The sequence below is a fragment of the Euleptes europaea genome, chromosome 5 (genome assembly GCF_029931775.1).
Source record: "Euleptes europaea isolate rEulEur1 chromosome 5, rEulEur1.hap1, whole genome shotgun sequence".
NCBI lineage: Eukaryota > Metazoa > Chordata > Lepidosauria > Squamata > Sphaerodactylidae > Euleptes > Euleptes europaea.
The window spans coordinates 23,231,351-23,303,439 of record NC_079316.1 but is presented as its reverse complement, the minus strand read 5'-3'; positions in this window follow the sequence as shown (position 1 = coordinate 23,303,439).

Genomic DNA, 72,089 nt, shown 5'->3' with positions numbered 1-72,089 from the left:
CTTCTTTCCCAAAACATATTTCCCCCAAAGCAGAGCCAGTTCTGACTTTCCTACATCTACTTGGAGCAGTAAAAGCTTCAGAGGAGCCCACGTGGCATCACTTCCATGAGTGCAAGGGACATCCATACAGGGCAGCTGTCTTCACCAGAGGAAGTGGCTTGGCATGGAGCCCCCCAATGTTTAGTGATTAGACCCAGCCCCCACGGCAGCCATTTAGTGGTGGCCCCCATCCAGAGTTCTCAATATTCCAAAACTTCCCGTAGCCTGAAAAAGGTTGTAGGCTGCTGCTCCACCAAATGAAGTGTGTCATGTACAAAGTTGGATGGGTGTCATTCAGTCCATTCTGTACTCATTCTGCAGTTTTGCTTTATCAAGTGGTCTGTTCTGTATACTTCCAATGATCTACTGTGCACTTCATTTAAATGTACACACAATGCATAATTTATGTGTATTAAATTTGCCTGTACTTCCATATAATTATAGTACATGTCCAAATGGGCATCAATTACCTCCCACCCTCCCACCCCCCGGCCAAAACACTAACCAACCAGGACACTGCAACAAAAAGTGGGAGGAAAAATATTTATACATATTTTGTCCATATGGACAATTTATACTAGGACAGCATATTCTGGGAAGAATTATTATTGGGAAGAAGTTTAGAATCTGTCTTATTCACATAGCGTTCAACAGCTTGGTGTAACTGTGGCCACTTATTTATTTGTTTGTTTATTTAAATATTTCAATCCCATTTTTATCTCAGGCCTGCTACATGATAGAATCAGAAAATGTACAGACTCTCTCTGACTCCTTTGCAATTCATTTTGTAGATAATATCACTTTCATCCACTATGACTTGAAAGCCACAGATTACTAACAGAGTTCAATCTTGAGATGCTACTGGACTTAGTTGTGTACAGTCTTAGTTGTATAGAATACTTTCAACTGGTGAGAAATGGACCAGTTGCTGGGAAGTGTGCAGATTGCCATGTGTAGGTTCAACTCTTGTCCTTCATGGCTTATAATATTGAATTACCTTTATTGCATCCCAAATGTAACGCAGTTATTTTATTTCCTGAAACCCCATAACAGTGCAATCCTAAACAGATTTACAACCTTCTAATTACATTGAAGTCAATGGTTTAGAAGTGTGTAATTCTGTTTAGGATTGCACTGTAAATCCCCAGTCTCCTACGGGCTTGAGATGTATGAAATTTAGCTTCTAACAAGGTGCTAACACATCTAGCAGGCTGACACTGGAATGGGTAACTCTCTTTTTTATGCTTACATCTGTGAGTCATTACATTTCATGTTCATTTCCAAGGTCATAAGCTTTCTGCGGTGCAATTTAAGCTTCCTTTACTAATGCAAGATGACACTGTTTTAATATGTACTCTGCCTCCATTTTTCATAGTTTTCATTAACTCCTCTCAAGTAAAAAAAATGTCTTGCAAGGACTCACTTGCATCCTCTAATTATAGTACTGTAGGGGAAGAAAAGGTTTAATGCTGTTCAGGCAGGGCAAGTGAGCAACAAAGGGAACCCGTTACAGCAATGTCTCCAAAAATTACCATAAATTTAGATAATAGTACAGATTAAACCTATTCTCTTAGCCAATTCTCTTTTTGCTTGTGAAATAAGCATTCTTGAGAGTTCCCCTCTCCAAGAAGTTCTCTGTCAGTTCGATGGCATGTACCCAAGAATTCTCCATAAGAATTTCTTTTTACATTTTCAGGATCCCAAGTTGTAAGGAAGTGTGAAACAAACAAACACATAATGCAGACTCCTACTGTTTTGTGTAAGACCAAGGCTGCTTCTACATGGGACAATTCCCTGTTTTGGACTCACTGCCACTGAGAATGCGGAGGAGTTCACAGCGGGAATGGAGCTTCCACATCAAGCGATTCTCTGTTCTGTCCTCCTGATCCCTGCATGCTTACATCCCCCTCTTCACTGCCAGAGAGCTTTTTGACTTTTAAAAAAGGCAGTAGATACAGTTTTTTTAGTTATATACGTAGTATGTGTGTAAGTGCCATCAAGCCGCAACAAACTTATATGAACCCCAGCAAGGGGCTTTCAAGGGAAGTGAGAAGCAGAATGGTTTGCTATTGCCTTCCTTGGCAGAGTCTTCCTTGGTGGTCTCCCATCCAAGTACCAGCCCTGCTTAACTTCCAAGATCTGACAAGACCAGCTATACCATGCTCCCTTCCTTCCCACTATATACCTGCTACCTTAAAAAAAGCCAGCAAACAGTTTACTGGTGGGAGGGGGGAGGATGACAGGTGCGAAGGGATTGGGGAGAAAATGGCATTAGATGGGAGTAGGGAGTTCAGAAACCTGCATCTTCCCACCCATACAGTGCCGAAATATGGCTGGACTCTGACGTTTCTAGAAAGATTGGAGTAAACCAGATCCTGGAAAGACTAATGTACACCATGGGAATCCATGGCAGGTAATGGAAAGAACACAAATTAAAGTAATTTGGATGCTCCCTCCCCAAAAAAACCCCTACCTGCACCTCCAGTTAGAGAGATGGGATGGAGCACATCTACCATGTGGAAGCAGCTCAAAATGATCTGGAATAATGGATTTCTGCTTAAAATAGAGATGCCCCAAAAGGTTCTGATTTTCCATTTTCAGTGTAATGCACTTTTGTTAGTTATTGTGGATAACTGTCCAAAACAGAAGGTATATTGAGATTAGTGACATACCCTGTAAAGAAGAAGTGGTACATAGGTTGGTGTGTGTATTTAGACAAACTACGCAGAATAATATATGTATCACTGAGATTAACTGTGGTAACCAATGCAGAGACACACCAGTCTACATCCGTTGATCTAGTCTAAGCCCAATGACAATTCTGCAAAAATAGCTCTGTCAGACAACCAGCTTAGAAAGAGAGATCTGTGCTTTTGATAGAAGAACATGATGCACAATTAAATCAATAATGTGTGCAGTGCACTATAATTATTAAGATCTCTATTGAGAAAATGACATCGCTTCTTTTCCAAAATCCAGATATATGAAATCCGTACATAGGAATGCGAAAATAAAATGACAAGCTTTGAACGATTCCTTCCTTGAAATAAAGGATGCTCCTTAAAAATGAAAGAAATATAGGGCAAATCCTTGACTCCCATAAAAAACATTAGCCTAGGTGACTCTCTACAGTTATACACAGATAAATCTAACCATTATATTAGATGCTACAGTAATGGCCAATTGGAACTCTTTGTGATGGGTATGACTAGCAAATCCATTTTACCTGGTCCCCTAGTGGCACTAGCAAATTTAAGTCACGTGTGGTAAAACAAATTGCTCAGTTTCGCTTGTGAAAGGAATTTTTAATTTTTAAAAACGATGAAACAGCCAGTGATGCCTAAGATATTTTTGGGTCTTGCATGGGTTCCCCGGGTCATGTCCTAGGCATATATATTTATTAAGGGGAAATTTAATGTTTTCTTCCCTTTTGTATTGATCTGAACATCTCCATTTCAGTTTTGCTTTTCTCTTCTGTAAATTGCACCGGTGATTAAAAAAAAAGTGTATACCAGCTTGAGCCAGTGTGGTCTGGTGGTTAAGAGCAGTGTACCCTAAGGTGGAGAACCGGGTTTGAATCCCCACTCCTCCACATGAGCAGCAGACTCTAATCTGGAGAACAAAATTTGTTTCCCCACCTCCACATGAGCAGCAGACTCTAATCTGGAGAACCAGATTTGTTTCCCCACTCCTCCACATGAAGCCAGCTGGGTGACCTTGGACTAGTCACAGTTCTCTCCGAACTCTCTCAGCTCCACCTACCTCACAAAATGTCTGTTGTGGGGAGAGGATGGGAAGGTGATTGTAAGGTGGTTTGAGACTCCTTAAAGGTAGAGAAAAACCAACTCTTCTTTTTCTTCTTTTCTCTCACCACTTTCCCCCTATAAAAATTTCCATATTTTCCAATGTTATTTGAGCACCATCATGATACATATATCACACATACAAATCGTTTATAAAAACTGTACCACATCTGTATGGAAGACAAACCAATCTACCAAACGAGCAGGGAAAAGAGAAGGACCAAAATCATTGAAACCTTCACTCCCTTCTACTACTCACTCCACAGCTATAACTTTATTATGGAAGATCCTCTCTAGCACAATTGGAGTCACAGTGGTAGAACTGAACTTTCGTGACTCTATTGCAGCCTGCTGTGCCTCCCAAAATAGTACCTCTGGGGGATGAGAGCCATGTGGAGGACAAGAGGGAGATGGGCAGTGGGAGGTGGGATTAAGTAGAAATCCCCTCTTTTCCCACAAAAGGTAAGCATGTTTAAGATCTAAGCCACAATCTCATAAGCACTCCACTACACATACAGATTTTGCTATCCTACTGCTTGCTGTGGAGATGCTGACTATCCCCAGAATATCTGTATTAGGGATGCTTAAACACCTGCAAGTTCAGCTCCCATTCTGCTCACCCAATGTGAGCAGGGAGTTGATTTTTCATTGAGCAGTTTGGGTGTTCATGAGGAGTTCAACCCTGTTCATCAGGCTATTTCCCATAAAGTGAGTCAGTACAGTACGGTGTAAAGGGCAATATCTCACACATGGGTTTTCTCACACTGCCTGACAGGATTCTTAGTTTTCTTCCCACAGGCTGGTCATTGCTGCACATGGCCTGTTATCTAAATAAGGACTGAGAGAAACCAGCCAGTAAAGTGTTGTATTTATTTAGAAAATGTACATGCCTTCTCTTGCGAGGTTCTTCTTATGTTCTTATGAGAGAACTATCCCAAGGTGGTCTAAAAAGTCATAATAATGCAATAAAACCATAAAATAAAGAGCATAAAACCAATGCATAAAAACCAGATAAGACATTAACCACGCATTCCTGAGAATTGGTGTACAGGAACGGTGGGGAGAAGGCACAGGCTAAAATGGCATTCATATAATAGTCTTCAGGCTAAAAGTGGACCATAAATATATATTTTTTTAAAAATGGAACCTCTCAGTTAAAAGCCTGGGTAAAAATACATGTGTTTGCCTGGCACTTCAAGGAAAATAAGTTAGGCACCTGGTGAGCCTCAAGGAGAACGCAAAGTGCCACCACTGCAGGCAGAGGCAATGACAGCAGGAATTGTGAGGAAGATCTTAACCAGTGGGCTGAACACTATATGAAAAATACCATCTGGTGTTTGTGTTATCACTATTATTTCACAAATGCACGCTGTCGCGCAGGCTTATGGTCATTGTAGTCTTTCCCATGTCATGTGATCCCTGGCCCAACCATCCCTTCAGGAAGACTCAATTTCCCCTGCTGTGCAGATGCCAAAGTGGCTGTACGGCAGAAACAAACCAAACTTTACCACCACAGTGACCACTCAGCCACAAAAGCTGTTCAGCAGCTGCTTGCATCGGATGGTGGTGAGACAAGGATATCTGAGGCTCAGCTCACAAGTGACTGAGGCTGTCAGAAAGGGTATGTTTGCCCACTGAACATGCTCGCCACAACGTTTCCGCCACCTCCAGCCCTTTCTCATTGCATTAAGTCATCACCGTTTCCTTAGTTACTTGTGTTTCTGTACTGTCTCAGCACTTGTGACATTTGTGTCTCCCAGAAGAATAAACTATCTCAACTTCAGATGGATATGATGTGGCAGGGAAACTGAAAGGGGGTGGGGTGGAGAGATGGATAGAGGAGACAGTGAAAACATCTCTTCAATATTTCAATATACTGAGAGTAAATTCAGTTTCTCAGCTAGATGAGTTAATGCTATGAATGCGTTGTAGATTTATTCTATGAAGAGGATTTCCTCCTCCAAGGCACTAGGCAAGATACACTTGACTCAGTTGTGTATATTCAGATACAACACTTATACAGGATGCAGCATAATTGTATGTTTTGGCTTTTAAGCCTTTGTAGCATATGGAGCTGCTGATCCTATGAATATCACAGTGTTGCATGAACCATTGATTTTAGACTCACCAACCTGCAATTGCCAATGTTCAAGGCAGATTGAGTGGGGAAAGGGGATAGGACAGACCAGAATTCAGAAAGGCTAATGGTACAGTCTCTGTCCTGTCCTGTGACTGGAAGAGACAGGAAGATGGTTTCTTACTCCAATTATCTGCCTCTTTCTTTCACTTTTGTGGAACCACTCACTGTCAGCACTAAGTGGAACCATTTGCTGAAGTCTCTCTGTATCACCACCAATGAGAACTCTCTAATGCACTAAATTGTGTGGTCTGGCAAATAGGTACAGACATTAAACACCCAGAGCACTGTGTCAAATTCAAATAACTAAAACTTGACCTTTCCTGTGAAAGTTTCAGGGGGGGAAATACCAGGTTTTTATATAGTAGACTTTTTCAGAATAAAGTATACCTTTCTGAAATCAAAAGTAAGAACAAACGTGTAATAAAGTAACTGTAGATAAATGCGCTCCAGCTATCCTATCCAGATCCTCCTAGTTCAAAATATATCTTATTGTACTATGGCTAGGTAGTTCTTATAATATGTCTCTAGAATGGTGAAGTGGTTAAGAGTGGACTCTAATCTGGAGAACCGGGTTTGATTCTCCAATCCTCCACATGAGTGGCGGTCTCTAATCTGGTGAACCAGGTTGGTTTCCCCACTCCTACATATGAAGCCAGCTGGGTGACCTTTAGCTAGTCACAATTCTTTCTAACTCTCTCAACCCCCACCTACTTCACAAGGTGTCTGTTGGGAGAGGAAGGCAAGGCAATTATAAGCCAGCTAGAGTCTCCTTAAAAAGCTAGAGGAAATTGGGATATATAAACCAACACTTCTCCTTCTTCCAGTTTGGCTTGAGATAACACCACTTGTCCTATCAGGTTCTGCCTCCTACATTCAGCTTCGCTAGGATGCCTTCAACCTTCTTTAGGAACTCTCTCTCCCTCTCAGGCTTCCCTTTTTCCAGGTTGTGTCATTGCCACTCTTCTTTCTCTCACCTCCATTTTCCCTCCTTCCCCTTCCTTCTCTGCATAGTTTCTCCAGGTGGTTGCTGGAGACCTGGCAACCCTAGCCTCTCCCCCCTGATACCTACAACTGGTATGGCCCTCGAATGATGTTATAAGTATGGAAATGGCCCTTGGCATGAAAAAGGTTCCCCACCCCTGTTCTAAGGAAATCTTTCTCATCTTCTGGAAAGTTCCCACTCATCTCAGGACAGCGACATGCCTTCAAAAACTGAGCAGGTGTCCTTCTGACCCTTTTATGACCTTCTTAAAGGAACTGCAACTATTCACATCTGATCATCCTGGGGGAAAGTGGCCAGGACAAATGACTGTGTAATTTTTAAAAAGTGATCACCATTATAACATCTCCACTGAATTATTTTACACAATCCAACAACAATAGTTAACAAATACAAATAAAGCTTAACCAGTTTACAATTTGTAACAGAATGCAACAGGGATCTCTCAGTCATCAAGAACTTATCAGCCCTCTGTTTATTCCTGGAAAAAGCCCAGACCAAAAGGAGGTTGGGTTATACAGATCCACCAAAAACAGGATTCCAGTGAGCACGGTTTCTAGTAGGGAGATGACTGCATCCATTCATAGGTACTGTACTACTGATCGTGGAATAGAACCAAGCTTGGTTGGGAACTAGAGTCTCAGCACCATGGACAGGTCACAAGGAGCAGACTACTTCACCTTATCTTCCCTTGGCTTGGCTGTTCATCTTTCCCCAGTTTCCTGAACTGCTGAGCTCCTTTAATGGATAAGCTTCCAACACAGCCTGCTCCTCATGTTCTTTTCCTTTGTTTTTGATTTCATTCTTGATGCATTACCTCCGTTGGATCATGGTGGAAGGGGGATGTGGTACATAGGGACTTCCAGAATGTGAGCCTCCTAGCTGATGGGCTGAGGCTTGGTTTTGGAGCCAGGATCTGCCATTTCTGGAGCTTGCCTGTTAGCTCTCTGAACTCTGTAGTTCTCCTCCCTCGTTGTTATCTGGTTTATTGCTTATGTCTAGGGTGTGCTGTGAATTGCTTGTGTCCAGCAAACTTTGCATTCACTCAAAATATATATCTGGGGAGGGGGGATTGAATCAACCCTGATAGAAGGCAGCTACTGATTTCCTAAGGCTATTGAGGTCCTAAGGTTCCACATATCCTGAAGTCTATGTGGGGTGACTTTATTATTTGTAAGGACATAATTAATAATTAAGAGCAGTCAAAGATTGCATGATAAAATGGATGCAAAATTTTGGAGGAAACATACAAATGAGTCAGTGGGAAAATCTTTGGACTAAAGAAATTAAATTTACAGAATGTCAAATATTAATAGAAAACTGGTATAAAATGTTCTTCAGATGGTATATTACACCCAAAGATATAGCAAAAGCTACTAAAGACTATAATGGGAAGTGCTGGAAATGTCGAAACACATATGCAACATTTTTATCTTTTGTGGTGGACATGTAAGAAAGCCAAAAAAATATTGGATAGCGATACATGATGAAATGCAAAAGATACTAAAACTTAAGTTTGTGATGGATCCGAAAAATATGTTACTAAATATCTTATCAAGTAATATCCCAAAAATATTTTTTGAATTATTCAAGTACGTGGTGACGATGGCAAGAGTAACATATGCAGTAAAATGGAAGGCAGAAAAATACCCAGATTTTTTTTCAATTTTTTTAGTTGAACATTAAGAATAAAATTACATTAAGAATACAATTTATTAAGAATAAAATTAAATCAAAACAGAAGAAGAAAAATTTACAGTCCGTTCCTAAGCTCTGGGGCCGAAAGAGCTCAGGAGGCGCGTAAGTGGCCGCACCGGCATCCGGGCTGCTTGTGATGGCGCCCAGGCCATTTGCACCACCAAGAGTGGCATGGATGCTGGCATTGGGGTGCTCATGCTATGCAAATGCCTATTGCTAATGGCTATGCAAACGAAGGAGCAGGCAAGTATGTGTGTGTGGGGGGTGGAATTTGTTTGACTTTCTCCTCTTGCACCGGGACCATGAATAGTCATTTTAAAGGTTGGATTTAAAAAATCAGCATTGAGCGAGGAGCAGAATCGACCCTGCATAAATGGCCAGAGTGTGTGGGGAGGGTTCAAAAACCTTTGTTACAAAGGCATTTTTGCTTGCCTATCAGAATCTTTTCCCCCCTCCCTCAAAATTCTTCAAATGTTTCCTTTGCGCAAACAGTTTGCTTACTTTACTACTATAAAATCAATTGTGGATATACCTCTGGATAATTTGGAATTCTCTGTTTCTGGTTTTTGTTTTTTGTTTTTTTTTTGGCCTCAGTGTTCCTTTTCCACTTAATGCAAGATGGTGTCATAAAAAACTAGGGGTAAAGGATTTGTAAATGAAGGAATATGGATCCCTTCTAAGTAGAAATCATTGGCAGGTGTTCAGTGTACTCTATTAATGTTTTAAATGTATAGATTTAGTAACTACCGAAGAACAGAGAAGCATATTTTCCCATCTTTCAGGAACATGCTAAGATTGCCATTTCCAGAAATCTATAACTCTGTCAAAATCCTTGGTCTGTTTTTTTTAAGCCTTGCCTTTTTTAAAAAAAAATCTCTAAATAATTGAAATCTGAGTGCTCCGTCCATACTGTGTCATTTGTGAAAATGTCAGTAACGACCATTCCTGATGTCTAAAATCCATTAGAAAAGCCTTCTAAACATTCCGACATGGCATTATGGAAGCGAAACGTGACCTTTACTTGCACCACCTCACTTTCTTCACTTAAGGGACAACAAACCAAGCAAATTTCACAGCTAAAGTAATCAGCTGCTTTGAAGACATGATAGACTTCTCACAGGGTGGAAGAAATGCCTAGCTAGAAGAATGCGGTTTTACTTATGGGAAGTCTTCTGATCCTGTTCTCATATATCAGATGTACACATCCATATTCAGAGTATTCCTTCACTCTAAGATATTTTAATAGGACTGCAATTTTTTTTATGCTGTCAAGTCACAGCCAACTCATGGCAGACCCTGTAGGGTTTACAAAGCAAGAGACAAACAGGGGTGGTTTGCCTGCCTTGGTATACCAACCCTGGACTTCCTTGGTGGTTTCCCATCAAAATACGAACTAAGGCTGACCCTGCTTAGCTTCCGAGAGCTGCTAAGGTTGGGCTAGCCTGGGCTTGCAAATAAGGTCTACAAAAGTAACTGTCCTTCAGTGTTTCTCCTCTGAAGATGCCGGCCACAGCTGCTGGCGAAACGTCAGGAAAGAAAATACAAAGACCACGGTTACACAGCCCGGATAACCTACGAGAACCAATGAACTCTGACCGTGATAGCCTTCGACAATATTACAAAAATAACTATTTGTCAGATAGTTACTTGCAGCTGTGGAGAAGTTTACATCGGGACCACAAAACGCAGCATACAAACAAGGATAAAAGAACATGAAAGATACTGCAGACTTGGCCAACCTGAGAAATCAGCAGTGGCTGAACATGGACTGACACAAACAGGACACAGGGTCTTATTCCAAGACACTGAAAGACTGGACAATTCTACCAACTATTTTGTCAGATTGCACAGAGAAGCCATTGAAATTCATAAACATCAGCACAACTTTAACAGAAAAGAGGAGAGTTTAAGAATGAATAAGGCTTGGCTTCCTGCCCTGAAAAACCTCCAGACAAAGACAACATTCAACAATAGCCATACAGATTAGCTTTGGATTACACACATTAACAGATCACTTCAGGATACAATGGTTCCATATTAACATACCATACCCTCATTAGCACATTATCTTGATACTTACAGGACAATACTTTTGCAGGACAATACTCAGCTCAAACCCAACCCCTTTCTGACTATATATTACTCTTCCTACACCCTTGACACTGAGAGACACTGTCCTTCAGTGTTACTCCTCTGAAGATGCCTGCCACAGTTGCTGGCGAAACGTCAAGAAAATTCCAAGACCACGGTTACACAGCCCGGATAACCTACAAGAACCAATATTTGTCAGATACTTCCCCTGAACAGTTGGAGGAAGCAGCATTGAACTTTCTTACCAATAAGGGATCAAGCTAAATAAAGCCTGCTCCCTTGCTCGGCTAAACGTTTCCCATGCAGGATCCCACTTCCCCTCCTGTAGTCCTTTGTAGAAGAAGAAGCAAAAGCAGCACCAGAAGAAGAGTTGGTTTTTTATATGCTGACTTTCTTTACCACTTAAGGGAGATTCAAACCGGCTTACAATCACCTTTCCTTCCCCTCCCCACAACAGACACCCTGTGAGGTAGGTGGGGCTGAGAGAGCTGTAACTTGCCCAAGGTCACCCAGCTGGCTTCATGTGTAGAAGTAGGGAAATAAATCCAGTTCACCAGATTAGCCTCCACCGCTCATGTGGAGGAGTGGGGAATCAAACCCGGTTCTCCAGATCAGAGTCCACTGCTCCAAATGCATAAATACTGGGGGAATATTAAAATCAATAGAATGATATAAATATATCCACCGTTTATCATATAATTTAAGGCAGCTTACAGTGCAACCCTAAACAGAGTCACACCCTTGCAGCTCCACTGAAGTCAGTAGGCTTAGATGGTTGTAACTTTGTTTTGGATTGTACGGTTAATGCAGATGGTCTCCAACCCAGGCACTGGCCAGACGCAAGCATACTCAGCTGCAGAAAAATGTTTACATTATATGTTTTTGAAGTATCAAAAGGTGCTGTTATTACTTTGCTGTGAATGGCTCACAATATTCGACTAGTTAGAAAAAAGGGAATTGTTTGTCCAATGAAAATTGCTACTTTGCATTATAAGGAAATGCACACTGTTATTTAGAGAAGCACAGCAGTTGCATAAACTTCTGCTGTAAAATATTAGGAGCATAACTATAATTATAGTCATTACATACTGGCTTGATTTTCACTACTGGTGGTTATGTGCAATTCAATTATGTACTTCTGGGGCTTGGGGGATGTTGAATGTTTATGGGTAAAATCAAGGGAAGGGCTGTGGCTCAGCAAAAGAACACATGTTCTCCATGCAGAAGATCCATGATTCAATCTCCAGTATCACCATCTAAAGAAAGAAGAAGAGAAGTTGTTTTATATGCCAACTTTTTCTACCACTTAAGGAAGAATCAAACCGAATGCACACCCTTAGTAGCCATGGCCCAGGGGAAGGGGTCCTTTTCCAGTACCGTTTTTTCCTCCCACTCCATCCCTGTCCTAAACTGTCAAACAAAGCAAAACAGATCAACTAATTTTCTTTAGATTTCATGTTTCCATGGCCTGAAGCACCCATATACAACTTTGCAGGATCACATCAAGATATTTTGTTTAAAATTTTTTGTTTTTAATGGTTTTTTGTGTGTGCAAAGTGCCGTCAGGTTGCAGTCAACGTATGGCAACCCAGTAGGGTTTTCAAGACAAGAGACTAACAGAGGTGGTTTGCCATTGCTTTCCTCTGCATAGCAACCCTGATATTCCTTGATGGTCTTCCATCTAAGTACTAACCAGGGCCAGCCCTGCTTAGCTTCTGAGATCTGATGAGATCAGGCTAGCCTGGGCCCTCCAGGTCAAGGTTATGATTGTTTTACATAGATTCATTCACCAAAATACAGATGAGTTCCATAATACTACTGTAATGTATCTACCAGAAGACTCCCAAACATTACCAAAATTTCTAAACATTTAAAAAAATCTTTCCAAATGAGGAAAACAAGATATATACTTATATATTTTAATTGCTGTTTATTTCCTAGCATCCAGTTTCCAGTGATTTCATCTCTTCTCTTGCCTGTTCATGGTTTTTAAGAATGAGTAGGACAATGTGTTAATAAGAGCAGCTAAAGGTACCAGTCATCTATACAGAGAACAAGGAAAAGCAAGGAAAGGATGAAGAGGGTGTGTCACTTGGTTTTCTCTGGTCCTTTTAGGGTATTCTTGTATCCTTGGTAGCATAGAACTTAGAATTTTTTTCCATCCTGTGATTTTTGTATTGCTCTTTGAAATGCAGAGTTATTTGCCATAATTTTTTTTTCAAGTACAGTTGAACTAATTATGTCAATTTAGTGATATTTCTGTGAAATATACTTCCATACTGGCTAGGGCTTAAGAAAAAAATTGTTAAAATTCGGGATTGGGTTTATTGGTCCCGATTTTTTTCGGGAAACCCAAAAAGCCAAATTTCCCATACCGATAAATATGGGAATTCAGCTTTATTTTCAGGTTTCCCGAAAAAATTCTTGAAGGATACAATGTATCTGGATACAATGTATCTCTATGGAAGAGTGGGGCGAACTTTCCCACCATTTAAAGCCCTGCTCCTCCATTGAGATACATAGTGAAGATCGCAGTAAAGAATCTGACTGTTATTTAGAGAAGTACCCCAGACCCCATAACTCCGGACCCCCTTACCCAAACCTCACAAAACCTGGGGGTTCTTGCAAGGAGAGTCCCTTGCAGCCACACTGCAAATTTGGGGACTCTACCTGCAAAAATGCCCCCCAGGAGCCATGGAAATCTTTTTTTGGAATGGCAAATTTTGCTTTGCCGACCTCCTTGGTTTTGTGGTCTCAGTAAACCAGAACCAGAAATTTACCAACATGGGTTTTTTGGTATTTTTTTGGTTTGGGTTTTACCGAATGCTCAGCCCTAATACTGGCATGCATTATCTGTTTAAACAATGAACCCCAATTAAAGCGATCAGCAGCTTGAAACCATAATAACGCAGAAGGGAAATATGCTTTTGGGGTGTTGATACTGAAAAATTGCTTGGTTATCCCTAGACACTGATTATGGATGGATCTCTTCCTGCAGCTCACCTCAAATCATCCCTAGTCTCAAGGTTACACTTAGTAACACACCAAATAAGGATCAGCTACAGTAAACTATGCACAGTGGTAAGAATCGTGAATCTAGCATGCAGAAAAAGAAGTACTTGGGCAGTAATTTATAAGGGAGATGGTTACCCCAGCCAAGAAATGACAATCTGTAGATTGGAACAAAACTTTATATACCCAGTCCACAAGGTAAGATCCTCTTCCCAAGCTCAGATCTCTGTTCCTTCTCTTGCAGAAATAAGGTGGATAGTGGCCACAGACAGGGCTTTGGTTCTTTGCCTTTGCAGTACCCTTTGCATCGAAACTCACTTCACACTAGCCTTGTCAGGCCTCCCACAAGCTCCTGCTATGCCAGGAGGCCTCCTACAAGCAAGCCTCATTGCCTACCACTGCTCTGAGTGGGAGGAAATTGATTAAGAAAACAGCAACGTCATGCACTTTAATGATCATTTACAAGTGGATTTTTCCCATTTCACACAGTAAAATCCAGTTGCAAAGTGCTTCAAAAGCGGATTGTGTGTGTGTAAAGTTGCCATCAAGTTGCAGCTGGCTAATGGCAACTCCTTATGGGGTTTTCAAGTCACGAGACTAGCAGAGGTGGTTTGCCAGTGCCTTCCTCTGTGTAGCAACCCTGGTATTCCTTGGTGGCTGCCCATCCAAGCACTAACCAGGGCTGACCCTGCTTAGCTTCCGAGATCTGACGAGATCGGACTATACCATGCTGCCTTCCCTCTGAAAGTGGATTGGAAGTGCATTATTCAACATGTTCTATTGCCACAGCACCTGCTCATTGCTATTATTCTGAGGAGTAAAGGGGTTATTATATATGTGCAAATAAAACATATTTGCACATAGAAGACATTTTTCTGCAACACTTTTGTATGCTACCTATCAGTCATAAGACTTTTAAGGGGGCTGACAAACATGTTCAAGAAAAGACCAACCCCCCTCCCAATATTCAAAGTGTTAAAAACACTGATTTATTAACAGCCAATCCCATTTAAATAAATCTCCCAGTGTCCTAATATGTGTGCGTGTGTGTGTGTAAAGTGCCGTCAAGTCGCAGCCGACTTATGGCGACCCCTTTTGGGGGTTTTCATGGCAAGAGACTAACAGAGGTGGTTTGCCAGTGCCTTCCTTTGCACAGCAACCCTGGTATTCCTTGGTGGTCTCCCATCCAAATACTAACCAGGGCTAACCCTGCTTAGCTTCTCAGATCTGACGAGATCAGGCTAGCCTGGGCCATCCAGGTCAGGGGTCCTAATATACCATGGGACTAATTCCCCAGTGATTCACTGTGACCCATTTGCAAAGCACATTTGTGGATAAAAATCAATAGTATTTGATCCAACCTGGACTCTAATTGTGGCTGTGATGAATGCTCCTGAGGTTTGCACTTGTCATGTTCATATGAATACGTTTCCATTAGCACAGTCTGAGGATGCAGAAAGAATATCTTGAAATGTTTTACTGCTTGTTTACTCACTTCTTGCATGTCCTGTCTGTTCCAGTCTTCCAGAAGAGGACTGGAAGATGGGCAGATCAATGCCTCTCTAATGGAAGAGTCCATGTCTATGGCCTTAAAAAATACATTAATGTAAGGTCACTGCTTTAAAAAGCTACCTTTGGATCCCTGAGAATTTATTGGCTCTAAATTGCCTTTTGGGAAAGCAAGTTATGGAAAGGTTGATAGTATCTCTGTTCCAGGAATTTCCTGCTGATGTGTGTTATTTGGATCCATTTCAGTCTGGTTCATCCCTACTGATTCTCCTAGTTCTCTCAGTAGTTTTTTTTTGCTACCACTGACTGTGGTATCCTTTGGCTGATGCGGAGCCCTGCACTTTGCTTTGGGCTATAACATTTTATTGAGAGGCTACAAAACTCTGACTCCAAAAAACTTCCACGAAAATACAAGGGCAGGACAAAGGACAGTAGTTAGTTGCTCTCAAGCATTCCCCATCTCACTGTTGGCTTTCACACATACCCAGTACTTAAGGTTTGGCTATGCAAATGCTTCTAGCCAAGAGAACACTCAAAGGACCATCTCACTCCCTAGCAGGAAGGTGTCACCTAGGATGTGGCAGAGACTTACAGCCCATTCCTGATGGGGGGGAATCCCCTCAGGAAACAGCATGACCTTGCTGCTGATGTAAGTACGTGTAATCACGTGATTACACATACTTATGCCGGCGGGGAGGCCAGGGCCACCGGCGGACGAGCGCTGCGAGACAGCGCCTCGCCCCTCCACCGGCACAGCCTCTCCATGGCACTGGCAATGGCGTAGAGAGGCCGCGCTGACGCAGGGGGGAGTTCCGGGGGTTGGAATGGGGGAGGAGCCACCAGCTAGGTGGTTCCCTAACCCATTTCAGCCTGGTATGCTGGCGCCTGGAACGGCAGTGCTGCGCCTGCTTTTTAGCAGGTGCAGACTCGCTGTTCCCTATGGGGCCAAATGCCCCACTTGAAGGGAAAAATGCCGTGACGGCTTTTTCCCCTTCAATGGCGTAGGCGAAATGACTTAGGAAGAGGTGCTGCTGTGCCTCTTCTCCACCGTTCCCCACCATTCCCCACCGTTCTCAGGAATGGGCTGTACGAGATGCCAAAAGCCTGATTATATCTCTTCCTAGGAAGGACAGGAAGAGAAGGACTGACCAACAGTGAGGGTAGGCAAATAGAGGTAATAAATATAAGAAATATATAAATTTAAGAAATGAAATGAAATGACACACACACAAGCAGAATATTCGAATTATATTATCGTATTATTGGAATATGAATAAATGGTGGCAGTGTATGAATGGAAGAGTATATGAGCCCTTAACCCCAATAACTCAGAAGTGTTTGAGTGAGACCCTGTTTTTAAAGGGGGCTGGGCTACCCTGTCTGCTGATGTCTCTGTGAGTGAGTGAGAGGACCTGAGAGGTGAAATGGTCATGCCTCTTTAGACATTTTAAAAGAGATGAGAGTAGTGACGTGTGGGGCTTGACCTACTTGTAACCTGAAACCTGAGAGAGAGAGGTTTAGAGGGTGATAGGCACTGTGTAAGTGGAGAAAGGGCTTCACAGCATTAAAAACGTAAAAGCCAAAATTTTAAAACACAGCTCAGAACCGCTAGTAAACCTAACCAAATGCAGTCTTAAATAAAACCATCTTCAACTGCCTCCGAAAGATTGAAAGGGAGGGGGGCAGGTGCACCATCCTGTGGAGATTGTTCTGTATAGGGCTGTTGAATTAAAAAAAATTCGGTATAGTTCGGATTCGGCTGAATTCGGCCCGTCTGGGTTCGGGATATGCCAAAGTCCGAACTCCCCCACTTCGGGTCCATGCAATTCGGCGGGAATTCAAAGTTCGGGAAAAAAATTCGGCTGAATAAAGCCATTAAAAACACAAGCGCGCCTTTCCGCGGCTCTGGGGGGCATTTTTGGGGTTAGAGGTCCCAAACTTTCAGCGGAGCTTCAAAGGACCCTTCTTGCCAGACCCCCCAAGTTTTGTAAAGATTGGGTCAGGGGGGGGCTGAGATATGGCCCCCTAAAGGGGTGCCCCCACCCTTAATGTGCATCTCTGAGCAGAGCTTGCCGCCCACACACAAAGTCCCAGCCCCGACAAACAGCTGATGAGAGCAAGGGCAGTGCAGGTGCTAAGAAGTTTGCAAAGCAACACAACTGCAAAGCAACACCTTTGCAAACATGCAAAGGGTGGGGCAGGTGCTAAGAAGTTTGCAAAGCAACACAACTGCAAAGCAACACAACTGCAAAGCAACACCTTTGCAACCGTGCAAAGCATGGAAAGGGACAGAGGCAGCTAGCTATGCATAAGGAGCAGGAGGGGGTGGAATTTCCCCTTTTGCATCGGACTGGGACCAGGCAAATGCATTCTTTAAGTCACCATTTGAAAACCAGTTTTGAGAAAGTATCAAAATAGACCTAACCGATCTTATGAATGAGGGAAAACCCGAGGACACACTGAAGCCCCCCCCTCAAACCAGGGAGAGAGAGACTCAAGGGGGCACACACCTCCCCCAGGCAGAACAGGCGAAAGCCCCCTTTGGCTTCCCCCCCACCCACAGAAACTGCTCCCTCCCCACACACACACAGACTCTGCTTTCCCCACACACACACACACACAGGAGAAAAAGTATAGATTAAAGCCCCCAAAGGGGTCTTACTGTGGCTGTCTTCTGTTCCATTAGGAGGGGCTGGGAGGAGGACTGGGTAATCCAAGATGATTCCATTTAAGCACGGGACGTTTTGCTCTGGAGATGCATACAGGATCCCATTCATCCCAATAGGGAAAAGGGGAAAGGGGAAAGCCCATATCTCGGGGGGCCCTGACCCAATGTTTACAAAACTTGGGGAGTCTCTTAAGAAGGATTGTCTGAATCTCTGCTGAAAGTTTGGGGTCTGTACCCCAAAAAAGTTGTCCCCTGCAGCCACAGAAAGGAGTGAATGTGCACAAGCACCCCCCCCACACACACACACACGAGGATTTCCCTCTCTCTCTCTCCCCGGCCGGGCCGCACATCAGCTGATTCCTCCAGTACTCAATCCTGACTGATTGGCCAGAAGAAGACCCAACTTGGCCACCGATTGCCCGGGGGAGGATAATGCTGCTTACTGACGGTTATGCTGCTTACTGACAACCCGAATTTGCCGGATTTATTCGTGAACTCCCGAACTCGCTGAATTCGGCTCCCTGGTTTCCCGCCATTTTTGAGTTCGGTTCGTCCCAAACTAAAAACCACCGAATCAGGGGAAATTCAGCTGTTTTTCAGTTCGGGCCGAACCGAATCGACAGCCCTAGTTCTGTAATTGTGGGGCTGCGACTGAAAAGGTTTTCTCTCATGTCCCCACCAAATGTGCTTCTATGATTGATGGGACAGTCAGGAGGGCCTGTCCCTGTGATCTTAATTCCTGGGCAGGAACCTTCACAATGTGGAGCTAACAAAGACCATGCACCCCAAATTAAGATTCAAGTTATGGGATGGCTGATAGAAAGCTGTAACTTCAAAAATAAGCAGCCTACCCTATAATGACAACAGGTAGGGTACATCTAGACAAAGGATGGGGGCATGTGTATATTCCCCTTTAATTCATAATCCTGCAAGATCCATTGCTGTGCAGAATATGTCTATGAACATTTCCTTTTCAATGCATTTCTTATTATTTTGAATGATGGAACTTTGTTCTCCATAACCATGATAAACACCACTCAAACTGTTACTGAAAGGGTATCAGGTTGTTCAATAGATTGCTAGATCCCCAGGAGTGTGCAAGTATAGTAAGGTGTGTCTAGGGTGGTCAGCCTCCAGGTGGCAGCTGGAGATCTCCTGGGATTACAGGGATCCACTATGATGGTCAAATAAGACCCACGTTACAGCAATTGCTCTGTCTTCATATTTATTTCTGAACATAATCCAGAAGGCTGTTTCATACTTGGAATGACGGTGCATTCTGGGGGCTGTCAATCCAGTGCCAGAGTAGTCTATCTGGGCCAAGGAACCTTAATGGAAAATCCATTCTGCATTTTCTTTGCAACTGTTTTTGTGCTGTAATGTATTTCAATGGAGCCCATGCAAGTCAGTTGGCGATCCTGCCTCCCATGATCTTCAGTGAGCCTTCCAGCCTCTCCCATTGTTTCGAGTGGGTAATCCTGTCATTCCTTTTAGTACATCCCTTTACAGACTACATCCAATTGCAAAGCAGCGTTTTCAAGGGGCAGGGACCCAGATGCTCCAGATTTCTGCTGGTGATTCTGCAGCACCAAAACGTACACCTGATACTCTAGGACTTTCTTCGGGGCAAACAACCACCATGCATAGGATTTAGAGAATTCAGTTCTGTAAAGTATGGGTTAAAGGAGTGTTGAACCCAAAGTAATAGTCCCATGCATAAAAGACTACTGTCTACTCTTACAGACAGCAGCTGACCAGGGTCTGAGATTTTTCACATCAGCCACTACCTTATCCTTTTAACTGCAGGTGCCAGGGAGTGAAACCTGGGATCACCTGTGTGCAAAGCAGATGCTCTTCCATTGAGCCTCATTCCCTTCATGGTGGCTAATAACAACTGATGTGGTTTCTATGGGTTGTGAGGGACGTCACTTGTTACTATGGATGTTACTTTTAAGAGCATCATCCAGTCCAACAGATCAGCTACTAATGGGTAATGTAAACACAAATTCCAGTATTGTTTATATATCTTTTTAAAGAACAGACCAAGGTTGCATTAACTTTGTGTGTGGGGGTGGGTGTCTAACGTGTAATGAAGTCTGAGCTTGTTCCAAATACTTCTGCATTGCTTTGCTTCAGTGAATCACATTTGCTCCACCACAGCCAAGTCCAATGGGAGTGACAACCTGATCCACAAACCAGTGATATCAACGTTAAGCAAAAAGGTGGCAAATGTAACAATTTAAATAAATCAGCTTTGTTTAATTTGTTTAATTTTAATTAACATTTGTTTAATGCTTTTCTCTTCTGGTTTTTCAAAAGCCAGTTTTCTTTCTTTCTTTCTTTCTTTCTTTCTTTCTTTCTTTCTTTCTTTCTTTCTTTCTTTCTTTCTTTCTCTCTTTCTCTCTTTCTCTCTTTCTCTCTTTCTCTCTTTCTCTCTTTCTCTCTTTCTCTCTTTCTCTCTTTCTCCCTCCCTCTCTCTCCCTCTCTCTCCCTCTCTCTCTCTCTCCTTCCCTCCCTCCCTCTCTCTCCCACTCTCCCCACCCCCCTCTCTGCAAAATAATCCTTTATGGTTACTAATGTAAAATGATTTTTAAAATCTGTTGGAAGAAAACAATGTGTATCTCCAGGAACTGATAATCTGTCTGTAAGGTTTAACAAAAATGTTGCTGTTGAACATCACTTCTAAACCCATTTGCAAGCAGAGTTTGTGGATTTTCCTAGCTTCCAGCCACAACAAACAAATGAGAATTTAACACCAAGATGCAACACACTTGTGATCTTAGTACGTCATTAAACAGATATTAAATTCGGAGATCTTGCAAGATCATAAATCTGAGATCCAGAAATAGCTCTCCAACCACATGCCAATTCTGAGTCATGCAGTCTGTTGTCCCTTTATTATACAAAGAGAAACCAGAGAGAGAGAGAAAGAGAGAGGAGGAGGAGGACGTAAAAAATAATTTTATTACTTTAGAGTAGGAGGATTTTACAATGCGTTACCCAATGTGTCTGAACTGCTTTTTTATGTGTAGGAGTCTATATTTATGAAACAATACAAAACAAAAAGGGGGATAAAATTCTACTTTGCAAATAGAGGTTGTTTGCTGCAATCCCTGCAGTATGCCACAACAGGAATGACTTGCATACTCTTATTTTAGAAAGTCTGAACTGCTGTTGGTGCAGCAACTACTGTAAAGAAAGAGAAAGAGGGAGAGAGAGCTGTAATATTTACATGGGCCAAGCTTCGCAGAAAGACTTTTCTAAATCAGTCCTTGCTTCCCAAGTTGGCCAACAACAGTAACCACCTGCTATAAATGTTTTTCTCTCCTGGGAAGTAATCAATGCCTATGAAATTGGCATTAGCATACTGTCTAATAAATTTATTTTAAAAATGACATAATGACATCAGTAGGAAACACATTACATTTGCAAACAAGTGTCCCTGCTACATAAGGAGGAGGTTTAAATAGCAAGCAAATCGAGAGGGTTCATTGAGACTGCCAAACCTGGCTTTTAAGCAGTCTGGCCAAAGTCCTCCAAATGGGTCTCTCTTTTGGAGGCAGGGGCAATATTGCTGATTCTAGGGCCCAAAGTCCAAAATGGGGACAACTCAACACTAGGCCCCTTTCTGGGGCCAAGCAAGGGGTGTGACCTTCACCCCACATGTGGTAGGCAGGAGCTGCTGGCCCTACAAGCTTGCTGCTTGAGCCCAAACAGAGCAAGCATGCATGGCTTCAGGATCCTGCGCTCCTCTCCCTTTCAGGGGGCAATGTCATGGATGGGGAAACTCTCTGCCAAATGAGACCAAGGCTCTACGGGACCTGTCACAATTCTGCAGGGCCTGTAAGACAGAGTTGATCCGCCAAGCCTATAGTTGAGGGCAGCAATGGTTCCATCTTCAGATAGCCTCCCTGGACCATCCCTATACCATCTTTGTTTCATCTTTGATTTACCTATACTGGTACACATCTGCTACATCTTCACCATGTAGAAGACATTTCGGGGCTATCTGGATAGTGTAGTAATTACACCTGGAGAACTGGGTTTGATTCCTCACTCCTCCACATGAGCATCAGACTCTAATCTGGTGAACAGGGTTGGTTTCCCCACTCCTAGACATGAAACCTGCAGAGTGACCTTGGGCTAATCACAGTCCAACCCTGGAGAAGACCAGCGGGGCAGATCTGAAAGGAAGGCATGGCCCTCAGTTTGCAAGACCTGAGCAAAGCTGCTAACGATAGGACATTTTGGAGGACATTGATTCATAGGGTTGCCATGAGTCGGAAGCGACTTGACAGTACTTAACACACACACACAATCGGTAAAATGGCTTTTAATCTACACAGGGCTGTCTAGATGTGTTACAGAGTTGTTTTCTTGACCCTCTACAATACAGTTCTGTTCTGGATCCCTAAATGCTTTTTTTGCCATGTTTATCTGGGAGGTCAGTCTAGCTCTGTTTCTGTGTACAGAGACATCGTCTGTTTTTCTTGTTTTTTTGGGGGGGAGGGGTCAAGTCTAGCAACTGTTCCAGGCATATTTTTGACAATAGTTTACTACTGAAATAGAATTAGGACATCTTTAAAATTTACCTTTTAAAAGAAAGGGAGAGAAAAATGGTATGTCTAAAAAAAATAAGTTTTATGTTATAATCTTCTCGATATGATAAAGAAAGGGAGAGAAACATGGTATGTATCAGAAATATATTTTAAACTTCTATTTCATAATCTTCCTGGAATGATAAAGAATGTTTGCCAAGCTGTCAGACTTTTAAGCTGATACTCCCTTTGCTATAAATTGTAGAGTAAAGAAATAGTTGAAACATGAGATTTGTTTAAAAACAAAAATCTAGTGAAATATCTCTCCACCACAGAATTATAATATCAAACACAGGAAATGCCTAATGTTACATGGTGCTTGCTATTCAATATCTGTAACCAATCTGTAATGGAAAAGTAAAAAAAAAATGTGGAGGGCAGTGAATCTCATTCACAGCATGGCGGGGGAAGTCCTCCCTATGGTGCCTCCACCCTGATGAAAAACCAGAGAAGTACAATATGGGCACTTGAATGTCCCCCCACCCTTACAGGGCTAGAAGTAGCTGCTGGACATTTTTATTGGGGAAGCAGTGTGGGAAAAGTTATCTTCTTTCCCCATCATCATGGCCCTGATCCATATAAAAAGTACCATGTGCTTTGGTTTAGTTTCAATGCGAGAGGAGGAGAACTATGAGATGGTAAAATCTTGCTAGCCGGGCTGGTTCCCCCACCTCCTCCCAGTGGGATTGAAGCGAGGAAAGCACTTATTTTGTAACCTATCACCCTGCCCCCATTGAGTAGGTTTGGAAGACAGCAGACGGGAGAGGTGGACAAGAATAACTGTACATGCAAAACATTTGCAAGACAATTTAGAACCATTTCAAGCATTCCGTCAAAAGTTAAAATCTCACTTTTTCCAGGCCACAATACCAACCTACACATTGGTATAAAGATTCAAACCAGAAATCCTCTTTAATATGCATAATTCAATAATACTGTGTGTTGCTGTACTAAAGTAACCCCCCTCCCCATCAAGGTTGTAAATAGGGTCGCTGGGCCTGGATACACAGGCACAATGTAGTTCTGCATCAGCATTTGCCAATTTAGATGTGCCTTCTCACCCATTTTAAGATGTGGATGAAATTGGATACCCTCATCAGCTATCCAAATCTTTATTGTCCCCCCCTTGATTTTACTAATCAAACAACTATGGGTTAGATTCAGTGGTCCATTGGCAGAAACCCTTACCCACTTTTCCCTCTTTCCACGAGTTCTTTTCTACCCCAAGAAAATTGTTTCTCAGGGTTGCAGGTAGGGTTGCCAGCTCTGGATTGGGAGATACCTGGAGAGTTGGGGAGTGGAACCTGAGGAAGGTGGGGTTTGAAAGGGAAGGGACTTCAATGCCATAGAGTCCAATTTCCAAAGCGACCATTTTCTCCAGGTGAACTGATCTCTTTAATAACTGGTCTCTTTCGCCTGGACATCAGTTGTAATAGCTGGAGATCTCCAGCTACCACCTGGAGGCCGGCAACCCTAGTTGCAGGTCCTGAGTGGACTAATAGCCACCTGAGTTAGCAGACAACGGTGAAGAGGGGCAGGGTGTTTTCCTGCTTCTTCACCAACTTTCCTAATGATGAAAGCGACTGCTGGGGCAGGAAGGAGAAAGTAGGGAAGATCCACAGTCTTTGATTGAGCAGATTGCTGGATCCAACACACTCACTGGATAAGGGCTAAAATACATTCTTCTAAGACTCCCCACCCCCATCCATCTTTGGTTGAGCAATAGACAATAAACAATGCCTATAAAAACATTTGCCTGTGACTTTTGATGGATTGATTGCAGTTGCTTTGGAACACTTTTTTTTTCCTTTCGTGAAGTGTCTGAGACATCTGAAGAGAACCCCTTTCGTATTCCATCCCTCACTCTGCGTTTGAAGCTGTCTCGTATTGTACACCCATCTTAGCTTTTGAAAGAAAGAGAAATATATAAACAAAACATTGAGGTCCACAAGGGTTAACTGCAAACTTTGAGATCAACCACGAAAATCTGCAGAATGCAAGATGTGTTTCTCAGTTCAAACTTTGTCAAAATTAAAAGCATCATTGACCTCTTGAAATGTGGTGGAATATACAGCCTCCCAACCCTGATCGGACATTTGTTGCTAACAGGGCAATCCTAAGCAGTGTTATGGGTTTCTATGTCTGTTAGAAGTCACTGGTCTTTGCATGGTGTAACTCTACTTAGGATAGCACTGGAAATGACTTATTGCCAAGGTGAGAGCAAAACAGAGCGTGCCATATGCTTTGCTTACCTACAAGCTCGTAAATTTACTGTCTGTCAGGCCTCTCAAACCTGATGGAAAACAAAAGCAGCTACAAAGTCATCAAGTTGAAGTATTGCTTTGTACTCTGTCTTTTTTTCATTTCAAGTCATTTCGGTTTTTGGTAAATACAAGCCAGACACATGCTGAAATCTGAATAATTGTTTGTCAGAACCCATGTAATACTTTGCTGGGGCTGACTGTTACATGTTATTAGACACATGATAACATAAGCAGGAAGCTTTTCCAAAGCTCCATTGGTCCTGGAGCCACATTACCTTTGCTGGGTACCCAAGGTTGGGTGAAAGGAAAATATATATAAGTCTATGTATGAATACTGAACGTATAATTTATTAGAAGCGCTATATAAAAGTTAATTTTTTTAAAAAGCATTAAAATAGCACAATGGCATTTCCTGAGGTTGATAACTATAACCACATACCAAACGAGTTTGGTCCTATGGGGCCTTCATCAGTGGTTAATTAAAACCCTTTGTAAACCTGCACACATTTACAGAAATACATTAATGAAATACAAATACAAACAGTTCAAACCCAACCAGGCATGTGTATATATTGTAAATTCTATTCTCAATTACTCAAACATCTGGTATAATAGGTTCTTGTTGTAATACTGGTACCCAGCTTTTGTTTTTAGGTTGGGTTTTATTCCCCTCTTTTTTTCTGCCACATTACCTTTGACAGGGAGGGGCTGTGGCTTGGTGGTAGAGCAGCTGCTCGACATACAGAAATCTCCAGGTTCAATCTCTTAAAATTATTGGTATATATATATATATATAATATATATAATTATAATTATATATATATATATATATATATATATATATATATATATATATATATATATATATATATATATATAATTACCTCTTACCTTTTTCACTAGTTAATATATGAATTCCCACCCTCTTTTCTTATAACCATCACACCAATTCTAAGCATGTCTACTCAAATGCACATTCTATTGATTTCAGTGGGATTTACCCCCCCCCCAGCATAGTGTAGGGATTAAGCGTGGTGGAACTCTAATCTGAAGAATGGGGTTTGATTCCCCATTCCTCTACATGAAGCCTGCTGAGGGACCTTGGCCCAGTCACAGTCCTCTCAGTATCCTCTCAGCCTATGTGGAGGCAGGCAATGGCAAACCACTTCCCAATGTCTCTTGCCTTGAAAATCTATGGCAGGGGTGTCAAACTCAATTGTTACAAGGGCTGGATATGACATATATGTCACTTGGTTGGACCGGGCCATGCCTCGCAAGCCCAGATCTAGGGTGGGGGAATGGCTGTCTCAGCTGTCTCACTGGCTGGATGAGAATTCTCAAGGGGATGGATCTGGCCCGCGTGCCTTAGGTTTGACACCCCTGCCCTATGGCGTCACCGTAAGTCAGCTGTGACGTGATGGCACTTTGCACACACACAAAGTCTAGGAAGGTGCCATGCTGTAGCAGCTCTTACTCCGCTATAGCTAACCCATTGGAAAGGTTTCTCAGAGACGAAATAATTGAATTTCTTTGACTTTGTATGAAGGCAGGGAAGGAGCTTATATTCCTCATTTTCAGAAGTACTGTATCTCTAAATTCAGATGGCTGGAAAATAAATTCAGATGGCTAGAATATAAATTGCTGGCAACTGTATCTGCTTATATTCCTCATTTTCAGAAGTACTGTATCTCTAAATTCAGATGGCTGGAAAATAAATTCAGATGGCTAGAATATAAATTGCTGGCAACTGTATCTGCTTATTGGGAGGCATTTGGCTAGTCGTTGTTAGAAACAGGGTGCTGGATTAGATAGATGCTTAGGCCTTTTATGCAGGGACATTTCCCCGCGGTCACCCCCGCTGACTGCTTCAGGGCTTCCTTTTGGTTATGCATGCCTTTTCCGACTGTCAGAGGTCTCCTCGCCCTACTCTGGGTTTTGCCCGCATTTTCCAAATTCTGGCTGAAAAAGCATCCGGAAAACATGGGCAAAATGTGCAGGGAGAGCAAGGTGGCCTCTGATGGGCATAATGAAAAGGAAGCTCCGAAGCAGTTGGCGGGGGTGACCATGGGGAAACGTCTCTGCATAAAAGGCCTTAGTCTGATCCATTGGAGTTCTTCTTTTAAGGTGCTCTTCTTAAAGTGCTGTAATTAAAATGCAATCGAACCCCCCAAAGTATAAAACCAGATTTAAAAAGTCCTATCACCAACACCTATCGTAAGGAATGCTAGAATACAACAATGGCCATTTGACTACATTTTGGCCCCAAGTAGATAAATCAAGATTGTTTTGGAATCGAAATTCACGTTCTTCATTTTCTTCTTCCAGCATTGAAGTGCGTTGATTGCCTTTCTACTCTCTCTCATCCTTGACTCCTTGTTTGAGTTGCTGCTCAAAGCACATTTGTTACGTCTACAACCGCGAGAAGGAAGTTTCTATTTGCTGGTCTTGCAAAATCCTCAGTCTCAGCACAGTGGAAAAGTGATTTGCACCTATGTAAACAAGCAATAATTGGGCAAAAAAAAGAGCATGTACTGTAAATTATACTTCTGATTAATGCCAGCACTTGTAGTTCAGTTTTTAGTGTTTGTGATAATTCTTTCTAATGTACTGGTAAATGTTCTGTAGTCTATCTAGTGAGAATAATGATGTTTTAATATTATACGGCCTTACTGCAGCAAACTGCACATAAATCTTTCCAGAGACCATGGAGGTGACAAATTTGTTTGTTACTTTCCTGAATGGCTAAATATGGAATAATACGGTACTTGTGTCTTTTCTTCCCTTCCTTTTTATTGCACTCAGTGCCATTCGTTGATATTCATTTCAGAACTCAAGCTGGTGAACCAGATTGGTTTCCCCTCTCCTACACATGAAGCCAGCTGGGTGACCTTGGGCTAGTCACTGTTCTCTTAGAGCTCTCTCAGCCTCACCTACCTCACAAGGTGTCTGTTGTGGGGAGGGGAAGGGAAGGGGATTGTAAGCCAGTTTGATTCTCCTTTAAAAAGGTAGTTCAATTTTTTTTTAAAAAAAAACTACTTTTCTTCTTCTAATATTTATTTAGTTCATTTTTGTCTTACCCTTCTTCCAAGGAGCACACTTGATTCTTCTACCTTCCATTCTACTGAATCAGACCCTTGGTCCATCAAAGTCAGTATTGTCTTCTCAGACCAGCAGGGGCTCCCCAGGGTCCCAGGCAGAGGTCTTTCACATCACCTACCTGCCTTGTCCCTTTAACTGGAGATGCCAGGGATTGAACTTGGGACCTTCTGCATGCCAATCAGATGCTCTACCACTGAGCCACAGCCCCTCCCCATTAAGTAATTTGGCTGAAAGGGAATGGTCGCCAGAGTCACTTGGTTAATATCCCGGCAAATAGAAAACTGGTTCTCCCCATATCTAGTCTAACAATTTAATCACTACACAGTGATTGTCATAGAGTGGGGGTAAATTCAGGCAAGAGAGGGGATGAAATCACTGGAAACTGGATCTTAGGAAATAAACAGCAATTAAAAATATGAAATATATACCTTATTTTCCTCATTTGGAAAGTTTTTTTTAATGGTTGGAAGTTTTGTTATTGTTTAGGAGTCTTCTGGTAGATACATTACTGTGGTATTACAGGACTTGTGTGTATTTTGGTGAATGAATATATGTTAAACAATCATAACCCTGACCTGGATGGCCCAGGCTAGCCAGATCTTGTCAGAGCTCAGAAGCTAAGGAGGGTTGGCCCTGGTTAGTACTTGGATGGGAGATCACCAAGGAAGTCCAGGGTTGCTACTCGTAGGCAGACAATGGCATACCCAATGGGATTGTCATAAATCAGCTGTGACTTGACAGCACTTTCCACCACCACCCTATAGGTAATGTGGGGCATTGTCTAGCATTGGGCTTCATTGTTACCCTATATGAGCATAGCACATATTTAGAACATAGTCAACCCTCTCCTGCAGCTGCAGATTCCAGCTGAAGATCAACAATGGCAGGCAATTTGTCTTTTCAGAAAGCTTGTCCACCTTTTCAGATCTGCCCATTGAAGCACTCCTGATGAGTTTCCATAGAATTTCAAGGTGCCAGGGAACAGCATCTAAAAGCAACTGTTGTGCGCGCTTCTTAAAGATGTGTCACACACGGAGAAGCAATGGCCTAAGCGATTTTACTGAAAGAAAATAATAGGAATGATTAATTATACAGTATTATGCATTCTTCACATCAACATTCGCATGTATTTAGTTGGTTGGGTTTGGGAAAACAAGGTCTTTAAGGAGGGGATCTTGTTTTCCTGAACTGAAAAATGCAATTTTTATTGGAAAAGGACTCTGCAGATTTATAGGTTTCCAAGATAAGAATCTGCATGGATGATTTTAATTGAATTTGTTTTTTCCTTGCATAGATTTTCATCATTTCTAACATTCAGAAATATCAATACATTGCGTTCTTCCCATACCCTCCTTTCCATTTACTAAATGCTTCCTTGAAATGCCTTTGTGCTCCTGATGAGGCTTGCTGCCATGTCACATTCACACAACCAAAGCAGAACTTGTTCTCTTTCCATTGAATACTAATTTGTATCCTTTTCTGTTCCCCGTTGGACCTTAGTCTAGAGCAGGAGCAGGTAACCCCGGGCATGTTTGCTGAACATCAGCATGCCAGACCATCTTCCTCAGCGCACGGAGCCAGTTTTTCAGGCAAGCCGTTGAGATGAACCCCCGAGCAGCTGGCTGTGCTCAGCTGGTTAGCCAACTGCAGTCTTTCCCGGGCAGGAATGATCTGACCACTGCGATGCTTGCCCTGGTTACACCTAAATTAAATTACTGCAGTGCACCCTGTGTCGGGCTGCCCATGAAAAGCGCTTGGAAACTTCTGTTGGCGCAGAATGCTGCAGCCAGGTTGTTGACTAGAGGGGTCGTCAAGACCATTTCACTCCAGTCTTGGCTTATCTAAACTAGCTTCCAATTTGTTTCTGGGCCCAATTCAAGGTGCTGGTCTTGACCTTTAAAGTCCTGTATGGTTTGGGACCAACATACCTGAAGGACCATCTACTCCCTTATGAACTTGCTTGACCACTATGGTCATCTTGGGAGGCCCTGCTTTGGTTGCTCCCATCTTTGGAAATTAGATGGGTGGCAACGTGGAAGAAAGTTTCCTCAATCATGGCTCCAAAACTTTGGAACTTTTCCCCTAGAAGACACATCTGTCCCTTCTGTTGCCATCTTCTGCCAGCAGGTGTTTTCTCTGGCATTCTCTGGGTGTAACAGTGCCCCGGGAGACATTCCCGGAGCGTAATGGCACAGGGTGGGGGGCGGGGCTGACGTTAGTCAGCCTTCTAAGCCGTTTTGGCTCAGGAACACCCTCATTTGTTGTTGTTGAGATATGCCCACTTTTGCTGGTGTATCTCCTGTGCAACCCTATGAGGGTTGCACTTTTTTTTTTCACCGGGTAGAGGTTTCTGCGGTGCTGAATCCTCCTTAGGAGGCAACACCGCTGGGTTGCCTTCTAAGCCTGATGCAGGCATTCCTCTCAGGAATGCGCTGTAAATATTTCAGAGGGTATCCGTGTTGGTCTGCTTTTGAATAGCTAGATTTGAGTCCTGTAGCACCTAACAGACCAACAAGATTTATTTGGGGGAGTGGGTGGGTATGAGCTTTCAAGAGTCAAAGTTCCTGTCATCAGAATAAATAAGCATGTTATTCAGCTGCTGTTCGTGTCAAAGTTTGCACCATGGCCTACTTGAGGTTGTTAGCCAGAGACATTCTATAAATCCACCATTTTACAAAGATTGGTAATTCTTGGCAAACAACACTTAGCCTTAACATACCACACCCTCATTAGCACATTATCTTGATACTTACAGGACAATGATTAGCAGATTACCTTTAATACTTTGCAGGACAATGACTCAGCTCAAACCCAACCCCCTTCTGACTATATATTACTCTTCCTACACACTTGACACTGAGAGACACTGTCCTTCAGTGTTACTCCTCTGAAGATGCCTGCCACAGCTGCGGGCGAAACGTCAGGAAAGAAAATACCAAGACCATGGTCACACAGCCCAGATAACCTACAAGAACCGAAACACTTAGCCTCTTCAGTCCCTAAACAGTGGGTTGGATTGCACTAAAGAAAACAAATAAAGATACAACTGAGGACTGCCTTCCTTTTGAAAGAAGAAAAAAAGAACATCCTTCTAGGCCTAGTACTCTTTTCTGAAAGATTATTTTATCTGCTTCGGTTAATAATATCTTTAAAAGTAGTAGCATGAGTAACTGTGCATTTCACTACTCATGTTTATGTTTAGACTATACTGCTCAAGTTCTTAAGGTCCCATACACATCTGGCAATGAGACTAGAGAAGATAGAGCCATCAAAGCATCAATCACCCACCTCTCTTCCTTTCTTTAGTCAAATCCCACCAGAAAAGCCATTCATTTATCAAATGTAAAGCAGTTCACCTCCTCCACATACAATAGAAATTTTCAGCTTTCCCTTTATGGCACATATATTCATATTCAGTTACGTTCCCCATAGTCCTTTTCAGTTGTAAATGTTTATGCCAAGAAATGACAACTGCATCTCAGCAGCTGATTAAGCATTGAACATTAGGTCAAAACATCTTTCAGGCACCCACTCATGCATTCTGCCTCAGTTCTGAGAAAGCTCTACCTTTGCAATGAAATTTCAAAGCCCTAAAAGGGTGACAGTAAAATAACAGCTTTTATGAGGACCAGCCAAAGTTCTCAGTGTCATATGTGACCTTTTGTTTCATGAAGAAGTCTTCCTTAGGTGAAGAGTTAGCGGTTCCTCAGACAAAGTCCCTCCTCTGAAATTTGTGGAAGATCTGGACAATTCATTTTTTATATATTTTTATTTATTTACAATGTTTATTGACTGAAAGTAGCATAAAACAAAAAAAAAATGATCAAGAAAACACAGGGGTATAAACAAGTGTCACCTTGACCACCACACTTTTTTAAAAAATCTTGGATGACTTCAATCAGTATATCAGCCTCAACCTCTATGCCCTGTTTTTGGACTAGGGCTGTTGATTCGGTTCATCCTGAACCGAAAAACAGCCGGATTTCCCCTGATTCGGCGGTTTTTAGTTCGGATGGAACCGAACTCAAAAAAGGTGAAAAAACGGGTAGCCGAATTCAGCGAGTTTGGGGTGTTCGATGAATAAATTCGGCAAATTCAGGGTTCGGCACAGCAGCATAACCGTCAGTTAGTAAGCAGCATTCTCCTGTGGCCAAGCTGGGTCTTCTTCCCCACCTTTAATTTGCATCTCTGACAATGGGGGGGTTGCAATTAGCAGAGCTTGCCGCCCACGCCCAAAGCTCCCAGCCCCGACAAACAGCTGAGCTGCGGGGAGCAAGGGTGGGGCAGGTGCAAAGAAGATGGAACAGAAGACATCCACAGTAAGACCCATTTTGGGGCTTTTCTCTATAATTTTTCTCCTGTGTGTATGTGTGTGTGTGGGGGGAAGCAGAGTCTGTGTGTGTGTGGGGAGGGAGCAGTTTCTGTGGGTGAGGGAGAAGCCAAAGGGGGCTTTTGCCTGTTCTGTGGGGGGGTGCCCCCTGATGGAACAGAAGACATCCACAGTAAGACCCATTTTGGGGCTTTTCTCTATAATTTTTCTCCTGTGTGTGTGTGTGTATGGGGAGGGAGCAGTTTCTGTGGGTGGGGGGGAAGCCAAAGGGGGCTTTCGCCTGTTCTGCTGGGGGGGGTGCGCGCCCTGAGTCTCTCTCCCCCTGGTTTGAGGGGGGGCTTCAGTTGTGTGTCCTCAGGTTTTCCCTCATTCATAAGATCAGTTAGGTCTATTTTGATGCTTGCTCAAAACTGGTTTTCAAATTGTGACTTAAAGAATGCATTTGCCTGGTCCTGAGTCCGATGCAAAAGAGGAAATTCCACCCCTCCTGCTCCTTATGCATAGCTAGCTGCCTCTGTCCCTTTCCATGGTTTGCAAACTCCCAGGTGTCAGGTGTTGCTTTGCATGGTTGCAAACATGTTGCTTTGCATGGTTTGCAAACTTCTTCGCACCTGCCCCACCCTTGCTCCCTGCAGCTCAGCTGTTTGTTGGGGCTGAGCTTCGGGAGTGGGCAGCAAGCTCTGCTAATTGCAAACCCCCATTGTCAGAGATGCACATTAAGGAGGGGGGACCCCTTTTGGGGCCCGTATCTCAGCCCCCTGACCCAATCTTTACAAAACTTGGGGGTTCTTGCAAGAAGGGTCCCCTCAAGCTACACTGAAGGTTTTGGACCTCTACCCCCCAAAATGCCCCCCCCGGAGCCACGGAAAGGCACAATTGTGTTTTTAATGGCTTTATTCGGCCAAATTTTTCCCCAAACTCCGGATCTAATGCCGAATTGCATGGACCCGAAGCGGGAGAGTTCGGACTTCAGCATTTCCCGAATAAAAACGTGCCGAATTTTGCCAAATTCTTATTTTACCGATTTTTTCCCCCAACAGCCCTATTTTGGACCTCCAGAGCAACTGGTTGGCCACTGTGAGAGAAAGGACGGTGGACTAGATGGACCACTGGTAGGGTTGCAAACCTCCAGGTACTAGTTGGAGATATAGCCAGCTATTGTAACTGATCTCAAGCCGATGGAGATCAGTTCACCTGGAATAAAAGGATGCTTTGGCAATTGGACTCTATGGCATTGAAGCCCCTCCTCTCCCAAAACCCCACCCTCTCCAGGCTCCACCAGTGGCAAAGAGGGACCTGGCAACCCTAATCACTGGTCTGATTCAGCAGGCCTCTTCTTACGTTCTTATGTTCTTAATCTACTTTCCTGAGTACATCCAAGCATAGAATCACAAAACATTCTACCTATGGTATCTTAAAGACTAGCAAATTGATTGCAACATAAGCTTTCATGAATAAACCAGATTCCTCAACACAGCATGACAAGCCCGTCCCTCTGCATATATTTACAGTGGTTGTCCCTTTGCAAGTGGAGAGTTTTGTTTTTGGTTTTTTTTTGTATTCCATATTCATCCTGTATGATTTTGGATGAAGAGAAGTTAAAGACAAACTGCTGTGGTGAGGTTCCCACTGACCAGCAGGTATTGTTATGAACAAAAGCAAATAAAACAATTTGCATGACTGAAAATACCCATGGCTGCTGCATTATTTACTTACCCCTATGCATATTCTCCTTTATTTTAGTAATAGGCAATATCTCAGGTTAGCAAGGGATATGGAATTAGATGCATAATTCAGAGTTCCAAAGAACAGTACAAATGCTAGCCCATGAGAACAAAAGTCTGGAAGCATTAAGCAGATAAGTCTATTTTTTATTTTTTTTTATTTGCTTGTCTTTAATGAAAACAAAACAGATCATAGACTTATAGATGACCTGGTCCAATTGCCTGCTCCATGCAGGAAATTCAGAGCTGGATTGGGAAGTGGAATTGGCCCTGGAACAAGCCCAGCTAAGCAACCCCTACAAGCCAGTACTTCAGCACCCACTAAATGGGGAGGGGCTGAGGCTCAGTGGTAGAGTATCTGCTTGGCATGCAGAAGGTCCCAGGTTCAATCCCTGGCATCTCCAGTTTAAAGGATGAGGTAGAAGAAGAATAGTTGGTTTTTATATGACAGTTTTCTCTAGTACTTAATGAAGAATCAAACCGGCTTACAATCACCTTCCCTTCCCCTCCTCACAACAGGCACCTTGTGAGGTAGGTGAGGCTGAGAGAGTTCTGAGAGAACTGTGACTGGCCCAAGGTCACCCAACAGGCTTCATGTGTAGGAGTGGGGTAACAAACCCGGTTCACCAGATTAGAGTCCGTCACTCATGTGGAGGAGTGGGGAGTCAAACTGGGTTCTCCAGATTAGAATACACTGCTCGTAACCACTACACCACATTGGTACCATGTAGGCAATGTGAAAGATCTCTGCCAGAGACCCTGGAGAGCTGCTGCCACTCTGAGTAGACAATACTAACCTTGATGGATCAATGGTCTGAGTCAGTATAGGACTATACGGTGAAGCAACCAGTTTATATTGTTTGTATATGGTTTATTATTTGACCACTGTTGTCATATTCTGCGTTCTTCATTGTAGGCTTTGGATATGCTTTTGTTTAATGCCTAATGAAATGTTTGACTTTCACTAAATACTCTTATTTCTATTTATTGAGCTGTGGTGCTGCCCATTTGTTTTAACTATCGTTATTCACCACCTGGAGGTTGGCAACCCTACCTCTAGGGCAGTGGCCCACCAGGAATTTTTTTCTGTAAATTAAATGGCCAATCCACCCCAGCATCTATGACTGATGACTGTCTTTCCTCTGATTACAGATATCCAGCAAGGGAGAGCCCAGCCACCCCTTAGGAAAATGTTTCTACTCTTTAACACTCTTACTGTTAGCAATGTTCTCCTAACATTCAGCTAAAATCTACACTCCTGCATCATAATCTGTTAAATCTAGGCTTGTACTGTGGAGCAACAGGGAATAAGAGTTATGTTCTTTAACAGTGGAAACACCAAAGGGTGTTAGGCCCATTGCAAGCACTCATAGGAAACTGTTTTTTCCCATGATTCTTGGGTACAGATGCAGCCATTACAGACTGTGAAAAGTAAGTACTTTTAAAATTCACCCGTGCCGGGGGGGGGGGAGCTTTTTTGAAGTAGAGTCACTAAATTCGCGGCATAGCTTCAAGGGACCCTCCTTGTATGAACCACAAAGTTTGGTAAAGTTTGGGACGGGGAGTCCAATTTTATGGGGTACCAAAGGGGTTGCTCCCTCTTCCAATGCTTCTCTAAGGAGAAGGGTAACCCCTTCAGGACCCCATAAAATTGGACCCCCCTGACCCCATCTTCACCAACCTTAGGGGTTCATGCAAGGAGTGTCCCTCGAATCTACCCTGAAAATTTGGGAACTCTAGCCCCAAAAATGCCCTGACGGGAGCTTCAACTTTCCCCCATAGACTATAATGGACCTGAATTTTTTTTTTGGGGGGGGGGGGAACCTGGAAATAAGGCCAACTACCCATATTTACTGGTATGGGTATTCAGCTTATTTTGGGTTTACTGGGGGAAAAATTGGGCCCAATAAACCCAAACGCGAAATTGACCGAATTTCCCCACCCCTACTTCCAGACTTAGAAGTCCGGCTACGTGCAGTACCTTGACTTTGTTCTCTGTAGGGATCTAGCATGAAGCAGAAGACACCACGTTCTTCCTTTTTCTCAGCTTCAGGCTTGTCAACTTTGCTAGGAAGGAAAAGGTTTTGATGAGTTCACTACTGGATAGAGAATGGACCACCGGAAATGTCTATCCACTATTCATTCACATTAGCCAATGGTGGTCAACTGCCTTTCAAAGATTTTTCTATGGAGGGCTTTGCTCTCATCCTCTGGGTCTTTAAGCTTGCAAGGATGCAGTTCTTGGGCATCTTATGCCAATACTGCAGCTGGCAGAGTTTCTGAGATGCCGGATAAAAAAGTAAAATGCATTACTTCAGCTCTTTTGCTCTCTTGCGCAAAGTACCTTCAGGATGTCCTTTTCAATCAAAATAACTATGATGAATGTTTTATGAGTTCAACATGCTTCACTTGACCTTGTCTGAATCTTTGTATTTCCATTATCCCTCATGCCTTCCTATTTTGGCAAGGTTGGCTATTCTGTAAGATCTTCCAGAATCAACAGGTTGTGCAACTGATCTTATAAGACCAACAGAAATTAACCTGGGGCAATGCTGGATTCAAGGTCCATAAAATTTCGTCAGGCTTAAAAAAAATACATCAGAGTAATCTGCCCTTTTGCAAGTAGCCTCCTATATGATGTTGCACCTAATAGGGCAATGGCACAAAAATAGTAGAAAATTAGGTATAACCAAAAGGAGGGGAGAAGAATGATAGCCTCTTTCACCTCTAGAAGCACCGTAACAAAGAAAAGCATGGTTGCTTTCCATAAAGGACAATATGCTGGAGTAACTGTAATATTAGAGCATAAACAGAGCCTATGAGAGACATATAATTACTAAGAGCATGAGATGAAAGCTTCTAGGCCAGTGACTTAAATAGATGAATCTGGGTTGACCAAATGGTGGTCCACAGAGTAGATCCATGGCTCCCTGAATTTCTTGGTATCCTAGTCTTCTCCAGTGCTAGTACCCTGGAAGATGCCCTTCTCAGAAGGAAATGAAGGGGATGGTCCTGGATTACTACATGTAAACTGATATTGTATGATTGCCATCAGATAGTTCAGTGTCACTTTCTTGTATTGCTAACATTTTGCTTCCCTTCACTATTATCTTGAATAGGTCAATCAAGTTAACTTGTTAGTATAAAATACATATCCAATCAATTCACATGTACTGATACCTGTTAGTGACTATCCATTTTGATCAGGCAATGCACAAAAACCTGTTTCCTTTGCCAATGTGTATAGTTCCTTCACAGCTTCCTGGGAGCATACAGATATCCATGAGAAACCCTTTGCATCTTGCAGTATCCTGATTCCACTCTGCTGAAATTTGAAATGGCATCTCTGACCCCCCCCCCTTTTTCGCATGTTGGATATTTGGGGATTTTTGTGAGGACAGCTTCTAAGAAAACGGTGGAGGCAGGATGAGTATGGTATGTTTATTGTATTTATTTGCTGAAAATGACATCTTTTGGTCAACAGAGCACTGTGGTTTGGATGGCCTCCACAAATTAAAGGTAATATTCCCTCCTTAATGGTTTTAATAGGGGGTGTGGAATGGTTGCTCTCAGTTACACAACAGAACAAATTGGTGCTCTTCACAGTTAGAGGGATATGTTTCCAGTAAGACACGTCTAGCTCTGCCTTCAAATAGCAATCACTCACTCTTTAGACTGTTAAGTTATACACAAGAGAAGGTAAAATCTGTATCTTTCATGAAATTCTCGAAACATTTCCATTGCACCAGGCATATGGCCCCCATATGATTAGAGAACATAATGGAAAACTGGAAGGTGTTTCATTTAAATTGCTTATCTATGGGTAGAGTTGCCTAAACTGTGCTGATGTTTATCTCTGCTAAGTATTACAGACTGTCTCACAGAGGAAAAAAAAGATATTTCTTAGGAGGGTAATTCTCATCTTTGCAAGAGATTCATAGCCCTGCTTCTGCATGAACTAAAACGTTAAAGCTCTGCTAAGGTGCTAATAGAAACCTGCAAATAAATGGGTACATCCTGCATACATGTTAGTAGTGATAAAATAATAGCTTATATCTGTCTTTATAGGAGCTCAATGTCACAGAGTTGTAAGCAGCACTGCAGTGAAAACTCTGCTCATGAGCTGCGTTCAGTCCTGACGGAAGTTGGTTTCAGGTAGCCGGCTCAAGGTTGACTCAGCCTTCCATCCTTCCGAGGTAGCTAAAATGAGTATCCAGCTTGCTGGGGATAAAGTGTAGACAACTGGGGAAAGCAATGGCAAAACCACCCCGTAAACATAGTCTGCCCAGTAAACGTTATGATGTGACGTCACCCCATGGGTCAGTCCTGCTATCAAGTTGCAGCTGACTTAAGAACATAAGAACATAAGAAAGGCCCTGCTGAATCAGACCAAGGCCTATCAAGTCCACACAGTGGCCAACCAGGTGCCTCTAGGAAGCCACAAACAAGACGACTGCAGCAGCACCATCCTGCCTGTGTTCCACAGCACCCAATATAATAGGCTTGCTCCTCTGATACTAGAGAATGGGTATGCAGCAAGACTAACTACTAGTCTTGCTGCATTCTAACTCCTAGTCATTAATACCCCTTTCCTCCATGAATATGTCCACTACTCCCCTCTTAAAGCCCTCCAAGCTGACTTAGGGTGACACTGTAAGTTTGCCAAGGCAAGAGATGAACAGAAGTGGCTTTCCATTGCCTTTCTCTGAGTACCGTAGTAACCCATGACTTCCTTTGTGGTCTACTATCCAAGGAATAACCAGGACTAATTTTGCTTAGCTTCTGAGATCTGATGAGATTGGGTAGCCTCAGGTCAAGACAAGAAACACGTTGCTCTGTATTATTGTTTATCCTAAAAAAAACACAACCCTTATTGTTGTTTCCATCGAGTCCCCCTCCTATCCCAACAGGACGTTCCATTTCATTTTCCTGCTGCAGCCCATTGACCACCACCCCTAGGGTTGCCATGTCTCTCTTTGCCACCGGCCGGAGGTTTTTGGGGCAAAGCCTGAGGAGGGCAGGGTTTGGGAAGGGGAGGGACTTCAATGCCATAGAGTCCAATTGCCAAAGTGGCCATTTTCTCCAGGTGAACTGATTTCTGTCAGCTGGAGATCAGTTGTTATAGCAGGAGATCTCCAGCTAGTTCCTAAAGGTTATAAAGCAAATAAGTGAATTTTATAAAGTGCAAAGTGAATAAATATATACAGCATATACAAAGGGAGTACAAACAGATACAAAATTTACAATAACAATCCAATAAACATTACTTATCAAGAGGATGCCAAAGATCCTGATTCAACAGGTAAGTTCAAGTAATCAACCAATTAAGGTATCATTTGATATTAGAATTTTTTTTAATCTTTCAAATTCTTTTTAGGTTGCAGTTATTGGAACAAAGCCACAGGAAAAAAGATGTCAGACATGTTGTCTAGATCGGGACCACGTTTCACATATGGCTTCTTCGGTGACCTGTATCTGTGTATCAAAAATGCATGTTTTTTCAAATGCATTGAAAAATAAAATCTCGAGAATCTAGAAGAAAAGAAGAGGTAGAAGAAGCATAAGGTTTTAAATAATAATCTAGGAACTGAGCAATAGGTTCTAGAAGTGATCCTGAGCCGGAAATGATAGGACGGCCAGGGGGAGGGCGAGTAGTTTTATGCACTTTGGGTAAAGTGTAAAATACAGGTGTTCTAGGAAATTTATTCTGTAGAAATTCAGCAGTTTGTGATGTGATATAGCCAGCTGCAAGACCTTCATAGACAGTTGTTCTAATAATTAATTCTATAGCTTTAACAGGGTTAGTAGAAATGGGACGATAGAAAGCAGAGTTGGAAAGCTGTCGCAAATTTTCATTGTCATAATCACAGTAATTTAAAATAACAATAGATCCGCCCTTATCTGCCTCCTTTATGACAATGGATTTATCTTTATTTAATTGATTAACAATCATTTCTTGGGCCGGAGCTACAGCTGCGATCATTTAAGAGCCAAATCCTTTTACTTTTAAATACCATTGTCAGGATCACTTTTTATTTTTCAATTGGAAAACAAACCTATTCCATCTGACAGTATTTTTGCCACTTTAGATGTCGTATCTTTGTATACGAATATACCCCTCAATGAAGCGCGCAATATTATCCAAGATCTTTTAGACTCTAGAAATGATCCCTCACTGCCTACCCAATTTTTGCTGCAACTTTTGGACATATTATTTGAGCATAATTACTTTAGGTATAAAGATCAATTTTATTTACAAGTTAATGGAGTTAGTATGGGCGCAGCTTGCGCTCCTTCAATATCCAATATTTTTATGATTTACTTCGAAAAAAAGTTCATATTCCAAAACAATCCCTTTTCAGATGACATTCTTATTTATAAACGTTTTGTTGATGATTTGTTCTTTAATTTCAAGTCAGTGACTACCTACAAACAGTTTTTAGAATGGATTAATACTCTTCATACTCACCTTACTTTTACTGGTACGTTCAGTAAGACTTCCATTCCATTTTTGGATTTGGAAGTGTTTGTTACTGCTGGGTCTACTCTGGCAGTAAAACCCTATACCAAACCCTTAACTAAGCATGCAGGACTTGATTTTTCTTCTTTTCATCCACCACACTTAATTAACAACCTTCCTTATAGTCATTTTTTAAGAATAAAGCGGAATTCAACTCTTTCAACAGACTATCACTATACAGCTGCTTCTTTAAACAATGCATTGTCAGCCAAAGGATATCCACCCCACTTTTACAGTCAGCCAAAACCAGAGCAGATCTGAAAGACAGACAGGAACTTTTAAGATCAAAACCACCTACATCTTCTACTAACATTACTTGGTCCTTACAACATAGCTCCAAGGCTCATCTGATCAATAACATAATTAAAAGACATTGGCACCTAGTAGAAACCTTACCTGGCTGTAAAAATCCACCTCTATGTGGATTACGCCGCCCACGATCCATGCGTGACTTCCTGGTCCACACTGACATTTCTCCCCAGCCTTCTTTTTCCACTTCTTTACTTTTGCCGCCAGCAATAGGGCATCATCGTTGCGGTACGTGCTCAGTGTGTAATTTATGCCTTACAGTCAAAGAGCTCACATCTACTACCACTGGTTTCCATTTTTTTCTAAAAAAATTCTTTAATTGTGCTTCAAAAAATGTCGTTTATTGCGTGGAATGCAAATGTGGTTTAAAATACATTGGCAGCACCATACGTCCCGTGAGGACCAGGATCTCTGAACATTCTTCTAGAATTCGCTCCAGAAATTTTGAAGCCCCGCTCACGGCCCATTTTTTGGAAAAAGGACATGGAGATAGGGATTTCTCCTTTTGTGTTTTATGGCAATTCCGTGGTCGACCCTATGACTCGCAAAATATCCAAAAAACATTGCACCAAATGGAGACTAAATTTATTTTCCTTATGGGAACATTGTCTCCCAATGGTCTAAACAATGAATTAGATTATTCCTGTTTTTTAGGATAGCATCACTTTAAGAACCCTTTTTTTCTGAGTTTTTTCTGAGCCTGTCTGCTACAGCTGCGATCATTTAAGAGCCAAATCCTTTTACTTTTAAATACCATCCTTATCTTTCCTTGACTATTCTGTCCTTTTGGAGACCTGGATACAAATCTTTGCGGTCCCTATGAGACAACACCTACTAAGGCACTTATACATTATTTATTATTGGTAAGAATATTTATGCTTGCATAGTCTTTTTATTATTGATTAAATAACGTTTTAATGTCTATTATAAATGTTGATTTATTAGTTGAATACATGCATTTTTGATACACAGATACAGGTCACCGAAGAAGCCATATGCGAAACGTGGTCCCGATCTAGACAACACGTCTGACATCTTTTTTCCTGTGGCTTTGTTCCAATAACTGCAACCTAAAAAGAATTTGAAAGATTAAAAAAAATTCTAATATCAAATGATACCTTAATTGGTTGATTACTTGAACTTACCTGTTGAATCAGGATCTTTGGCATCCTCTTGATAAGTAATGTTTATTGGATTGTTATTGTAAATTTTGTATCTGTTTGTACTCCCTTTGTATATGCTGTATATATTTATTCACTTTGCACTTTATAAAATTCACTTATTTGCTTTATAGTGTTATAGTGCTGTTTTGGGTTGCTCCAATTATCCTTACAGCACTGAGCCTTCTTTTCTTGTAGTTCCTAAAGGTTGGCAACCCTGACTACCCCTGTTTTGTTTTGGGGGTCACTGGATCCTCATAAACCACATAGGGGTCAAGGAGGAGCATGCAGTGGGAGGAGGAAGTGGCAAACATCGTCTTGTCTTCTGAAGACATAAGTGTCCTTAAGTCTTTGGAACGGCATGGCTGGGTGCATGCCAGGAGAGGAGAATTATTGCACAGACTCCATTATAACGGAAGGCTGCTGTAAAGCAGCAGTGCTTGGGAGATTCTTTCCAGTATCACTTCTTTCATCTCAAGCTATTACATTCCTATCCATGGCTTGGCTTTTCAGCATAGCAAAACTTTTTGTACTGGCAGATGGCTTCCCCACTTACCTTACATTTGTTAGCAAACGATGGAAGAAGCCAATTCACATCTTTAAGATGTTGTTCAGGGATCTTATTTTATTTTGGCACATCTTTCCTTACATCTGTTCGCACAGTTCAGCAGGTGCCTGACGTTAACTAATGCATTTTTCATACCCTTTTAGGAGAGGCTGGTAGCTTTTGCTTGAAAAGCAACTCTGTGTATCCTTTAAAGCCTGCTTTCCGATGCCACAGTGATTGCCGTATTACAGCTAGACAGCTAGCTTCACCAAAAAGAGGGAAGGCAAAAGATACAGTGGCTGCAATACTGTGTACGGTAAGGCTTGTTAAATGCAGTTGGTTCAAAAATGGGATTTAAACAGGCTCTCTGTAGACAAGACTGCAGCTAGTACTTCTCTGCAACTAATTATTATCTTTTTAAATAGAGATTTTTCAGAGTGCTTTATTTTGGTGGCGAGGTTATTTAGCCAGTTGCCATGTGCAACAGGACCTTTTCAGACATTACAAGGGTGCATACTGGGAGTGTGCACTACCAGCAATCTTCATGTTACATGTGAAATGGGCACCACATGGATATTCTGCTTCATAACATGCTACTGAAGCTGACAATATGGTGCCTGTTCGCCACTGGTGGATGGTTTTTGGGGTGGAGCCTGAGAAGGGTGGGGTTTGGGGAGGGGAGGGACTTCAATGTCATAGAGTCAAATTGCCAAAGTGGCCATTTTCTCTAGGTGAACCGCTCTCTATCTGCTGGAGATCAGTTGTAATAGCAGGAGATCTCCAGCTAGCACCTGGAGGTTGGCAACCCTAGGACCACATGAACCAGGAAGATTGCAGGTAGCACACACTGCCAGGCCTCCTGCTAGGGTGGGAGGCCTTCTACGGCCTGCTGCTTTCAGCCGTAGTTGCCCCCTCCACCACCACTACTCTGAGTGTGGTGAATGTTTTTAAAATGGCACCATCGGTAGGATTGCCAGATACCAGGTAATGGTGGGCAATTGCCCACCAATTAAAGGGGCTGCCTGCCGACCCTCAGCTGGCCAATGGATGAAAGCAGGCCATCTGAAGGGGGGATTAATATCACTTCTGGGTTTACCTTGGAAGCAATGGGGACACTCTAGCACATTCCATAGAGTTTTTGGAGGAATGTGCTAGAGCATCTCTGTCGCTCCCAGGGTAAACCTGGAAGTGACGTTATTGTACCCATCACCCACCCCACCACAACAAAGCTCCCGCTGGTGGTTAAGGGCAACCAGGCAACTTTAACTGCCAGTTGTGTTGCTATGTCACTTCTGAGGAAAACCCAGAAGTGACGTAAGGTAGTTCTAGTAATCACCAGAAACTCTATGGTTCTCCCTAGAAGTGACATAGTGATGCAGCCAATGTCACACCCTCTGACACCACCACCAACACCCCCCACCAGTTACTAGGCTCAGCCTGGCAACCCTACCCGGTACACATGGTTGGATATTCACAGATTTGATGTTTAAAAAGAGCTATGGTAGAAGCAGCTGTGAGTAGAATAGATATACAATGCATGCAAATATTTCCTGCTATTATGGTGAATCTTCTAAACTAGATGCACATGTATCAGAGAGCTGTCAGAACACCTGTCAGAAAAAAACAAAAAAAACATGCTAATGGACAATGTGTCTTTTCTCTGACTCCCATAATACTAGAACCCAGGGTGATCTACAGAAGCTGAAGAAGATTCAGGACTGACAAAGATTCAGGACTTCTTCACACTATGCACTGTTGAATTGTGAACTCTCTGCCACAGGATGTGGTGATGGCCACCAGCTTGGAAGGCTTTCAAAGAGGAGTGGACAAATTCATGGAGGATGGGGATATCAGTGGCTACTTATCATGATGACTACTAGTCATGATGGATATTTACTCTCTCCAGTATCAGAGGCATACACCCCTTTATAGCAGTTGCTGAAGAGCATAAGCAGGAAGATGCTGTTGTAGCCATCCTGCTTGTGGGCTTCCTAGAGGCAGATGGCTGCCCACTGTGTGAGCAGAACGCTGGACTTGACGGGCCTCTGGTCTGATCCAACACAGCTCTTTTTCTGTTCTTGTGTCTTGGCAGAAATGGTTTCGGTAACAGAAAACCATTACTTGAGAAGGTGATACAGGTTGAGTATCCCTTATCTGGACATCTAAAATCCAGACTGACCCAAAATCCGGACCTTTGAATCCAATATACAGGCAGATTCCCACTGCCGGCCCTGTCTAAAGTCCAGAGAAGCCGGGTGACAGGGATCTCGCTTTAGCTTCCCCGCCACAGTCAAACTCCAGATCTAAAATGCGTAACCTTTCTGGTCCCAAGCAGTCCGGATGAGGGATATTCAACCCTTATGTCATAATATGCCCATTACTGTCTTAGCTACACCTACCCTAATCAGGAGGAACATTGTGGAACTTTTTTTCCATCACAGAGTCTGGACATTACTCCTACCAATCATAATAGTTTGTCTAGACAGCCTGCAATTTCTCCTCAAAGACTGATTCAGTTTCTCTGCTTGCTGGCCTAGTGCCAAATTGGGGATTGTCTTGGAGCCATTTATTAATGCAGCCCCCAACCCTGGCCATCCTTGGCCTGCAATTACCACCCCTGGATATTTTTAATAGGATGACCTTAGCATGCAATTAAACATGCAGAGATAGTAGCTGGAATGGAAATGGCCACAACTTTTATTGATCCTTAGTTATGGACTCATAGCCCTGCTGCATAAGTCCTTAAGTAGGCAGCTAGGAGCCACCAGTTGGCCTAATGCTTCCTTCTAGAGAATAAATTACAGTTTAACTGTAGCCAGATTTTCATACCTAGTGTTAGGAAGTGAGAAAATTCTAAGAAAAAAATGTCTTTCTCTCTCCCAGCGCAGACAGCCTGTTATAGCTTTTTCAGCTTCTACTAGTTAAAATACCATCATGGTCTTATAACCTCCCTACCAGTGGGTGGTGCTGTTGCACATCTGAGTGTGTGGGTTGGTTCTGTATTGGTTCTAGTTGTTCTGTGTTCTGTGGAAGATGAGCGTTTAACTGTAGTTTCAGTTTTTAAGATGTGTGCTATATGCTGTGCTGGAAACTACTTGGAAACCTAAAGTTTGTTCTATAACAAGTGTGTAACAATATCTTGGAAGAAACAACTGAAAATGTATTTCTGGAGAGGAGACATGGTTCTTCTGTGCTATGCTGTCCCTTAATATTAAGGAGAAATAAATTAATACATAATATGAAATACTTTATCAACCCCTTTGCTAAGAAAAATATATACTAAAGGATTTCACAACATGTTACTCTACATGGGTTATATACATTTTCAAGTGCCCCTACAGTAAACTTTATGTTGGAAAAATAACAAGGAACTGAAGAACACGTACAGCAGAACACAAAAGCAATATTAAATTGAAGAGAACAAGTGCCCCATTGGCTAAACGTTTTATTGAAAACAATCGTGATCCCTCTGATTTTGTATTTTGGGCTGTGCAGAAAATAACCTGTAAAAATGAAAGGCTGCTATTGAAAAAAGAAGCAGATTGGATTGTTAGACTCCAGATACTGACATCTAAAACACTAAATTTATCTCTGGACTTGCATCAGCTTCTGTAAAATAGAGAAATATTGCATCAGCTGGTCACTGGTATATAGAAGGGTCCTTCCATTGGCAGTTTACTACAGATGCTATACTTTGCTTAGACTCTTCTTTGAAAAACCACTGCAAGACTAGGTTGGTAACATTCATTGGTTGGTAACATTCATTTTGACACAAATAAGATTCTTTAAATTTTAGCCAAAACCTGTCGAGTGCTGGACAGTTGTATCTTATCATTCTCACTTTCAAGGACTTTTTTCTTTCTTTCTCCACCATGCAATCTCAAAGAATAAGCTCTCGCAGTTTTGCATACAGTACAACCTGTATTCTGACTTTTAATATATTTTGTTTACTTGTATAATTTTAGCAAAACTCTTTTGATAAACTCACTAATGCAATTACACATTATATATTACATATTCCTCTGAAGAAGCATCTTGGGCGAAAAAGGGAATTTTAACTGAGTAATAAAACATTTTTTTACCTTATTTTGAACCATCGGCCTTCGCCTTATTTTTTACATCCCTTAACATTACTCTGTGAACACCCCAGTGACAAATCCCAGGTCTAAACACAAAATGTTCCTTTTCATCTTCATGACTTTTGAGATATTATCTCAATGGATCAGAAGAATGCCTGACTGTCACGTCTAAAGCCGAAACCAAACTCCAGTCTAGAACCGAAGCCTCAACACCCCACTTCTCTTCTTGGAAATGAACTGTTCTCTCTGTCGTGTTTTGCCAACCAATCTTGCAAGTTCAATTGGCGTGCACCAACGATAACATTTTTTTCCTGCTGAAAACATGATGTTGCACAGCCCCTTCAGATTAATTAACTAGGTAGGTGACAGTGCCAGGCATGATCCTCTCATTAAAATCTGAATCATTGATTTGCCTTGCAGCATCTGGATCTCACATCGTTTGATCCTACACCTTTGCCTTGTTGTTGGGAATCAGACACTGCAGCTACCCATGATCAAATGTGATGAAGAGGCAGCACAAGGGGTAATGGAGGAAAAAAAGAGATTTTAAACAGCCTCCTTGTGCTGCCTTTCTGCTACGACTGAAGGGAAAAGGCAATGGAAAAGGCTGCAATTGCATGAATTTTTCAAATGTTGCCAGTACACACTAGTGTTGTAAGAAATGTAATTTTAAAGCCCCCATCTATAGAAGAGGCTGCCTCTTCTGAAGGGTTCAGTGCTTTTGTTATTAAAAGGGAGCTGATTTCTATCGCCTTAAGATCAGTTGTAATAGCAGGAGATCTCCAGCCACCACCTGGTGCTTGGCAAACCTAAGTCTTCAACATGTCAACTGGAGCCAGTTCTGCTACTAGAAATCCTACAGTGGTATTGCTAGTGACTTGGAACCATGGCCAACAACCAAACATCAGGTCTTCCATTGAACTCTGGTCTCTGGGGACGGGGCAGTAGAGTACCCTTGTCGGAAACTTGTTTCCTTCTCTTTTGCTCAGTGTACACCAATGGAATGATGCTGCTGCTGCTAGAGAAGTCTTCCCAGGCAGTGCCACTGTAAAAACAGATGCAGCCTCAACCCCTGTGAAATGTTAAGCAGGAAATGACACGTAATTGTAGAATTACTCTGCCCGCATCCCATGGTGAGAATGGAAATCACCTGCTTCAGAGAGAAGTCTTGGAAACCATCGCCTTGCAGAACAATGCCCAAGCATATAATTTCTCCTATTGTGCTATGCAAACCACGGTTTTCTTCCGGCAAAACAATCCCGAATGGCTGAGCACAAAAGAGACTGAAGACGTCGCATTGCTTGCTGGAAGAATGGTTAGAATAGCAAAGATCGCCGCCATTTATTCTATACAAGACATGCTCATTTCATCTTCAGCTCGGAGTAGGCTGGCTCAGCCTCTGCCTCTGTTCTGGTAGGCAAGGATCTGCATGATGAAAGGTCAATCGTTTTGTGACCCTTTCACGTAACAAGAACTGAGACACCAGCTGTGGAGCTAGCACTAGGAAGATTGCTTTCATTTCTTGGAATGCTGTATATCATATAGATTTAGTGTAGCCAGTCGCCTTGGGATAGATGGTATGAAGACACCTACTTACCACAGAGTACAGAATTGTCCTTTGAAGATATCAGAATGCTGTTCCAGTTTATTACTCTATGCACTCACCAGATCTTCACGCTCGCAAGCCCCCTCTCCCCATCATGCATATAATATTAAATATGACAATTGCACGGACATCTGAATCATGTGATCTACTTATATTTATTTGAAGGGTCAAATAAGGGGGTCCTCACATTCCCCAATAATTGGGAGATGGCAGTGTTGCACATGGCCTCAGAAACAAGGCAGATGCATGGCAGAAGCATGTAGAGGTTGACCAACGGTGTGAGCAAGCTTGCGTGGAAGCGTCTGAAAAGCTCACCGTCACTTCTTTGGTTTCAGTCAGGCCTTTTTTGTGCCCTCCCTCCTGTCTCAGCAGGGTAATTTTGCAGAACCCATCAGAGTCCGTGACAGATTGAATCACAGAATCATAGAGTTGGAAGGGGCCATAAAGGGCATCTAGACCAACCCCCTGCTTATTGCAGGATCAGCCTAGAGCATCCCTAACAAGTGCTTGTCCAGCCTCAGCTTAAAGTCCAGTAAGACTTTAGTCCAGTTAGACTACATGGCCTGTATGTCCCCTTCCAACTCTATGATTCTAAGTCCTGCCTCTAATTTGCGACATCATATGGGTGACAAAATTATATATCTTTTATCCAACGAGCATCATTATATCTGCCACAGAATGCAGGGTAGCCTAGCTAGAATGGCTACAAGAAACTTGGCCTGGGAAGTGAGTAAAGGTCATAGGACATGACATAATAAGGTTAGAATGAGTGACTGGCTCAAGGTTACCCAGCAGGCTTTCATGGCAGAGTGAGGATTTCAACATGGGTCTTTCAGACCCTCGTCTGACACTCTAACCAGCTTGCTCACAGCTGCCATTGGAGCAGGAAGAGTGGGGATGTATTTAGATTATCATCTCTGCCAGCACCCCCACTTCCCAGGTCCAAATTGACCTTTGTGGCCCTGCAAGTTCTACTAAGGTAGGGTTTGCTCCCATAGGGGGTGAATTAAAGATGGCATACCCACTTTGGGCAGCAAAATGTGCCATAGTATGATTGAATCAAGTAGCATATTAAATTCCAGAGTTAACGTGTAGGTAGGGTTGCCAGCTCTGGGTAGGGAAATACCTGGAGTTTTTTTTTTTTGGGGGGGGACCCTGAGGAGGGCAGGGTTTGGGGAGGGGAAGGGAAGGGCTTCAATGCCATAGAGTCCTATAGCCAAAGTGGGCATTATCTCCAGGTGAACTGATCTATATTGGCTGGAGATCAGTTGTAATACCAGGAGATCTCCAGCTAGTATCTGGAGGTTGGCAACCCTACTGGTAGGTCAGGAGTGCAAACTTTAACAGAGTTACACTCTTCTAAATCCATTGAGGTCAATGGATTTATAAGGGTGTAACTTGTTTAAGATGGCACTGGGGAAAAAAACCCTCACGTCAGGATTATTGCCATGTATAAAGACAGAAGACTGATCTATGAAATTAGAAGGAATTACTGTTTCTAGAGTGGTCTACTGCAGTTTAGATGGTGCACGGGAGTCCCATATGGTTAAATTCTCTCACATTATCTTTTTTATTTAGAAAAATTATAAACTGCCTCTCCAGAGATCCGCTCAATGCAGCTCACAAAGTAAAAACTGCACAATAATATCATTAAAAACTAGAACAAAATAAAGAATTATTAATATTAAAATAAGCCATAAAAACAAACCAGGGACATTAAAACAGCATGAAATGACATTTAGCAGGCTAAAGTGATTTCCCTGAAACTTCTCAGGCTTGAAGAAGACCATAAAAATCACCAAAAAGATGGAACACCTCAGTTAAATTCCTGGGTGAAAAAGAAATTCTTTGGCCTGATGCATAAATAGGTTCCGAGCAAGCCTCAGTGGGCAAAGTACTTTCAAAGTTAAGGTGCCACTGCTGGAAAAAACAATACCTTTGTTTGCCTCCCTCCTCACCTCGGGGCCAACAAACCATGGCTTAGACAGATCTTAACTGGTGGACTAGACAGAATGGGAAGAGGTAGTTCTTCAACTCCTTCTCTCCTTTACCAAAAAAAAAAAAAAAATGCAGAGGTCAGGGATAGGGTTGCCAGCTCTAGGTTGGGAAATACCTGTAGATTGGGGGTAGAGCCTGAGGAGGGTGCCATTGGAAGAGGGGAGGGGCTTCGGTGGGGTATAATGCCATAGAGTCCACCTTCCAAAGCAGCCATTTTCTCCAGGTGAACTGATCTCTGTCGCCTGGAGATCAGTTGTATTAGTGGGAGATCTCCTGCCACCACCTGGAGATTGGCAACCCTAGTCAGGGAGAAGATGTCTCTCCAGCATGTGTTCTGTCTTCATTACTATCACTTATGTTCTGATAGCATACATTCCAGGAACAGTCTAGCCACAATACGTTTCTTTCTTTTTAACCAGTGGGACTGGCTACTATTCCTACAATGTGTGTTACTATTCTTATGACCATCTAATCAAAGAACAAAGTAGATTTACAGCCTGAATTCTCACTTCATGACTCTTTCATTGGGTCTGAGAACATTTTATGTCCAGGAGTGAAATTCCAAGGAGGACCAAATATTGTCAAAAAAAATTCTTGTCCTAAGTGTTATGTCACTTGCCTCCTGACTTTCTTAATGCTTCCTTCATAATATGCTTTATAATACCACTAATGTGCTGGGGACTACAACATAAAACATAGTTACCAAAGCAGCTGCAACTACTTTTCATACATTTCAGTAATTGTCCTTGCTAATTACAGTTGGGATGTAGAATTGGAGATTGTGCAACATTAAAATTGGAGAAATTAAAACAGAGCCATTTTACGGAACTATTATGTTCTTTTGGGTACTGCAGATCTTAGTGAGGCATTACCTAATTAAAAACACCACAATGGTTCCTGAGTAAACCATTAAAACCAAGGGTTACTTTCACAGTTGAGTGGTACACGTCAAAATATTTCCCCCTGTTTTGAACTCCTTGTGGCACTGTATTGATATAATATATTGATAGTATACACAGTGCATAATTTATCTGAGTAAAATATGGCATTGAGACACATTGGATTAACGTGTCCTGGAAGAAGACTGTGTAGAATGCCAGTCTCTAACCACCATCTGTTCAGTTTTTGCTTAAAAGAATGGCAGTAGGCATTGTCTTCAGACTTAAAACATTATAGACAGCACACAACTTTATATAAAAAAGTCATAGCTGAGAAAATGATCCATAAAGGGTAGAACAAATCTGAAAGGCTAATTTAAAATTAATTGCTGGGCCTGAGTGCCTTCAAAATATATCGCCATACAATATATCTCTGAAGCAGTTCTTGCACAGCCTTTGGTGAACATTTGGGCAAACAACAGTTGCGCTTTGCAGATGCTCTGCTCCGTTCTGTTCACATAAACCCGAAGCCCACCAGTCATGTGTCTTGGGAGCACAACACACTCAATCGCCATCTCATATGAATTTGGGCAATGAGTGAATTTGGCATGAATGGAAACTATGCCTGCTTGGAAAATCCACATTACCAAATTCACATGAGCTGGTGCCATATGTATCATGATCCTGATATGCAGAGCTGGCGGACTCCCATTTTGCTTGAATGAAAGGAATGGAAGGTCAGCATAGGGCTTTGTATAGTTTTTGGTGCTTATCACATTTATTAACTTTTTTTGCCAGAAAAATAATAATGCGGTGATGCTCAGTTACAAACCACAAAAAGCACACATCACTGTTTAAAGCAGGGGTGTCAAACATACAGCTTGAGAGCTCTTATCCGGCCTGAGAGGCAACCAAGGCAGCCACCCCAACCCAGTCCCGATCTGGGCTGGCGAGGCATGGCCTGGCCCGACCAACTGACATGTATGTCATATCCAGCCCCCGTAACAAGTGAGTTTGACACCCCTGGTTTAAAGATTATTGTTAGTGTTGTTATTATTTCATGATAAACCTACTTATTTTACATTCTAGATATGAACAGCCTTGTTCTAACCTAGATCATTGATTCAGTTGACTTAGTACTGTCTTCTCTAACTGGCCCTACTCTCAAATGCCTCAGGCCAAGGTTTTTAGCAAGGACTTTTCTTATTTTTAGCCTGTGTGAAGTAACAGCCCTTATGGTGAAAAATGAGCCATCTTTGAAGGAGAAATCCATCTTCTTCTCAGTGCTATGGAAAAGACCCTGTTGCCAACAGAGAAGATAAAGATGGTGGTCAAGGTGTCCATGATTTTCGTTGGCAGGAGATTGCTCTAGTAATAGACTGAAAACCACAATAGGTGGAGACGTCAGCAAAAGTTACCCCACAATGTTCGAAAGCATTATAAACCACAAACTGTCCAAAAGGGGAGAAAGCTTACAAAATCTCTTTCAAACTTACTTTGTTGATTGCCAGTGTTGGGAGAAGATTCTAACCGGTGGTGATCCTTCTGCTACATAGGTCATAAATGCAGATGTTAGACTAAAAACATTCCTGTATTTGTCTACCTTAAATGTTACTCCGCTTGATATTTTGGGAGTTGTGCAGCCCTTCAGGCCAGGGTGCAGGGTTGCTATAATTTAAGCATTTATCTACAGATGCAAAGACATGATTTTACTCCCCACAACAGATTAAAAAAAGTATATGTGTTGAATCCCTAGTTATCGCTATTCATTATGTGTGCAAAAGGTCTTGGGGATTGCCTCCCTGATTCATGTATATCCCATTCTTTACAACTGATAATGCAGCATCTTGGGGGGGTTGCAATGTGGTATACTGGTTAGGGTGGTGGACTCAGACTGGGGAAACCCTAACGAGCCATGAAGCGCACTGTGTGCGTTCTCACATCACAGGGTTGTTATAAAAGAAAATGGGTACAAGGCTATGCCTGTTCCCCTGACCTCCTTAAAGGAAGGAGGAGATGAAAATCTAACAGAAAAAGACAAAGGAGTCTACGGCATTAAGCTCAGCAGACGAGGCAATGAGCATATAGCACACAAAATGCCTTGCCTGTGTCTTTTAAGAAAGGAGTTTTCTAACCCTGCTTCAATTCCCTTGAAATCTGATTGATGACATGCCTTTGCCCACTTAATCGGGGAAGTCACTTATCAAATATGGCCTTGACAGATTTATGACTTTGCCTCTGAACAAGTGGTTCAAGATTTGGGAATTGCTCATGGCTGTGTGTTTCATGTCTGTTTGTTGACCTCTGTAAAATGCACATCATTCAAGGCTGATGGAGCTTTAGAAGACCCACGTCTTCACTGGTGAGGAAACTGTTGGCACAGAGTAGGTGCTCAACACATCCTTCCCCTAGCTATTGATCCTTCTTTTCTAGTCTTTGAATTCCACTATGTAATAAATAGACCATTTAAGACAGAGGGAAAAACTTGGGTTCTCGAGAGTTCCTGCTAAAAAAGGAAGTTACAAATGATAGAACAACAACTAACAGATATCAGTGTGGATAAAAACAGAAAATCAATTGGTTTGTGTGGTTGGGGGGGCGGTAGAAGTGGGAAGAACCGTAAACTGCATAAATGACTTTTTGGGATCAGCATTTCTTCAAGTTTTTGTTACAATGGGACAAGGCACTGGTGTTTACTGGAACAACAGCAGTTGGGACCACTTAAAACTGCTCATGGGAACTGCTTCGATTTCACCCAGTGCACTTTTTTTTTTACATACAAAGTGCAGGAGAAATCCCCACCCCCCCAGGAATCCCAAATTCCCTTCCAATGAATTCAAAAGCCTCACCCTAATAAAGTGCCCTTTTAACTCTGCTTCTTTTTTTTCAGTCTGAGGTCCATTCCCATGTGCCATCTTTACTCTGTTTGGTCCCATTAAATGCACTGTTCAAAGTACCACAGAAAGATGTGGGATACCTGGAGAAGGATGCACACAATCCCTTTGTCTATCCAGTATTTTTGTCTCAGCATAGTCCATCTCTCAAGTGCCCCTTTCAATCTGTTTTCCATTCTTCCCCTTCAGAAAGAATTGTTCTGAGGTGATGTTCTAAGCCTGTTTCCCCTGTGTATCTAGGGGAAACTTGGGTTGGGTCTGGGGAACCTTGACCCAACTCATTAAAAAGCCAAATGTTTAGTTTGGACTAGACAGAGATGTTTTCCTCCTTTGTTACAGATAGCTTAAGAGGTTGGCCAGAGGCCCTTCTAGCAGAGGAAGGAGTTGGGGAACATCTTTGCCAGTTGAGATTTGGCCTGAGTTTTTATTCCCTCTTTCATTACAAGTATTAAAGTCTGAGTGTGGTCAGAGGCTTCATCCTTCAGAAAGAGTCATGGGACTCTTAGACTGTGGGTCTGAGTGAGCCAGGCCACTGGATCTATGACCAGCTGAGGATACTGGAATATTCTCAAGCAGTGAGGGAACAACTGTGAGAGAAAAGCAGTTCCAGGGTCTCCAGGGGTTGGTAGGTCTGTCTGTCCGTCCATTTATCATATTTAAACCCATTCTTTCTCCAAAGAGCTCATGGCATTGTACATGGTTCTCTTTCTCCACTTTATCTTCACAACAACCCTGCTTAGGTCAGGCTGAAAGAGAATGACCGATCCAAGGTCACCCAGTGAACTTCATGGCAGACTAGATATTTCACCCTGGGCTTCCAAAATCCTAGTCAGGACTGTTTTAGCAGTATACCACACAGGCACTCAATATGGTGACCCTTGATGCTGGCCATGATACAGCTGGAGTTGCCAGCTCCAGAGCCTGGGGAGGGCAGGGGAGGGACCTCACAGAATCCACCCTCCGAAGCAGCCATTTTATCCAGGGAACTGTTCTCTACAGGCTGGAGATCAGTTGTAATCCCAAGAGATTCCAGGCCCCACTCAGAGTTTAGAAACCCCAGATACAGCCAATATTACTTTGTTACCTTGAAAGTCAAGAGTGTGACCTAGGGCTGCTAACAAGGCCTTTAGAAAGCTTTGGTGAGACTTTTCTTTTCTAACACAAGCTAAGTTTCTGTGAGAAATCAGCAACACCAAAATGAAAAAGAAATAATTGGATCCAAGTTTACCTAGTGCTTCTCACGAGAAAAAAAATAGTGTCATGATTGTTAGCTGTACGAACTTCCATATTAGAAGGGGTATCTTTTACCTCATTTTTACTGAAGTCTGGATGTTGCATTTAATTAATAAATTGGGGGACTGACATTTGACAATCATAAGGAAATGGGACAGGGAAATATGAAGGGGAGAAATTAATGGAATGTTGTTGTGGAGCTGAAGAGATTCTGACATTAAGCCTAAAGGCCATCCCAGTCATTAACTGTGGAATAAAAATCCAATTTTGTGGGTAAAGCACCAGCCAGCAATTTTGGCAAACACTTTGATTAAAACCTGAACTTGTAATAGAGAATGTCTTTACTTTCAGACCCTGAATCATTATGGATTGGTCCAAATGTCCAAGCGGACGGAAGGACTTGATAGGATTTGAAGAGAAATGTTTTTGATATAAAGTTAGCTGGAGCCAAAAGAAAGAAGAAGTTATGGGGGGGGCAGGGGGAGGGAGGCAAATCTATAACCCTGTAGTATAAAAACAGATATTTAGGCTGTCAGGCATGTAACTGTACTATTTCCTCACTTATTAATGATTTCAGGAAAATGGCATCTTCTTTGCAGTGCAAGGAATGCAGAAATTAGTGTATAAATCTGAGCCGAGGGATTTGAAAATGAGAGTTTATAGGATGAGTTAGCCATAATGACCTTTACAGCTTAAATCTGTGGCACTGCAATCTTGAAAGTGTCAAATGAAATATTTCATTTAAGCGACATAGCAAAGTCTTTTAATGAATGGGGAAGAGTTGCATGTGTACATGGATCGCTACGGCGCATTCCCACCAGTCATATTTGGTGGTGTGCAGCGGACCATAAAATTGGAAAATAGATACCGTAACTTCATTCAGTGAACGCAAACCATAGGAGGGAAGGTAATGTTCCTGCATGGACTGGGAAAGATTCAAAAGTGAACAGGCTCTTAAAAAACCCGCTTATATTTGCCTGCAATTTCTGCAGCCTTTTTTAAAAGTTGTTTTTAAAAGTATCTCACTCTCTTCCTCACTGTAGATTAAAATATAAGAGAAGTCTGTGATAAACCCGTGAATAATCGTATCCGGTATGCTTAGGATGTTTTTTTGAGTACTCAAAGCACTTTGTGTATATTATTTTATCAAGAAAAACATCACAGCTAGGTAGGGTTGCCAGGGCCCTCTTCACCACCGATGGGAGGTTTTTGGGGTGGAGCCTGAGGAGGGCGGGGTTTAGAGTCCAACTGCCAAAGCAGCTATTTTCTCCAGGTGAACTAATCTCTATCGGCTGGAGAGCAGTTGTAATAGCAGGAGATCTCCAGCTAGTACCTGGAGACTGGCAACCCTACAACTAGGATAATATGCAGAAAATTAAAAAAATGAATCCAAAGAACAATTAAAAATACCACGACAATGTAATAAAAATGTAGTAATGTGTACAATTCTGTTATCATGAATTTCTTTACCAATATGGCACCTGCAATACTACAATACTAACTCTGTGTTCTAGGTACCAGGGAAGAGGGGAGTGAAGAAAGAATGCACATGCCGTGGTGGTTAGGACTGCCCACTTAGCGTTACCAACCTCAAAGTGCAGCTTAGAAACTCCCCATAATTGCAACTGATCTCCAGACTACAGAGATTAGTTCCTGTGGTGGAAACAGCAGCTTCAGGGGAAGGACTCATTACATTCCTGTCGATCTCCCTCCCCTCCCCAAACTCTGCCCTCCATAGGCACCACCCCCAAATCTCCAGGAATTTCCCAAGCTACATTTGACAACCCTACTGCCATTACCAAGAAGGAAGAGAAGAAAAGTGGGAAAGGCATTTCCAGAGAGATGTGTTGACTTTTGAAAAGGAAAGGAAATACAGAGCCCTGGAAAGAGCCACTATTTCTGCCATTGCTACAAAGGAGGAGATGGGGGAGAGATGTAGAGCACATTATCATTACATATTAGCCTTTAGGTAAGAGGGCTGGGGCCTCACAAAAATGCAGATAAGCCCACAGAATGAGATGGGTAATTTGAAGTCAGTGTAGGACCCTTGGAGAGGGGGAAAAGGACTTTTTCTGATCTTCATGCTTTTCTCATAATTCCAGGACTCATTCAGTTCTGATCGGGTTAGCTTTCCATCAGTACTTCTCAGCCTGCAGAGAGACTGGTGGGTGGAGACTCACTGGAATGACATCCCAGAGTACCATGACATCATTTCTGAATGCATAGCTGAAACTGACATCAACACATCACAAACTCTGGTAAAACCATAGAGTTTTTGGTGAACCCCAGAGCATACCACAGTGCAGTGATGTCACTTCCAGGTATGCATCTGGAAATGATGTCATGGTGTTGTGGGATACTATTCTGGCCCCACACTCACCAGAGCAAAGACAGGCCATCAGGGACGGAGCTCCCCTGCACCCACTGGGATAATGGTAACCTTAACTGCAAGTATGGGCCATATTGTACCATGCTCCAGAGACCTCAAGGGTAACATATGTGCATCTTCATTTATTCTTACAACAAGTTGATGACACAACGTAGGCACAAAGATAGTGGCTGGCCCAGGTTCACCCAGTGGGAACCGATCTGTGTAATCTGAAAATCAGTTGTAATTTTGAGCTACCTCCAGGTGCCACCTTGAGGTGGAATATATTGGAATAAGTTTGTGTTTATAAACACATACATTTACAAGAGCACTAATAGGTGGGGATGAGGTAAAGGAGACATTTGAAAGAAAGAAACCATGGTTACTTGTGTAACCCTGTAATTGAGTTTCATAGATATTTGATATGATAATGATCTTTCAGTCAGACAGTCTTATAACAGGAGGACGGGTAGGATGCATGGATGTAGTTCTTTACAGAAAAATCAAACCCACCAAATGACAGATGGCTAAAAATCTGAACAAATACAGAAAGGATATACAGTCAGTGAAGTATGTAAAAAGCTCCACTTTAAATTATATTTGGACATTTTCCATTAGCATTTTTTTCCAGCATAATTGTAAGGCTGCACCCATCTGGAACTAATTTGAAAATCGGAGGTTAATGGTCACAAAAGATGACTTGTTCCAATTACACAGAATATTTTATAAGAGCACTCCCTGTGCAGGTTTCCATTTTAAAAGCTGTTTCTACCTGTCTGTCAGTGACCAAAATAATTAAGTTTTTAACTGTTAAGTTGTTAACATATAATTACCATGACATAAATCCATTTGTACTGATTGAAGACATTTTGTAAAGAGGTTGTGTGTGTGTGTAGACGGAAAATATTTGATGGGGGAAATCTATTGTTTTAAAATATTTTTAATGATACACAAACAATGTTTGGTGGGCACAAACCTTTCCATATTTGCCATGCACCAGTGGGGCCATGCACTCATTTTCACAGGAATGGACTTTCTTCAGTAAGATGGGGACCTTAGCATCTTTCTGAGGAATTAAAAGCCTATACAGAAAAGCAAATTAGTCTGAGGTGAGCTACAATCTGTCTGTTGGTCTGTCTTTCACAATTCTGACTTGCCTCCAAGTAGTTGTGGACAGCATACATTGGTTTGTCTCCCCGATGGAATTTCTGAGAAAAGGGAGCTGTTGTGCTTGAGGGGAAGCCTTGGGAGATATCTGAGAACATAAGGCCCTGCTGGATCAGACCAAGGCCCATCAAGTACAGCAGTCTGTTTACACAGTGGCCAACCAGGTGCCTCTAGGAAGCTCCCAAACATGACGAGTGGAGCAGCACCATCCTGCCCGTGTTCCACCACACCCAAAATAATAGGCATGCTCCTCTGATACTACAGAAAATAGGTATGCAGCATGACTAGTATCCATTCTAACTAACAGCCATGAATACCCCTCTCCTTCATGAATATGTCAACTCCCCTCTTAAAGCCCTCCAAGCTGGCAGCCATCACCACAACCTGGGGCAGGGAGTTCCACAATTTAACTATGCGTTGTGTGGACAAATACTTCCTTTTATCTGTTTTGAATCTCACCCTCCAGCTTTAGCAGATGACCCCATGTTCTAGTATTATGGGAGAGGGAGAAAAACTTCTCTCTGTCCACTCTCTCCAAACCATGCATAATTTTATAGACCTCTATCATGTCTCCCCTCAGCCACCTTCTTTCCAAGCTAAACAGCCCTAAGCGTCTTAACCACTCCCCATAGGACAGTTGCTCTAGTCCCCTAATCATTTTGGTTGCTCTTTTCTGCACCTTCTCAAGCTCTGTAATATCCTTTTTTAGGTGTGGTGACCAGAACTGTACACAGTATTCCAAGTGTGGTCTCACCATAGGTTTGTACAAGGGCAGTATGATAGCAGCAGTTTTATTCTCTATTCCTCGTCTAATTATGGCCAGCATGGAATTTGCCTTTTTTACAGCAGCCGCACACTGGGTTGACATTTTCATTGAGCTATCCACTACCACCTCAAGATCTCTTTCTTGGTCTGTTGTTGCCAGCACAGATCCCATCAGTGTATATGTGAAGTTGGATTTTTTTGTCCCAATATGCATCACTTTACACTTACTCACATTGAATCTTATTTGCCATTTTAATGCCCATTCTTCCAGTATGCAGAGATCCTTCTGGAGCTCTTTGCAGTCCGATTTTGTTTTAACCACCCTAAATAATTTGGTGTCATCTGCAAACTTGGCTACTTCACTGTTTAACCCCAACTTCAGGTCATTGATGAACAGGTTGAAAAGCACTGGTCCCAACACAGATCCCTGAGGCATGTCAGGATACAATGGTTCCATTTTAACATACCACACCCTCATTAGCACATTATCTTGATACTTACAGGACAATGATTAGCACATTACCTATGATACTTTTTGCAGGACAATGATACAGCTCAAACCCAACCCCTTTCTGAGTATATATTACTCTTCCTACACACTTGACACTGAGAGACACTGTCCTTCAGTGTTACTCCTCTGAAGATGCCTGCCACAGTTGTTGGCGAAACGTCAGGAAAGAAAATTCCAAGACCACGGTTACACAGCCCGGATAACCTACAAGAACCAATTCCCTGCTTCAGTTTTTTCTTTAAGGCCACATATCCCTATGTAGGTTTCTTTTAGTTTAAGGTTCATCATTGCTATTTGTTCTTCCCTTTTCTCCTCTTTCTTGCATAGCTTCCATAGAGAGTTCCAAAGTGTCTACTTTCTTTATCTATCTGAGAACCGTGAAAGCCTTCGACAATATTTTTCTCTGTATCCATCAATTTTATTTTTAATGGAAACGATTATGTAATTAGAAATAAACAGTCTTACTGGAACCTAGTTTATCTGATATATTTATTTCCTATATATTAAATAAATAAAAATATAGGAGGCAGCTGAAGATGGTTTTACTTAGGACTGCATTTGATTAAAGCAGTTCTAAACTGTGGTTTTAAATTTTGGTGTTTTTTTTTTTTTAAATGCACTCTCTTTTATACATTGCATTAATATTGTCAGCTGCCTTGAACTCTGTAAGGAAGAAAGGTGGCTAATAAATAAATACTATACTACGCAAGTCCAGAGTTTGGCCAAATAAAGCAAAATTATGAAGCACCTCATATAGAAGGACTGACAGGGTTAAGAAAAAAAGGGGAAACTGTTCAATGCCAGGAAGTGAAGCATGAACAACACATAGAAAGTCACCATGTACCTAACGATTCACAAAGGCTGTGACAATCAAGGCGGGAAAGAGTAAGGAAAGACAAAGAGATCGGACAGCTACGTGGAAACCAGTAAAAAAGATATTGTTTCTAACAGAAGCAGTGCCCCAGGGTATAGTTCCCAGAAGGCTGAGCCAATGGATACCTGATGAACCTGACTTTTTGTATTAATGGTAAGGGATCAACACATCTGTGTACACATAGCTGTCCTGCCCATTGAAGTGACCGAGGAAAGCCTTGAACTATAACAGGTGCACAAGAATTGGAAACCTCTCCGTATTATTATTGAGGTCATTCCTCAACAATGGGTCACAGAATACTTGGCCTCTGTTAGCACAGAAGTTTTGGTGTGTTTTTCAGGGTATGTTTAGCCTGAAGAGGAGAAGACTGAGAGGGGATATGATAATCATGCTCAAGTATTTGAGGGGCTGTCATATAGAGGATGGTGCTGAGTTGTTTTCTGTTGCCCAAGAAGGCCGGACCAGAACCAACGGGTTGAAATCAAATGAAAAGAGTTTCCATCGAGACATTAGGAAGAATTTTCTAACAGTTAGAGCGGTTCCTCAGTGGAACAGACTTCCTTGGGAGGTGGTAAGCTCTCCTTCCATGGAGGTTTTTAAGAGGTTAGATGGCCATCTATCAGCAATGCTGATTCTGTGACCTTAGGCAGATGATGAGAGGGAAGGTACCTTGGCCATATTCTGGTCACTAGGGGTGTGTGTGGGGGAGGTAGTTGTGAATTTCCTGCATTGTGCAGGGGGTTGGACTTGATGACCCTGATGGTCCCTTCCAACTCTATCATTCTGTGATTCTATGATTCTAAATTGGTCATCCCTGATTAAATAATTACTGCGATTTAATAAACCACAGAAGTAATGAGTGAACCCTGGGCCCATATAGCTATTTCTTTACTGTTCTGCATGGATAGTTAATCTTGAAGGGACACTCATTTAGTGGGAGAAGTTTTCTAATTCACTAATTAGAAACCACACAGAGTCTAATGGGAAAGACTAACAGGTTGGACTAGAGCCTATTTCATCAGATACACTTATTTTCTCTGTTCCATATTTGTGGGTGTGATGGAACAACAATTAATCACAATCCAGCCTGAATTATACTTAATACAGTTTATCCAAACGCAATAATTTCTGACAGTAACAATGTGTGTGTGTAAACTGCTGTCAAGCTGCAGCTGATTTATGGCAACCCAGTAGGGTTTTCAAGGCAAGAGACTAACAGTGGTGGTTTATCATTGCCCTCCTCTGCATAGCAACCCTGGTATTTTTTGCCGGTCTCCCATCCAAGTACTAACCAGGTCAGGGTGCTTAGCTTCTGAGATCTGACGAGATCAGACTAACCTGGACCATCCAAGTCAGAGTGACAGTAACAATAGCAAACATTTATATGTGACTTATATTGTGATACCTCACTGTCTGGTATCAGTTCTCTGGGCTACATGGAGAAAAGAGTGATCCCAAAAATATATGCATGAAATATATGCATGACAGGGACGTCATCCAACCTGAAGAGTTACCAGATATTTCTGTTGAACAAGGTTGTCCTGATTTTTATTTCTTTACACAGAATCTCCCTGATCTGTCTTTCATTGTACCAGTTTAGGATTTGGGAAGTTTTATTTTATTTATTTATTTACTTCATTTTGTACCACACGTTTCTCCCCAGTGAGGACCCACAACAGCTTACATTGTTCTCCTCTCCATTTTATCCTCACAACAGCCCTGAGAGGTAGGCTAGGCTCAGAGTGTATGTCTAGCTAAAGGTTACCCAGCAAATCTCCATGGCAGAGTGGGGATTTGAACTGGGATCTTCCAGGTTTTGTGATTTTATATAAATGCTCAGGATTTGCCCTCCCCAGGGACATGCACTGCCCTTTCTTTCTAGACCAGATAAGGGAGTCGGAGGCAGAGGATTAGGTTGCCCCTCCAACATTAACATATAACAGAAATTATAGCTCATTAATCAGAAAGGATGAGGTAGAACCACTGATTTAAGTCAGGATCTGAGATCTGAAATGTGTGTCTAATTTGTTGCAAGCAGACCTTTCCCCCTATACAAATCACACCCCTGTGGGAACAGCCATCTCCCATGTGCTAGTTTTAAAGTGCAGTGAGGTATTCACATGGGGATCATTCAAAAATATTACTCCCCTCACAAACACACAGTCTGAAGTGGTATAAAGTGATACAGCCAAGAGCCTAACCTCCATGTATTGTCTCTTTCTGCAGAATTACTCATTGCCACTTTCAGATGGAAGATAACATACAATAGATACTGTTGCATTTGAAACCGGAAGCCCAAGTTGGTAATATAATAGAATTATGCAACACCTTAATATTTACAATGGAAGGTTCTTTCTGTACATGTGTATAATGTGGTTCAGTCAATAACAAGTGTTGTTTTGATTGCCGCCTGAAATGGATTCCAGCATTTGACCTCAATTTAAATTCCCAAAGTTGCATTAGCCAGCCGTCTGGCACCAGAAGTCTTCTCCTGTGAGTTAAAAGTAACACAGAGTATTCCATTTTTAATTGGATTGTAATGGGTTCCTTTCGGGTTTAGAGGACTTCCAAAGGCGCTGCTTTTCCTGGTAATGTGTAATTTTATTCGTCAATATTAACCGGAAAGGAAACTTTTAAAGTATTCACAGTGGTCTAACTTTCCTGGAATTCTGCATAGACAATAAAACAATTAAGTAGATGGAAACCTATACTTTAATCTGTTGGAAGTGCAATCTTTAAAGTACTGAGAGTTGCCCTGGTTTATATTTATATGTGCGCATATGTGAATGGTCTCCTAGAGCTGTGGTCCCCCTGTTGGAAGAATAATATAGGCAGCTGAGTTTTCACCAGTGGGTCAAATAGCAACTCCAGATTTAGTAAATTCACACAGGAGCAAAGGAAGAAGAAGAAGAAGAAGAAGAAGAAGAAGAAGAAGAAGAAGAAGAAGAAGAAGAAGAAGAGTTGGTTTTTATATGCCGACTTTCTCTACCACTTAAAGGAGAATCAAACCTGCTTACAATCACCTTCCCTCCCACTCCCCACAACAGACACTCTGTGAGGTAGGCAGGGCTGAGAGAATGTGACTAGCCTAAGGTCACCCAGCTGACTTTATGTGTAGGAGTGGGGAAACAAATCCAGTTGACCAGATCAGAGTCCTCTGCTCCAAACCACCTCTCTTAACCACCGCACCACACTGGCTCTTTTTCCTCCTTGCTGTGGTCCTGATCCAGATCAAGAGTCCATGTATCTGCTATTTACCAACTGAAATGGTTGGACAATCCATGCACATCTCTCTAGGGTGTTCTCTTTGGCCCTCAGTTTGTTAAAAAATTCCCATCGAAGACTCAGAACGCATTATCTGAAGAGTCTTCAGAATGCAAAACGTTGTATCTGTTTGCTGCTGCTTCCCCCTCCTGCCTCCCATTTTTGTGTTGCCCCAACAGTTGAAATTATTATTTGCCGATTATCACAAAACTCTCTCCAAGTGGCCTCCTGACAATTCTAAAAGCACACTCGTCAATTGTAAATGCATACTCTACCAGTGGAGGAACTGTATAAGTATCCTTGTACCCATTAGATTCATGTTACTTTCTCATCTGCTCACTAAGAGACTGTGAAAACAGAACAAATCACATTTATTTGGTTGGAGAAATACTCCTTTACTAAGCCATTTAAATCTGTTATGGTGCCAACTTGTTTTAGAGTCAGGATGAGAATATTTCCATTTCACCCTATATGATCATTTCTCTGGAATATGGGGGTTGAGTTTGAGAGGTTTCTTTCACACTCTCTTCAGAACGTTTTGCAGTAACTGAGTGCATATATATTACACTTAAGGAGAAGCCTTAATTGTGAGAATGATAGATGCTTGAAGAAAGGGAGACGATAGCAATACCACTCAGCAATTTCTGCTATGTTCCATTTATATGTTCTGGCATCTCTCAATTGTGAAATGCTACCATAAAGGATTTTTTTTTTAAGAAAAAAAAAACTTCTACAATCAAAGGAAAAGCAAATAATAATGGTGGATAAGAGAAGAGACTTTTTAAAAAAGTCGGTCCTCAACATTCCAGCTTCCCAATATTCCATCACACTTCAATGTGACCAAAAAGCAAAACCTAGGATGGACGTATGCTAGGGTTGCCAACCTCCAGATACTAGCTGGAGATCTCTTGCTAATTCCACTGATCTCCAGCCGATAAGATCAGTTCCCTTGGAGAAATTGGCCATTGGACTCTATGGCATTGAAGTCCCTCACCTCCCCAAACCCCACCCTCCTCAGGCTCCGCCCAAAAAAAACCCTCCCGCTGGTGGCAAAGAGGGACCTGGCAACCCTAACGTATGCAGTTCAAGGCAGCTATGATAATGAATGGTTGTCTAAGGAGAAATGTAAAGCATTGCATTTGTGGATACTGCTGGAGGAAGGTCAAAATCTCCTCTCTAGTCCTGATGGATTGACCCTCACTGGTATGGGACCCACATGGTGAGTCCATTCATATATACACATTGCTCTCCCAAAAATTCTGCTGTAGACCAGCACCTCCTGAACTGTCCCTTTGAGCTATGGTTGCCAACTCTGGGTTGACAAAGTCTTGGAAATTTGAAGGGGGAGCCTGGGGAGGGCAGGTTACAGGGAAGGGAGGGACGTCAGCAGGTTACAGTGCCATCGAACCCCCCTTCCAAAGCAGCTATTCTTCAGGGGAACTGATCTCTTTTGTCTGGAGACTAACTGTATTTCCAGAAGATCTCCAAGCTCTACCTGGAGGCTGGCAGCCCACCATCAGCTACAATTCTGACTAACTGTAAGCTTCATTTTGTGGACAGAACCTCCAAAGTAAATACCACGGAGTCAAATATTAACGATTCCCAAATATTTGTGCATAAGATGGCAGCTTAAAGTGACTGAGGCATTCTATTGGTTTCATAAACAATCACGTACAGGCCAATAATCCATGGTTTCTCACTAGGGTGTGGATGTTTTTTTCTGCCGTCTGTTGGTACTTCGGCCTAATATGTGTCAAGCAATTCTTTTAATTAAGACTGGGTGAGGAGGGGTCTGTTTTAAATGTTTGCTTCAACTCATAAAGATCAGGGGAAAGGTGGAATCACAGAAACAAATCACAGAGTTAGTCCCACAAAACAAAAGAAAACAAAACAAAAAAGAATGTCCAAAACTGAATAACTGTCATTTCCAAACTGAAGTCCCCAAGGGTTACACCAAAGGCCGGAATTATTTCTGATATGTTAAACCATTGTGCAAACTAACATTGGGTAATCAATTCCTGAACATATGCAATTATTTCCCTCGCCAGTATGCAAGCCATTCTGTAATTAAGCAACCAGGAAATGCTTTAGTTCTGGGAAGATTTGACGTAGTTTTGACGTAGTAGGTTTGCTAGCTTCCAGGTGTGGCCTGGAAACCTCTTGGAATTACAACTGATTCCCCAGTTGAAGAGATCAGTTCCTCCGGAGAAAATGGCTGCTTCAGCGGCTGGTCTCTATGGATTACAGTATGTCCCACTGAGGTCTCTCTCCCTAAATGCCACCCTCCCTAAGCTCCACCCCAAATCTGCAAGAATTTCCTAACCCGCAGGACCATTTACTTGCCTAAAATGAACACTTTCCTTACTGGAAAGCTAGCCTTGACCCTTCTTTGGACTACCTGCCAAGCTTAAGACATCTAGTAGCTAAGAGGCATTGTTTCAGAATAACCATCACCAGAGTCCCAATTTGAAACTCTGGAACCTTGTTGAGTGCTGATATCTCATACAGAAGTCAGTAAAAAAATGTCATTTGACTTTTTGTGTGTTATTGCAACTGTAGCCTTTTTGCATGGAAGTTAATGGAACAGGAAAGGCAGATATAGTTACATGTGTGTGTGGCCAAGATAGAGTCATCCTATCTGGGGTAGATTAAAATGCTGTTTCTTAATAATGTATCAATACCGTATTGGAAACTTCACATATTCAGTCTACATTGATGTGTGCTCTCATCCTCTATGCTAGGGTTGCTAGGTGGGTGGTATTGGCGGGTAATTGCCCACCAATCCACCCAGCTGCTCCAGAGCCGCGCCTGCATGTGCGCACGGTCGCACACATGTGATGATGGCACTTCCAGAAGCGCCACATCACTAGGGTTGCCAGGTCCCACCCTGCAACCAGTGGGAGATTTAGAGAGGTGGGGTTGGGGGCTGTGACCAGTGTCGTCTACATGATGACATCCCTTACAGTGTAACCGGAAGCGCCGGCGTGAGGCATTCCCTGCCCCCTCCTGTTCCTAGCTGGTTTTGCTCCCTCTCCCCCACCGCAGCTCAGCTGTCTGGCAGCGGTGCAGGCTTTCTTTTTTTCTTTGCCACGTCTCCAAGGCTTCCCTGGCACCCCAGCATGCAAGCCTTCTCTGCCTTCTCTGCCATGCTCTGCCCAGTGTCCCTGGTTTCCCAGGCAGGTTTCCTCCCCGGCCACTTTTCCCCATGGTTTCTCACGTGTGCTAGAGCATCAGCTTCCCGCTGTTCGTGAGGGGGGAACCTGGTAACCCTATGCGCATATTCCACTGAAGCCACTAATACATGTGTCCCCTGAGGCCCCATAGAGCAGACTAATGATTGTTGAATCCAGAAATATCACTAGAAGGAAACTAGAAGTTAGGAAAGGGGGGGGTAGGGAAGAACCACATAAAGAAGAAGAGGCAGGTCAAGGGGAGGAGCCAAATAGGGAATAAAGGATCAAAGATGGCTTTTCTTCATTACAGGAGGGAATGGCGGCTAAGCCAAACCAAGCCTATGGAGAGAAAGACCCCCAACAGCCAAGCAGTGGAAACTTAGGAGGGAACAACTACATAACTTTGTGAGGAATTGGGATGGCTCCCTGTAATGTAACATAGGCCTTGCACAAGGGACCTTTGCCCAGATAGAGAGTGACACACTGGGAAAACTCAGGTCTCTCCACTCAGGGACCACTTAAGGTCCAAAACCACCACCAGGTTAGGGCCACATAGAGCCTTCTGGTCACCCATTATCCAGAAGGCAGCCTGACAGAAGCTCTCATCCTGTCCTGTGGGTTCATTATGGTACCCCTGGGACAAACACACAGAACCTAGGAAGTGATGGAGGTCCCATAGCTCCTACTGCAGTGAGTCACAGCTGTTCACCGAGCCAACACTGGTTGAAAGAATGTGTACTTGCTCAACAACAGCGACTTAATGAATGGCATCCACTCATTATTGTTGTTACCCTAATTCGTTCAACAAATGGGGTGTTCTCAGCTTGGATGTCCATTTGTTTCCTAATAAGAGCACATCCCTAGGAACAGTAATGGATCTTCCACCTTTTGCCCAACTTTTCAAACACACTGGATGATCTGTCTAGAATTTATATAACGTAAGCTGTCTACTAAATGTGTATGTGGGGGGGAGGGAGGGCTGCCATCTCTCCAACTTACTTGTCATTATTTTTTACCAGAACAATGTGAGTTTTCTGGGTAGCAGAGCCCTGGCTCGTGCCATCTATGTCTTCTTTGTATTCTTCAGGAATGACTAATGCATCCCAATTGCCGTCAGTGGTGACCTCTTAGACGGTTTGATGCACCCAGAGGAATCTACATTCTAAAATGTGGATGGCCAGTTCCTTAGCCTTCCTGTCTCTATCCACACAACTTGCTGAAAATAAGCCAAAAATCTGTTTTAATTAGGTAGCTGGGGGATTCCCTTGCTGCAGGGAGGTCTTCAGGTGGAAGAAGGTACGGTGAACCTTCATGATTCACAATACTTCCTGCATAAATACCTCATGTCTCACATTTAGGAAAACACAAGTTGTTGTGTTTTTGATTTGTAAAAACAAAAGAATACGCCTGCCAAATATTAACCAGATCACTGAGATGGAGATGATGCTACTCTTTTGTATGACAGCAGTTCTTGGCTTCCAGATAGGAGCCATTTGTTTTATTCCCACCCATTTTCAAATGAGATATGCCGGGCAGTTGGTGGGACAGCTAGCAATCTTGCATCCTGATTACTATAGGGCGAAAACACATGGTCGCTTTATCCTCCTTTAATCCCTGTTTCAGCCAGGATTCAGCCAGGATCGAACGCATGCGTTTCGCCTAATGTGCGTTCGATCCTGGCTAAAACAGGGATTAAAGGAGGATAAAGTGACCATGCATTTTTGCCCATAGTGGGGTAAAGAGAAGGCTACCTAAAGCCGTCCTGCACATTCTGAGTGGAAGAACTGGAACACAGCTGAATTTTTCTATACACTATTTATTACCCTTTAATACCAACCTTCTTGCAAAAGGATCACCAGATAGTCCCCTATGAATGGAAAGTAGTTTGGTTGAGAGCAAGGAACTATGCCAAGTCAGTCAGTTGCCTATTGCATTACATAATCAGGTCTTATTGGTCACCCATTCTTCCCTCTACTTTGTTACAATGTAACTATCTATATAAAGAACTATCATGATAGTTCTTTTCAGCCCTTCCTTTTCCTGTCACAAACAAGGAACCATCAAAACAAATCACTGATCTTGTTCTAAGCGTGACCTTTCAAGTTTTGGTATCTCCACCAGCTCTCTGTGTGAGCAAAAATTCAAATTTTCCTTTGGTTCAATGGTGCAAACATTTTTTAAAAAAAACCAATTTGCTCTTTGTGCTATACTCAGTGGGCACATTGCCTGTGATAGAAAGGAATCCCGCCAGACGGAAAATCAGAAAGCCTGTCAGCTTTGAGGGGCTGGTTTGTCTCAGTTCCCGCCGAAGTGAACAGCTCACAGCAGACCTCATCAAAATATACATTCAGACCAACAACATTTCCAGCATCTTGAGTAGAAATGTAAAATAGAAAAAGGACTAAAGATGTTCAGAATCTTGATCGATCTTTATGTATTCCTTCCTAGTATGCTGAGCTTCGGTGCACCTAATGGAAAATCGGGTCTGAATGAAAAGTCTGTCTGAACATTTGCTTCCTAGTTTGCCACCCTTAGAAAGAAAAAAAGTGTAAAATCTTGAAATCTGATGACACTAGCAATGAAAGATTTCTTTTCCAGTAGGGTTGCCATGTCCAGCTTGGTAAATTTCAGGAAATTTGGGGATGGAGCCTGAGGAGGGAAGGGTTTGGGGAGGGATGGGACCTTAGCAGGGTTTCTAGTGGTTTTGCTTAGAATTATTGCCTTCAAATGTTGATGATAAGTGTGGCAACTCCAATAGACTGCTGCCATGATGCTGGCTCTGAACCATTTACCTAGGGGACAGAGGCCCCCAAGACACTGACTGGCTGAAGGGAAAGCCTGCAGCAGCCACGGGCCTCAAGCCTGACAACCCACTGGCCAGTGGGCACAGAAGTGTGGCCTCTCACTCTCAAGGCAGTGGCCAAGAGGGAGGTTGTTGCCCAAATGTGAGCAGCACCCAAGCCTTCCTTCAGTGATAGTCTTGGGACCATCATGGGGACATGTCTGAGGAGCAGGGTTGCCAGATCCCTCTTTGCCACCAGCAGGAGGTTTTTGGGGCAAGCCTGAGGAGGCAGAGTTTGAGGAGGGGAGGGACTTCAATGCCATAGAGTCCAATTGCCAAAGCGGCCATTTTCTCCAGGTGAACTGGTCTCTATTGGCTGGAGATCAGTTGCAATAGCAGAAGATCTCCAGTTAGTACCTGGATGTTAGCAACCCTACTGAGGAGCCATTGTAGAGCCCTGAAACTGTGGGAGGAGCTGCGTCTTTGGGATGGGTACTGGAGGAGGGAAGAGGTTTCTTGTTGCTCAAGAAGGTCGGACCAGAACCAACAGGTTGAAATTAAATCAAAAGAGTTTCCATCTAGACATTAGGAAGACTTTTCTAAGAGCGTTTCCTCAGTGGAACAGGCTTCCTCGGGAGGTGGCCATCTGTCAGCAATGCTGATTCTGTGACCTTAGGCAGATGATGAGAGGGAGGGCATCTTGGCCATCTTCTGGTCACTAGGGGTGTGGGGGGGTAGTTGTGAATTTCCTGCATTGTGCAGGGGGTTGGACTTGATGGCCCTGGTGGTCCCCTCCAACTCTATGATTCTATGATTCTATGAGGCATAAAGATGGGGATAGAGAAGCAAGAGATAAAAAAAGAGGAAAAACAGGAGATAACAGCAGAGCAATGGAGAGGGGAAGGAAGGAAGAGTAAAGTGAAAGGAGCCAAAATCCAGCAGAGACAGAAGAAGAAAAAGTAGCAGTAGAAGAAGAGTTTGTTTTTATATGCCAACTTTCTCTACCACTTAAGGAAGAATCAAACCATCTTACAATCACCTTCCCTTCCCCTCCCCACAACAGACACCCTGTGAGGTAGGTGGGACTGAGAGAGCTTTAAGAGATCTGTGACTAGCCCAAGGTCACCCAGCTGACTTTGTGTGTAGGAGTGGGGAAACAAATCCAGTTCATCAGATCAGTGTCCACTGCTAATGTGGAGGAGTGGGGAATCAAACCTGGTTCTCCAGATTAGAGTCCACCACTCTTAACCACTATACCATGCTGGCTCTTTCAGAAGAGCAGTGAGAGACAAAGGAAAGGAGAGAGCCAACAGCAAGTTAGAGATGCAGGACCAAGAGCTAGAAGAAAGGGACAACTGAATTTTCTCCAGAGCATGGAAAAGTAGCTGACAGAAGGAAGGTGTCAGGGACTGAATCAGGAACCATGCACCCTATTTAGGTGCCAATCAAATTGTTTGGGTATTTCTGACTGGAGGCTAGTTGATAAGGACACGGAAGCTATTTTTGATGTACCCCTCCCCTGAAGAAGGGCCACAATAATATTGTTCAAATTTGTAAATTAAAAAACTTTATTCTCCAGCGTCATCAACATCATATCACCCTTGTGCTGAAAGAGCTGCACTGGTTACCCATCTGTTTCCAGGCACAATTCAAAATGCTGATTCTTACCTTTAAGGCCCTAACCAGCTTGAAGATAGGGTAGCTGAGAGACCATCTCCTCCTCTACTCTCCAGCTCACCACTTAAGTTCTGTTTTGCAAGCCCTGCTCTCTGTGGCCCCGCCTTAAAAGGTGAGACAAGAGTATGGTTGGCAACCTCCAGGTGCATCCTGGAGATTCCTGGAACTACAACTGACCTCGAGGCTAGGGGTGTGCATTCAGTAAGGCTGAACCAAAAAATTTTCAGCATGGCTGCTGGTAAGTCTACCAATTTTGGTAACGTTTGGGTCAGGGGGTCCAATTTTATGGGGTCCCATGTTTTCTCCATT